The sequence below is a fragment of the Quercus lobata genome, chromosome 4 (assembly GCF_001633185.2).
Source record: "Quercus lobata isolate SW786 chromosome 4, ValleyOak3.0 Primary Assembly, whole genome shotgun sequence".
Lineage (NCBI taxonomy): Eukaryota > Viridiplantae > Streptophyta > Magnoliopsida > Fagales > Fagaceae > Quercus > Quercus lobata.
In genome coordinates, this window is record NC_044907.1 from 65691810 (window position 1) to 65763898 (window position 72089).

General features: G+C 34.2%; 4 protein-coding genes across 5 annotated transcripts; 1 reads left to right on the forward strand and 3 right to left on the reverse strand.

Annotated features, from left to right (window-relative positions):
- The first annotated feature begins 8751 nt into the window (after positions 1-8751).
- LOC115987977 lies at positions 8752-18510 on the forward strand. The gene is made up of 23 exons (XM_031111593.1): positions 8752-9067; positions 9247-9801; positions 9911-10179; positions 10426-10515; positions 10696-10830; positions 10935-11056; positions 11404-11568; positions 11977-12082; positions 12549-12654; positions 12751-12861; positions 13494-13657; positions 13799-13916; positions 14496-14720; positions 15185-15375; positions 15811-15978; positions 16141-16246; positions 16333-16470; positions 16679-16837; positions 17037-17243; positions 17443-17637; positions 17725-17796; positions 18040-18105; positions 18311-18510. Exons 1-23 carry the CDS (start codon positions 9020-9022, stop codon positions 18401-18403), a joined length of 3609 nt encoding a protein of 1202 aa, XP_030967453.1. The 5' UTR covers positions 8752-9019; the 3' UTR covers positions 18404-18510.
- A 1897-nt stretch (positions 18511-20407) lies between these two features.
- LOC115987978 (flowering time control protein FPA) lies at positions 20408-32563 on the reverse strand. 2 transcript variants are annotated; one of them, XM_031111595.1, is made up of 4 exons: positions 32423-32563; positions 31655-32020; positions 22436-23667; positions 20408-21913 (listed from the first exon to the last, which is right to left on the reverse strand). In XM_031111595.1, the coding sequence occupies exons 2-4, from the start codon at positions 31952-31954 to the stop codon at positions 20683-20685; spliced, it is 2763 nt and encodes a 920-aa protein (XP_030967455.1). In that variant the 5' UTR covers positions 31955-32020; positions 32423-32563; the 3' UTR covers positions 20408-20682. The 2 variants fall into 2 exon arrangements, with proteins under 2 accessions (XP_030967455.1, XP_030967454.1); XM_031111594.1 differs by having other exon boundaries at positions 32352-32563.
- Positions 32564-40248: 7685 nt separating this feature from the next.
- LOC115987406 (vacuolar cation/proton exchanger 3-like) lies at positions 40249-46566 on the reverse strand. The gene is made up of 13 exons (XM_031110939.1): positions 46462-46566; positions 45847-45969; positions 45491-45754; positions 45312-45379; positions 45154-45182; positions 43948-44144; positions 43594-43806; positions 42912-43046; positions 42391-42507; positions 42239-42292; positions 41485-41601; positions 41160-41256; positions 40249-40825 (listed from the first exon to the last, which is right to left on the reverse strand). Exons 2-13 carry the CDS (start codon positions 45901-45903, stop codon positions 40797-40799), a joined length of 1377 nt encoding a protein of 458 aa, XP_030966799.1. The 5' UTR covers positions 45904-45969; positions 46462-46566; the 3' UTR covers positions 40249-40796.
- Positions 46567-56380: 9814 nt separating this feature from the next.
- LOC115985620 lies at positions 56381-57307 on the reverse strand. Its single transcript, XM_031108546.1, has one exon. It carries the CDS (start codon positions 57305-57307, stop codon positions 56381-56383), a length of 927 nt encoding a protein of 308 aa, XP_030964406.1.
- Between the last annotated feature and the right edge of the window lie 14782 nt (positions 57308-72089).

Genomic DNA, 72089 nt, shown 5'->3' on the forward strand with positions numbered 1-72089 from the left:
ACATAATATAGCTGTTCATCAATAACTTGTTGGTTAGTCCATATTTGATAAGTCTGTACAGAGAAGGTCTCATCACATTTAGGTGCCCCCGTGTGTATGATATTGTCCCCTTTGGGAGGCCTGATGGCACATCTCCTCCAAGTTTTGTTCCTCTCCACCGTCCGTACACATTGGGGAGAAGGCCCTATTCAGATTAGAGTTACGGGCAACCCCATTTCCTCTACTTTAAATGGCCTAGAGTTATGGGCAGCCCCATTTCCTCTACTTTAAATGCCAAACAGATAACATTTTTTCCATGGAAAGCCAGTAATTAACCCCTACTAGCTGAGTTCAGATCACTAGAGGACATAACCCAGAAATATTTCATACTTTACATCATACTGAAACATCTTATTTTGCATAACATTTCATAATAATAACATTTCCATTCTTTTCTTTAAACATCATGTTCGTGGAATCAATAATAGCATCAATATGCTTAAATCATGTACATAAGTTTTTGAAAGCTCACAAACATATCTTTGTCAGAATAATGATTACATGCCATATCTCTAATCAAAAACATTTTAATGCATAATATACTTTAAAATAACCTCATGACTTACCAAATGCCCATATAACTTATCCCTTACCTGAAAGCAGAGGAACCGAGAGCCTAAAGTCGAAGGAGCTTAAACCTGGGGAACTGGTAACACCTAAACCAAATATCAAAGCTTATTACTTACTATCAAGTATTCCTTATCATAAACTTACACATTCATATCAAAGACTATCTCTTAAAATCAAGGAAGTCCTAATCCCACCTCAAAGCAGTTCCCACAAATACAAAATACATTCATCAAACAACATGATATACTAAATCAAAGAGAAACCAATTCATAAAATTTACATATGATTCTAACATACCAAAGGATGAGCATATTAAATTATAACTCAAAACATTCACCTAACTTGAGAATTAAATCCACAAAGTCAGGTGCAGCGTATGTTGTTCACTGCTCATTTTAGCAGCATATACTCCATTTGTAAAATGCAAACAGGCTGTCCACACACATCCAATTGTCATGAAATTTTACATAACTATTCCCCTGTATGTCAGTATAAACCATAAAAATTTCGGAGTCAAAGAATAAACCCATGATTTACTAAAAATCACACAAGATAGCATACACAAATCTGTCTTGACAGAATTTCTTGCAACTTAAAAATTAAACCATTATTTTTATGTTCATCCAAATTCTGTGAGACCACTTTCATAACAACCATGTGTGTCTTAGAATTCATAAAAACTACTCCTAGCATCCTAATTCACATAATATGATTTAATACATATTTTTCTTGTTGTAAACATCAAATCTGTCACAGAGACAGCTTCAGTACATATTCTTACAAAATCATTAACAAATAGCAATAGGCCTTAATTTCATTTGGGTATTTTTATACCTATAATAAACATACTAAAATATGTTATTAAACATTCAATAAACCATAATATCATCAAACCTTCAAATCACTAAAACAGAATCATAATTCAGTCTATAAAATCAGGATAGAGGTTAAAGAAGTAGAAATAAACAAATGAAGTTTTGATCACTTACCCCCAACAATTTGAAGCTGAAATTTTAGTGTTAACCCTTTAATTTCTTCTTTAGAGAGGGATATTTTGTTTTGGTGAGAGAGGGAGGGCTGCCATGTAAGAAGGGGAGAAGAAAGAAATAAAGAACAAGGAAAAAAGTAGGGAAAGAGTGGCTGGACTTTCTGTCTGGTGCAGCCAAGAAAATGAGTTGAGGGGAAGACTTTTGGGGCAGCAAAATCTGATAAGAAGAGGACTTTTGGGTGGAATACGTATATGGCTAGGGAAAGAAAAATCACACTCACTTTCCACTTTCTTGCATTCACACTCACACTTTTCTACAAAAATAATTTCTTGCATTCACACTCACTTTTCTACAAAAATAATATCACTTTGCATATACATATATATATATATATATATATATATTTATATATATCTCATAACTTAACCACTTAATATAGTTTTGCACATACTAAGTATATATTTATAATCTTTACAATTCTCATTCAATGGCATTATAAAATAATATGCTTATTAAATACTCTTATATTAATTTTAAAAAGAAAGTGGCTTAAAATAGTAATTAACCACTTAAACACATGGTTTAATTATAAAGTTGGGTCGGGGTGTTATATTTTCGGCCCTTGAAGCAAAACATCCCTAACAACAATTTTGATGGATAAGATTGCACTATGTGAGTCTCTACAAATTGATGAGTGGAATGGTAAAATCAAAGTTAAATTTCATCTATCCTGAATGTGATCGTGAACCAAAGGTTAGCTCTTTAGGGGTTTTAGATTCTCATGCTTCAATGTGGAAATAAAAGGCTTTTTTATTTATGTAGCAAGTAGGAAGGGGGAAGTGGAGGTATTTTTGAAGATAAGCTTGTCTTTGTGCCACCATATGCAATCACAAACGGTTTTAGCTAAGAGAAAAAATGATGTTCCCTCTATTTTATCAAGACCAAGATTTATTGTTGGTTCACGGAAGCATCTAATCCAATCTAGTGCTAATTCCCTAGTTATCGATTCGAGATTGACTGATCATTTTGTGTATCTCCATACAATTGTTTCAAAAGGATGTTCAATGAAGATATACACCATTGTTTCACAGTGTTGGTAGTATGAGGGCAAGTCGGGTCTTTTATATGTTCATCTTCTAATGAATTTATTTGTAGGGGAATGATTCCCATGCAATTTTATAGAGTATTAACTTGAGCTTTTCATTGACTTTTAAACTCCATAGTTTCTTCCATTTGTTGGATTCTTGGTCCACACTCTTGAATCACTCAAGAACATTAATTAAGTAATTGATTAACTAGCCTTTTCACATATGCTACGTGCATTTTCAAGGCCTTAACAAAAAATGTATTGATGGTCGTTTTCACAACAAATTTTCTACAAGTGTAATTCCAACCAAGCTCGACCTTCTTATGGGCCCAATTCATGTATTACATTATATTTTGTTTTTTTTAAGCATGACCCAAGCTCATGTGACATAATGGGAATTTGAGGGAGTGTGATTTGGAGGATATGGGTGGACTCTATTGGAACTTTTGCATGAGCCAAGGATATGTGTGCTACTAAGTGGGCTGGGGATACTAACAACACTTAAAGCTAATGGAAAGGGTCTAGTACTCAAAGTTTTCATCCAAAAGTGACCTCTAGCTCTTGTTGTTTGTGGCTAAACTTTTTGACCAAACCAGTTTTAGTCCCTAAAGCATGTTTGGCCCCTTAGCTGACCTTTGCTACATGCTGCCACTTTGCTGCCACTAAGAGGAGCTTCCCAAGGGGCTAAATCAGCTGAGAATATGCAACCAATCATACTTGGTCAAAATATTTCCTTAATTATACAAAAAGCTAGCCAAACATTTTACCCCAAACAAAGCAAATTTGACCACTACCGTTAGTTTAACATCATGGGGGGTCATAGCCTCAATTATTATGCTTAGACCAGTCCTCAAGAGCATCCTAAGCTTGGTTTAAAAGCCCTCAATTAGATCAAACACAAAACTAAACCACATTTTGGTCAACAACCATAACCTCAGAGTAACAACCCATTCAACCATCAAAGAGTTACATGATTCTAAGGGTTGGGGGTTAAAACAGTGGTTCCAATGAGTCTTTTCTCTCTCTTCCTCATCACCTTTCTCAAATTCCTCTTCCTGCTATCTGTAGAGAAAAGTTTTAGCCCTAATGTTCTAAGCATTTTTGTTAGTGTGATTTCGATTTTTTTTTCTCTCTTTTTAAAGCACCATTAGCCTTTGTTCATCACACATTTTGAATTTTGGGCTAGACTCTTCAAAAACAATCATATTTAAAGAACCCTAGTGGAGATTTGGGCTTGTTTTACATATTGGCCCTTGGCCCTAAACTTTGCATGAATTTCACTTTTGTCCCTAAACTTTAAAATTTTTGTTTTTCATTCTAAAATTTTTAAAGATATTTTTTTCAATAGTTTATGGACAAAAAGGAATTTTTTACAGATGAAAAAAAAATTCCAAATAAAGAAATGATAAGTGACATTTTCAATAGTTTAGAAATGAAAAATGAACACTTTAAAGTTTATAAGCAAGATACGAAATTCATGCAAAGTTTAGAGACAAAAATAATATTTTAGCAACAAAAAATAAAAAAGAGAGAAAGAAACGACATATATAGAACAAAACAAATATGAAAGAGTACAGAACCCAAAAACTTAAACTAAATCCCAATTAATAAAGACTGAAAGACGAATTTTCAATTTATTATAAAAAATATGATGATATGAATAGCGTGTGTAAATTTTCAAAACATCGATAGTTCATTTGATATCCTTAATAGTAATGATGCAAATATCTAATATACCCCAAAGTCATGTAAAAAAAACTATTTTTTTATTTTATTTTATTTTAACTTTAGAAAGTAGCAGAATTTTGTAAATCCTGGAAAAAGAGAGGGTGGTGACGATTCATGTTAATGGGTTGTGTTCATGTTTTGTTGAAGTACAATTATTGAACGATATGAATCAATCTTAACTCATACCATTTAATAGTAGGGTCAAAATCCATTAACCCCAACACGACCTATTTATTAAGTAGGTTGACATGACATGACTCATGTAGCATGCTTAAAAAACAAGTCATGTTGGATTGACACAAATATGACCCACTTTAACCTGTTTGATAAACATAGTTTATTGGGTTGATCTAGACATGTTCCAAATCTAAAATATCCCAAAGTCATGTAAAAAAAATTACTTATTTTTGTTGCTTTTATCTTAACTTTAGAAAGTAGTAGAATTTGGTAAATCATGGAAAAAGAGAGGGTGGTGACGACTCATGTTAATAGGTTGTGTTCATGTTTTGTTGAAGTACAATTATTGAACTATATGAATCAACCTAAACTCAAGCCATTTAATAGTAGGGTTAAAATCCATCAACTCTAACATGACCTATTTATTAAACATGTTGACATGACATGACTCACGTAGCATGCTTAAAAAACAATTCATGTTGGATAGACACAAATATGACCCACTTTAACCTGTTCGATAAACATAGTGTATTGGGTTAATCTAGACACGTTCCAATTCAACACACACACGCACACAAAAGAACCCAAATAACTAACATATATTTATACCTTCACGACTTCATCATCCTCTGGCTTATATTTGATAGTTTGCTCAGGGTTCCAAACTCAACCAACCAAACAATAGGTGTTGGAATTTTCATATGTGAGTGTAGCTAAGTAATGAAATTCCACATTGTATTGACAAAAATGAGTTAACTAACCATCATCAGCTAACTCTAACTTTAGATGGTTACCTTGAATAGTTACAATTCCAACTATGTCAAAAGTTCTATTGCCATTTTTTTGTCATTAAACTTTAAAAAGATTTTCCCCCCAAGGCTATGAAAAAGCTACACTTTTTGTCAATAAAATTTAGAATGATTTTTTTTTTTTTTTTTCATTCTTAAACTATTACAAAATATATATTACAAAAAAGAAAAAAAATTATTCATTATTTTCACTCCTGAACTATTCAAAAAGCTTCTTTTTTTTTTTTTTTTCAAAGAAGCATTTTCAATGGCTTAAGAACAAAGAGGAAAAATTTTAAACTTTAGACATTGTGGTGGGCCTTTTTGCAATGTTGGGCTGGGCTGCCTCCTGCTGTACTGGGCCCAAGTGTTCTGAGTAAGGGAGTTGAGACTAGTCCAACTGCAACTCACTTTGGTCCGGATTGTGCACAAACTACGCCTCGTTTGCCAAGAACTTCGTTCACATGCCCATGGCAGGCGGAGCTACTTCGGGTGAGTCATGGCAAGCAGACATGATAATAATAATAAAAGAAAGTACTTTTGCCTTTAGACAAAGTGAATAAATAATCCCTAATTAAAATGATAATCACAATGATAAGAAACACCTTGTAAAGAAAATGGTGGAAATAAATAGGTAAGACACGAGTTAGCAAAAGAAAGAAAAAGATCAATCTGTTTATGCCAAGTTATGTCACAGGACCAAGACCAAGGAGGGAAACCATTTTCCTTAATGCAAATAATCTCCCAGGGAAAATCTTGTCGTGGAAACTAATCACTTTGAGGGAAGCAGACTTGAATGACTTGTGCCCAAAAGAATCTTTTGCTTTTCGCAAAGAGCAAGACTTTTAAAGGGAGAGAAGGGATCAACCTATTGGTGCATACCTGCCATTCTATCTCTTTGTTTTCCTTCCTTATTTCTAATTTTCCTTTTTTCTTTCTTTTTCTCTCCTTTTCTCAGTACTTGTTTCCGTGTTGTGATTTTCTCCTCAAGGTTACTATTACCACCCCCCTGCTGTGCACAACAAAGGTCCTTTATATAGTGCCTGCTTTGACTGGCTTTTGCTATTTTAGCCTTTAACTGCCTTTGTCTGGTCTGGGTGTCCTTGCCGACCACCATTGGTTTGTTAGTTGCTCAGCCAACACCAATTACCTGTGCTGGCTGTGCCTCTCCCCATCACTAGACAAAGAAGGCTATTTTGTTTATTTGTTCACCGTGGCACTCTTACCTGCAACGGTGTGGGTGCCCTCTTTCTCTCCATCCCTCATGGCATGCACCTAGTGATTCCAACTCATCCTTACTTCTTTTGGGTGGTATGTCATCCCAGCAAGACATCTCCCCCAAAAGAGCCTGAGCAGGAACTCTAGAATAGGTTCTCCCCTCTCCCCAATGCCAGACTATGCCCTCTTACCTTTGACCATGATCCACCACCTCCTATATTGGCTGGGTATAGGTTGGTGAAGTCTGAGACTTACGCGTGCTTAACTTCTGCGTGTGTCCAAAACTTGCCTACTGCGTTTGTCGTGGTCTGGAGGCTTCTTTGCACATTCTGCCGCCCATCCTTGAATTCTTCTGGCGTGAGCTACTTTCTATCAGTTGCTCAGCCAACACCACTTACTTGTGTTGGCTGTGCCTCTCCCCATCACCAGACAAAGAAAGCTATTTTGTTCGTTTGTTCGCCGTGGCACTCTTACCTGCTACGGTGTGGGTGCCCTCTCTCTCTCCATCCCTCATGGCATGCACCTAGTGATTCCAACTCATCCTTGCTTCTTTTGGGTGGTATGTCATCCCAGTAAGACATCTCCCCCAAAAGAGCCTGAGCAGGAACCTCAGAATAGGTTTTCCCCTCTCCCCACTGCCAGACCATGCCTTCTTACCTCTGACCCATGACCCACCACCTCCTGTATTGGCTGGGTACAAGTTGGTGAAGTCTGGGCCTTGCGCGTATTTAACTTCTGCGTGTGTCCAAAACTTGCCCACTGCGTTTGCAGTGGTCTGGAGGCTCTTTTGCACATTCTGCCGGCCATCCTTGAATTCTAATGGCGTGAGCTACTTTCTGATTCCTCATTCTTTATGGCCCACTCCCTTTAGGGGTTAGGCTTTGCTTGATTGTGGGTTTTTCTTCCTTCAACATACCCTTTCTCTCATTTCTACAGTTTTGCTACAATTTCTTGCCATTCTATTCTGCCATTCCTGTTGTGATGTTATTTAACCCCAGCCTGCTAGGCCTCTTCGGGCCTACTGCTTATTCTTCTGTCAATGACTCAATATGGTTATTTGGGCTTTGTATTACATTGCCTGTGGGCTCTTTTGTCCCATTTATTTCCTATTGGGCGTCCTTGGCCCACTTGCTTTCCTTGGACTTCCTTGGCCATTTTTCTAACTCTACGTTCCCATGGGTTTTTATTAACTCCTTTGGGCTTCCCTAACCCAATTACCTTGTCCTTCATCCTTGGGGCTCATGGGTTTGCCATCAACCCTTTACTTTCTTTATTTGCATTACTTTGAGCTTGCTGTGGCCTTTTCTCACTTTTTTACATCACATATTGCCCATGGATTTGCTACTTCTCTCTCTCCGGGCTCCTTTAGGCCCATTTATTTCCTCAAGACCCATTTATTTATTTCATGGACCTATGATTCATTATTCTTGGCGCTTGGGTTTAATGGTTTTTCTATCTACTTACTAACTCTTTTCTGCCCATGTTGCTAGGCTTCTTCTTTCTACTGGGCTTCCCAAAATGAGCATCAACAGACATAAAAATAAAAATTCCTACGAACTTTAGAGACTGAAACAATATTTACCACCACGCTCCGCCATGGGTAAAACTCACCATTGAGACACGAGCACCAGAACGACGCCTTGTCCTTCTTCAGAACTCACCATTGAAAATTAGCTTGCAAAAGGAGGATGTCCAAGAGCTTATATACACATGTTTAAACTTATACTTAAGCAATGCAGGACACTTGAATCATAATACTAGATGTAATTTTAAACAATCTTACACCACTAAATATTTTTCACTTAGATGCGAATTTTAACAAATGAATTATTGGGTTAGATTTTTCACTTTTACTCTCCATACTTGTAAATTATAAAGATGAGTTTAGATCAATAAATATCTCATCTATAAAAGAATTAAAATTTAAGTTTTTGTATTTAAAATTATGTATAAAAGATAAATTTATAACTTTATATATCAAATTAGAAACAATATTCAATTGAGATGAATTTTGGTAGGCCTGTTAACAACACATGGAACAAGTAATTCAATAGGCAACAGCAGTGAAAAGAGGTGTAACTTATAAATGTGGAGCCTCTCTTTAGTTAAGATTGGTGGCGCTTTCAGAACTCCAGTAAAACTGGTAAAGTGGAAAAGCTGCATCCAATCTGGCCATAGCCCACGATCACATTAATCAACACTTTGAATTAATTTAAAATAATTGAGGCCAAAAGCTCCCATTTTTTGAAAAACAAGAAAGTGTCAAACTAGCCGTTGCATTCAAAAAAAAGCCCAAAGCACCATACCCACGCTCTCTCTTCTTCTTTACTTCTGCAACTTCTACTCTCAGATCCTCTCCTCTCCTTTCAATCAAGCTTTGTTCATTTCCAAACCCTTTTTCTCAAACCAAAAAGCACACCAAGATGTTCACTGAAGGCCTGGATGAAAGCGCAATCAAGTGGGTCAAACAGGTACATTTTGTTTTGTAAAAATTATTCTCTTTTACAGAAATTTAAGTTCTTTATTCTTTGTTTTGTTCTCTTCTCCTTTTTCTTTCTATTTCAAATTATGGGTCTATCTCTAATCTGCTTTTTTCACTTTCATTTTGATTCTATGACTTTTTTTCATCTTTTGAGTTTTGGGTTTTCAGGGATCAGATTTAGAAGTGGAAGAACCCCCACTAGTTCGATCTCCTCTAACAGAGAAGATTGGATGCGACCCATTTCCAAAATCTCCTCTTTCACACAGATCTTTCAATGGTGAGACTTTCAGGTCTCCCCATGTATTGCCTCCTCTCAAGTTCCACTGTGGCCTGCTGGCACCACACAGTTTGGTCACTCCTTGCCTCGACGACGACGATGAATATGAGAGCGTAGCTTCGGCACCGGACGAGGAGGATACTAATTACTCGGATTCCGAGGAAGAAGTTGATTTCTTGGATAAGCCAATCTTACAGTGCTATAATGATGAAGAAATTTTTGGTTACACTTACAAATCTAGTACAAATTTCAGTAGAGCACATGGGTCTTCTTTGAATAAAGGAGGGTTGTCCAAGGAAAAGCTTAAGATTGAAGTACCTGAAAATTTCAGAAGATATACTACTGATGGTGAATTGGGTAATAGAAAATGTGCTCAGAAGGGTTCCACTACAGCCCCAAGTGGTGGTGGCACTGAACTTCATAAACGGGTTCTATTCAATCTACATGTAGGACTTGATGTACTATTATTAACATTTAAGACAGTTGAAAAGACTGTGTTAAATAAAGAATGTTTCTTTCTCATTGTGATTTATGTTGGTGATGATTTTAATATAGGGTCCTCCAACTCATGGAAGTGTGCAAGGTTTAGAGGACTTGGGAACTCCAAGTGCACCTCCCATAGTTGCTGATATCGGACGAGAAGAGAGAAGCTTTGAGGTCGAGGTTGACAGTCAACAGCGGAGAGCTTCTGAAGGTTTGTCAGAAATTGATCTACCTGATGAAGGGTTATGCCCAACAAGACTATCAGATAGATTTTTTGAATGTAAAGAAGGTTTAGCAGAATGGAAGTCAGAGTCCTTTGAAACCAATGAACTTGGGGACAGGTATTGTAGTTTTTAACCTCATTAGACCTTTCTTATGTGTGGCCTAACATGTGGAATTTTCATTTTTAAATTGGAGGTTGAGTGGAGACAAGGTTCGAACTTAGGACTACCTGCTTGATACCATGAATTATAATTTGTCACAAAAGCTTAAGCTGATAGGAATGGGTGAATTTAATCATTTTACCATTATTCTAACAACTTGAACATTTTGTTGCTCTTTATTTCTCCCTCAATCTTGTATTGCAGAGTAAACAAATCCATAAGTGGTGAAAAGGAAACAAAATTTTCTTATTTTCAAGCCAGCCAATTGGATCATTCACCTTATTATAACACCAGGTACAATCTATTTGAAATTCCATTTGATAATAGTCATTAGGAGATTGTTGTCTACTGCTATATCCACAAAAATTAATCCTTTTGTGTGTATCATCTCTTTATTTTATCAACTTCAACCAATTTTATTTCTATGTCAATATTGGATTCTAAAATTATTGTTTTTCAATTGAATCATTGCAGTGGTCAGTATGCCTGGCAAACACTGATTTCTTATGATGCTTGTATACGCTTATGTCTAAATGCATGGGCAAGAGGCTGCACCGAAGCACCTGAGTTTCTACGTGATGAGTGTATTGTTCTCAGAAGTGCCTTTGGGTAGGTTGTCTTTGGCTGATGCTGGTGAAAATTAATATAACTGTTTAGGTCATGGCTAGTTACAACTTTTATCGAGTATTTCTCCTTGTTCTCTGATTGTATAGTTTACACAATTTTTTGTTACAACCCCGAGCTGCACAACCAATGGAAGGCAGGACTACCAAGAGTGTTGAACAAATATGCGGTTCAAAGACAAAGAAGGTTGTTGGAAAAATAAGAGTGGAAGGTAAAATCTGATTGTTGTAATACAAAGTTTTATATTCAAATTAACTATGTGGAAAGATGTGTTTCGAGTTACATAACATCCCACTAGATATATAAGACCACAAGATTATAACTTGATTTAGATTGTCTTAATTGGTATACTTGCTTTGTCTATGGTTCTATTTCTTTGAAGGTCCTTATATACATTAAATACGTTCAAGTATTTCTTAAAGGATTCTATACTGATTATGAATTTGCTATTATCATTTTCCAAACAGAACATGTGGAGAAAGCAATTCTTCTTTAGATTTAGATCCTTTAAAATGTATTCTTAATTAGAACTAAAGTGAAGTTTTTGGATAATGTCAGTGAGGAAACTTCGAGTAATACCAAGGAGGAAGCTTAAGAGCACATATTCACAGAGAGGTGCAATCTACATGCAAGCGGGGTCAGAGTATGTTCGGCATGTTTCGTCACTGTTGAAAACTGGCATGAATTCTCTGAAGATTGCCTCATTCTCAGTGACATCAGAAGGTTTGTTCTAAGAAATATTTTGTAATATGTTTTACTTATAAATGTGACTATAAATACACTTGTTGAGCCTAAGATAATGAAACTTCCAGTAAATCTACCATCTATAGTAAATAATACCAGCAACTAGCTCCATTAATGTTACTCTAGATCTTATTAGAGTCAAAATCATACTCATTAAAATTTTGTAACAATTTATTGAGCTGGTCATTTTGTACCTTTCTCAATCATAATCATCAAATCTCCAGAGATCAAATGCTAAAAGAATTATACTCCTCAGGATGCTTTTAGTGGTTTTCACTTCATGTCAATCTTACATACCTTAACAATATTAAGGATTGTTTATACCTTTAAAACTTCACACTAAATTGTTTCAGTAGACATCTCATAATTATCTTTTCATGCTTGTAGAGCCACTATCATGCTTATTTCAATTGAAGAGTGCTACAGAAGATACTGAAGTAGAACCAGGTTCTGCTATTTTCTTGCACCCTGGAAGTGGTGACTGCCATGTCTTGTAAGTAGTTATTATTATCATGTCTTGTACGTACCATTGCTTGTGCCCTGGAAGTGGCCAGCTTTAATATTCTTTCAGTTTGGATAATAAACATGCTTGACAGGATCCAGATTTTAAACACCGAAACTTATTAGTCTGAAAATTCTTAACAATATGATGGTGTTGATGGAAAGAATTGTAAATTGGGTCATTGGCTTTTGATTTTATGTCGAAAAGTAGTAAAAATTGGACCCAATAGGTCTTGATGTTATATTGGCATTTGACTTAAAGCATGTCCTTTTTTATGCTTGTTTAGTGGTGATTTTTGAACAATGTACATACTTAAGGTTGTTATGTTATATTCTGAAGCATAGCTTACAACAACCAGATCATAGGTGAACCCCTTTAAAGGATGTCACTTGAATTTTTAGAGATAAATGTTATCCATGAGTAGTGAGGGAGATCTTACACATGTATGTAATTTCAGTTACCCAGAGAGCCAAGGGGATGCTCTTTTGGTGGAAGTCCAAGACGCAAAAAAATCAGTCCAAGGTCGAACTACAATTCCAGTTTCATCCCTTACTGACAACCCTGTACGTATCCTTCCTTCATCTTCAATATCTTATATAGGTATAGAGGTTATCTTACACAATCCTTATGGTATTTATTGTGGCTGTCTTACCATGCAGAGTGACAGAATTAGGTGGTGGCCCATATACCATGAAGATCAAGAATGTGTTGGAAAGATCCAGCTTTTTATTGGGAGTACAATCACAAACAATGAGACTAATCACATAAAGGTTTCATGTCCTTCAGCTCAACTGATCTGACTACCACAGATCTTCACTTTCCAGTATAGTAAAATAACATATTCATGGACGGTTGAATGATTTAAATATATATTCAGTTATGAAAGTGCAAACTACTAGTTTATACTTTTTACTTCATATGAAACTTGTTTAGAAAGGCTCAATAATGGATTTAAGTGATATTTTAAAGATTACGTCTTAAGTTTGTCATTGTTGTTGTGCTTTTTGTTTTTGCTTTTCCTGTAGTAACACGAATATTTATAAGGATGTGAATTGTTTCAGAAGCTGTATGTGTCAGATATCAGAATCTTATTACCAGAATTGAAAGAGATTATGGATTCAGTAATTTCATCCGTGTTAGGAGTTGGACTGGAAATAAATACTATTCATTTTATCAATATTCCAAGTTGGATCAGATAGTATGCGTGTGTTTGATCATTGCAGCTCTATAAGCGGAACAGTTTCTACCTTATTGTGTTTTATATTAGATTGTGCTCAGTTTCCATTAGTAGAATAACAAACTGCGGTACAAGTGATGATATGCGAGTGTGATTCAGGGAGCTGGTGTCTCTGCTTGCTTGTGTAAATCTAACTTCAATCTGTCTTTTCTTAACATGTTACAGAGTGCACCTGTTGTAGAAACTCTAGCCTATGATTTATTGCTGGAGGCAGCAATGCGTGCACAGCATTTTCATTCCCGGAACTTGCGGTTACAGGGACCTTGGAAGTGGTTGTTGACTGAATTTGCAGACTATTATGGTGTTTCTGATTCATATACTAAGCTGAGGTACTACACAAATGTAAATTTTGTCAAGTCAGTTCAAAGTTACTAATAATAGTTCACTTTGTTTTTAAAGAAGTAACTAATAAATTTTAAACTGAGCTCTAACCCTCTCAATGCTTTCACTTACCTTGGCTTTATTTGCAGATATCTTTCTCATGTCATGAATGTGGCGACTCCAACAAAAGACTGCTTAGAGCTCGTGAATGAATTGCTTGTACCCATAATAAAGGCTAGAAGTGAGAGAAGTCTGACAAGACAGGAGGTAAGCATCTTTAGAAGATCCACATTTTGTCCCTTACCATTTACTGATATTTTAAATCAAATTGTGTGCTTTTGATTTACTAATAAGTGATAGTGGCCAAGTAGATTTTTTTGATGATGATTGCTTTTTTTTTGGTAAAAACTTGAAGTGGTAAGTACCTGGTGGTTGACGCAACAAAATTAATCAATAGAGATCATTGCTGGGATTAATGGGAAAAAATTATCTACCTTTGTCCATTTGAGTAACAATGCACACCAAACAGGCAGAGCCTCTTGATGTTGCTAAGGAGTGAAATGATGATAAAATTTTCTTTTCTTTTCAGAGCTAGGGCTTCTTAGATTGTGGAAGAAACATATGGAGCCATGTTCTCTATGTTATCTTTCAATTTCCATTTGCATTCCTACTGCTTTGCTGTAGAATTTGGGCCAATTTGAGATTGATCTTTTTCTTTTTGTCATAAATTGGTCCAATTTATGCCTGTGAGAATTTCTATTTTGTTCATGAATTTCTATTTTGTTCATGTGTGACCCTGTGGAAAAGTATCTTAGTTAACATTTCTCTTGTCCTGATGTCTTGCAGAAAAATTTACTATTGGATTGTGAAACCCAGACAGAGAGTCTATTGGAAAATGTTTTTGAGAACTACAAATCATTAGATGAAGACTCTCCTACAGGGTTAGCAGACTTGTTTGGTCCAATGCAAGAATCTGCAGCACCAGCTCTAGCACCTGCTGTCCAAGTCTACACTCTCCTTCATGATATCCTATCTCTAGATTCCCAAAACACGTTGAGAAACTATTTGCAGGTAAGTTAAACTTGTCACTAATGATAACATACCATTATACACTACTTTCTCAAATAGGCTTGCAAATATAAATGCATATAGAAGATGAAATTTCTGGTTTAATGTTTGTTCAACTGATGTACCAGTCCAGACAATATAGGGCCTTCCATGCAATATTCTGCCTTTGGACATTTGTTCTTAAAAATTAGACTAGACTAGATAGCAGGAGAGAAAGAGAGAGACTCTCATGCAGCCTGATGCAACTGTTAGCTCCTACTGAAATCTTCCACACGTCACATGACAGTTTCCCAACATATTTATTAGTGGGATAATGGGGAATGGGACTGAAGGCATGGTATATAAGTGATTAGCCATATAATATCTCATTGTATGAACTAGCAGCAGGACTTGTCTGTCTCCTTTTGCACTTTTCTTTGTTAAATCAGGCAAAATGAAACTCTAAACCAAATGGAAGTTATTTGCAGACAGCAGCAAAAAGGAGATGTCGGAAGCACATGGTTGAGACTGATGAGTTTGTCTCCAACAACTCTGAAGGTTTCTTGATGGACTCCATTACCATCTCCACAGCATACTTAAAGATGAAGAATCTATGTATAAACATAAGTAAAGAAATTCAGGCAGACATCAAGATCCACAACCAGCATGTACTCCCCAGGTACTGGCAATTTTTCCTTAGAACACTTACTAAAGCCTTAAAAGGTTCAATAACTCATGTATGACACAGGAAAGGATCTTAAGTTTCTGAGCTCATAAGACTTGAATACTTGCTTCCTACACACCTCTACTTCCCAAGTGCCTCAACTGCCAAGACCACATACCAGAAGAGAAAAAAAATCCTTTTATTATTTTAATTTCTTTCTTTCTTTCTTTCTTTCTTTTTATTTTAGATGGTGAGTCAGCTTTAGCTACCAGATTTCTGTCAAATTTTGTTTTCTTTTTTTTCCATATTGAGTTTTGAAATCATTTTCTTTTTGTCAAATTTCAGTTTATTGATGGATTTACAGTTTTAGATATTTATAAATTTCTAAATGTTTTAATTTTGTATGCTTTTATTGTATCATATATCTTCTGACACATATGCTATTTCCAGCTCCATTGACTTGTCAAACATTGCTGCTGCCGTTTATAGCACTGAGTTGTGTAACAGGCTTAGAGGTTTCCTTGCTGCATGGCCTCCAGCTAGCCCACAGCCACATGTAAATGAACTGTTAATAGCAACTGCTGATTTTGAAAGGGATCTTGAATTATGGAATATCAGGTTTGTGAAAGAAAATCCAAGCTCCTTATTAGATATACTAGAAGAAGTTCTCATATGTTTGAATTACTGACAATGTAGCAAAAATGTGGTAGCAATACAACTTGCATCCTATTGTAGAAGTGGAAGCTTCTTTTCTGACATGCTATTTTCTGTTTCTTTAAGTCTGGTGCAAGGTGGTGTAGACTCCAGGAATTTGTTTCACAATTATATAATGGTGTGGGTGCAAGATATGCAACTTAATTTACTTGAGCTTTGCAAAGCGGAAAAGGTATATGCATTGATCTGAAACAAAGCAAATATATTAGTGTTAATGACGAAATTGATTAACTTATTCGGTCCAAGTTAATGATGCAGGTGCCATGGTCAGGTGTGATGACAAATCATTCCACTTCACCATTTGCTGAGGAAATGTACGACAAGATTAGAGACAGCCTTAATCAGTATGAAGTGGTAATCAATCGATGGCCTCAGTACTCATTGATTTTGGAAAATGTAAGTTATGATTTTCTTCCTACAGTTATCATCAAAGCACCTAGTATTCCCTCTCTTCCCCCCCTCCTCCCCAAAAAAGTCAGAGACATGTGTGTTACAGATCTTTAGTCCTATCTTTGTAAGCATTTGTGTGCTTCTGTATATGCATTTTTTCCCACAATTCTTGCATCTGCTAACACTTTGCAACTGGTTTATTGATTCCTGAAAGGCTTCTGCAAATGTGGAAAGAGCAATCATAAAAGCACTGGAGAGGCAATACAATGATATTTTGACACCTTTGAAAGATAGCATACAGAAGAAGCTTAATTTGCAGGTTCAGAAGCTCACAAGAAGGCAATCAGTGGCAATCTATTCTGTTCCTAATCAAGTGAGTGCTTTGCATGCAATTATTCCAGAGCATGGTATTAATATATGGTCAACAGGAATTTAAAAAGTTGCCTGAATTGAACCGAGTTCAAATTTAGTCAGTAACACACAGACAGACATATTGGTGTTTGCATGTGTATCTGTGGGACTTGCAGTTCTTTATATATTAATATATCTCACTGTTATTTTCTTTTCAACAGTTGGGAACTTTTCTAAATACCATGAAGAGAATTCTTGATGTCCTACACTGTAGAGTGGAGGAAATTTTAAAGTCATGGGCGGCATGTCTTCCTGTCATGGGTGATAAGAAGTCACTATTTGGAGAGCAGATGAATGGGATCACAGTTCTCTTAAGAACAAAATACAAGAATTACTTGCAGGCAATAGTAGGGAAGTTCATTAGCAATGTAAGCAATCCAACAACCTTTGAGTCCTACCCCACAGTCAAGTGCCTTTTTACTAATTTCTGTTCTATTTTACCACCATTCAATCTGCTTGTAAATGAATTTCAATGTATTGTTCTTTGTCATGTTGCTGATCTTTACTCCGGATGAGTGAAAAAATAATCAACATAAGTTATAATTTCTTTGAAAATGATTGTATCAGATGCAAGCTAATAGAAATACACGACTCAAAAGGATTTTAGAGGAAACAAGGGAAGAAGATGGAGAGGCTGAGGTCCGTGAAAGAATGCAAATGTTGAGTTCTCAACTCATTGATTCTATATCCAACTTGCATGAGGTCTTTACAAGTCACATATTCATTGCAACCTGTCGCGGATACTGGGATAGGATGGGACAGGTGAAGAGAGTGTCATATTTTATTACCTCATTTACTAAATTTCTTTTCAACTCTAATTCATTTCAAATTTTAAACTGTTTGAACTAGATTGTTCTGCATTTTCTTGAAGACAGAAAGGAAAATCGAGTATGGTATAATGGATCTTATTATGCTCTTGGGGTAAGTGAATTTAAGATCTATTCTCTTCTTTGAACTTTATTGGCATCATTAGTTGATTGTATATCAACAAGGATCATATCTGAAATACTCTGTGTGTCAATAGAAGTGGGAGTGCATTGTAGTTCATGATCATTATGCATTTTGTATCTGCTCAAGTTTATGATGGGTGCTGCACTAGTGTAGTTATTTCTCATGTTTCTTCACAAACTTACACCATTCATCTGATTTTATTTTAATTGGCAGATACTAGATGACACTTTTGCATCGCAAATGCAGCGATTGCAAGGAAATTCCCTCCAAGAGAAAGATCTTGAGCCCCCTCGTTCAGTAATTGAAGCTCGATCAATTCTTTGCTCAAGTTTATGCAAATGGTGCTGCACTCGACCTTTATTTCTCATGTTTCTTCACAAACTTACACCCATTCATCTGATTTTATTTTAATTGGCAGATACTAGATGACACTTTTGCATCGCAAATGCAGCGATTGCAAGGAAATTCCCTCCAAGAGAAAGATCTTGAGCCCCCTCGTTCAGTAATTGAAGCTCGATCAATTCTTTGCAGAGACACAGCAAATGCAACAGATTCATCGACCTTTTTCTATGTTTAGGATTTAACACTTCTCCAACACCAAATTCATGCATCAATATTGTCATATATTCCTACCTGAGGTGTATAGCACTACAATAATTTTTTTGTGCAGAATTCATTATATTCTTTTTGTGTATTTCTATGATATTTGGGTAATAAGGCCATGTAGGTAATCCCAACCCCCCCCCCCCCCCCCCCAAAAAAAAAAAAAAAAGGCTATGTTTAGATTGCATATAATTTTTTGCTTATTATCAAGAAATTAATTTCAAAGCAGATGTTCTCATTTCTATGTCTTTTTGTCAAATTTCTTTCTTATTCTTCCTGTCCTCATGTAGAATCTCAGGAATACTCTTACAATGGTAAACATTTGCTGGTCCAGGGCTGCATGTAACTGTTAAAAACTTACTGCCGTACCCCTGCAGCTAAGGAATCATTTTCATCCTTTAATCAGTGCATTACCATTTATTAAAATTTAGATTTTCAACAATGTAACATAGAGCTCATCTCAGCCTGTTTGGTAGAGGAGTTTGAGTAATGTTTGTATTTTTTTGAAATACGTGTAGATGAAAAAGTATGTGGAAATGCGTGTAATGTTGTTTAAAAACTGAAAACATGTTGCTAAAATGCTCTACCAAATGGACCTTTAAATCTTTGCATGCTTCTTGTGTCACGGTCACTTATACCAATTCATTTGAGCTCAAGGGATAACGAGAGATAAAAATCCATATTTTAGGTAAATGATCATGACATACAAGGAGCACACTAAGATCTCGATATTAGGGACCTCTTTTCAAGTTGAAATTAATATGGACCCCTATTCTAGAGAAGGAGCGTAAATTATCTAGATGGAAGAGACTTTACTTGTGGAGCTTTCCTAATTATTATTTATCCTTATTTACCATCCCAGCTAATGTGGCAAAAAGGATTGAGGGATTATACTTCTTGTGGGTGTGAGGGAGGTGCGTTCTCCAACATTTGGTGGGATGGGTATGGTTTGTATGCTTGTTGTTCACGGAAGCTTGGATATTTGGAAGCTTGCAATTTTTAACCAAACTTTGCTGGGTAAGTGGCTTTGGTGCTTTGGAGTGGAGAAAACACGTGTATGAAGGCGTGTATTGCATTTAAGTATGGCGTAGAGTGGGATAAAATTTTACAGTACACCCATTTGGATGTAGGCATTGGTAGTCTGATTTGGTGTTGGCATGACCATTGGTGTGGAGATCAACCTTTGACAATGAGTCATCATCTTCTCTTGTATAATTTTCAACAAATAGAAACAAGTTAGTGGAGTCTTTGTGGAGTCTTTGGTGTGGATGAGATGAGATGTAAGATTTCGTCGGGATTTTAATGATTGGGAGTTAGAGTTGGTAGCCCTGTTTCCTAGTCTTATTTACTCTAATATACCTCTTAGAGAGGGCCGTGATAGAATGAAATAGATGTTGAAGAGGAGTGGGGTTATACATGGTGGCTTTACTTTGTTATTTGGACTGCGGCTTGGGGAAACATCCTTATTTACGAGAACCTCATTATGCAGGGTTATACATTAGTAAGTCGGTGTTGTATGTGTCAATGTTGTGGGGAGACAATAGATCATCTGTAAAGCTTTGAGTTGTAAAGCTTTGTTTTTCAATCCTTTGGGATTTAGTTTGTTACTGAAAAAAGGTCATTGATTTGCTATTTGGATGGAGAAATTGACTTGCTAAGCGTTCACTGGAGATTTGGAACCCCTCATCAAGGGTGAAAAGAAAGCACAGAGATAAAGGCGCAAAATAAATCGGATCTGTTGGCTGTTAGTGTTATTTCTTTCTTTACAACCCCACCATAGTTTAAAGGCCCTTCAGCCCCAAAGCTAAATAAGAAGTCAACTTCCCATAGTAAAGTTGTGGATCAGCCCATATCTTCATAAACAATGGGGTTCCCCAGTAAAAATAGTGACTGCATGTTATTTAAACCAATTACAGTACCCCTATCATAACAAGAAAGAATGCAAAAAAAAAAAATGATGTTCACATCATGATGCAACTAAGCAGGAAAGGACACTGGCAGCTTCAATTTCTTTCAAAAATAGTGGCCATAAAAACTAGCTGGTCAGTTAAGTCAGAATGAAACTTAAAACAAGTAGCATGATCATAAAAATAAAATAAAAAATATCAATCAAGATACAGCCAGTCAGCAGCTGACTAGAAACCCCAGAACCTATTTGCAATTTATACATAATTGTAAATACCAAGATCCTTTGCAAAATATATAGACTGTAGCCTTCCCCTAAAAAGTAATTTCCATTTCCTGCACAGATGGTCAACTTCCTTTTCCTTGTTGGATTTGCTGAAGAAGAGCAGCTGCCAACTGTAATGTTGCCTGCAGTCGTTTCTGTGGATCTGCTTCTGCTTCTGCTTCTTCCTGCGCAGTATTATTTTGCAGAAGTTGATTTCCCTGAGCTGCTGTCTGAAGTTCTCTTTGAACCATGTGAGGCACTACAGGCGCATTTGATGTCCGCTGTTGTGGCTGCTGAAACTGTTGAACTTGACTAAAATGCGATGTTGAAAGCTCAGAATTAACTTGATTATTCTGTGGAACATATCTCTGGGATGTTCTTAATGGGTTGTCAGACTCGTTCATTGTGTTTATCTGCCTAAAATCATCACCCATAGATAGATTTGGAGTACTCCCAGACTGTCTCTGCTGCCCAAGAAGAGATGATGCCAACTGTGCAAGTTGATCTGGTTGCAGGGCTCCAATAGGCATAGACATAGAAGCTGAAGTTTGGGTTCCCTGAATAGATGACTTGCTATTTCCAGATAATGGAATACCAGAAATTCCACCTTTATAATGACTTTCTTGCATTCTGTTTGGCAGGACTGAATGATGCTCCTGAACAACAGGAACAGCACTATTGGATGCCCGTGATGGTACATTTCTGGTACCAGAAATTGAATTATGCGGATTGTGAGAAGAGAAATTTTGTCCCAACATAGGGTTTCCCTGACGTGGTGGATAGTCATGCCTGTTCCCATTGTAGGAGTCGGATATACCACTGACTGCATGAGCAGAACCTGAAAATGATGCAGGTGGAGCTGATGTAACCACATTCCCTGAAAAAGATACATTGGGAACTCCTGCTAATTGAGGAATAGCTCGCATAGGTGTTGATGGCTTTGTGTATGATGAATCCCTGTTAATGGGCACTACATTTGTATTATTTCTCTCATTTTGATGGTGAAGAGACCCAAAATTGGAACCAGGGTGCTCTAACCTCAAAACAACACCAGAGATACTCAGTTTCCCAGGTACTTTAAGTACTTTCTGTGAAAAGTCTGATGGGGGTACAAGAAACAAGGTGGTCTTTTCATCCAACTTAGCAACTGCTGCTCGCTGTTTCTCTCCAAGATAATGCATGAATTCATTATAGAATCCCATGTCAGCATCAGTTTCTGGTACAAAGAAGACAACCCAGGCATTAGCTGCTTGATAGTAATGCTTTGAGAGCATGTCTAGACCAGTTCTTGCTGTGCAATCTAAGAATTCAGGCCTGCAGCACAATATTAGAGTTGTTAAAAATGAGTTAGAGTGGAAGTGGGAGTTCAACAGCTAGGTGGTAAAAAGAAAAAAGAAAAAGAGCATTTGTATCCTCTACTCTGAGTTCTATAGTCTCAGCAACTACATAACTGCATTTGAATTTCCCACAGAATTAAAACATACTACTATATCAACAAAATATTTCAGAACAAATTATCATATATAGAAACCCTTATATGCATTGAACACTGGGATTCTTTGGAGAGCAGAACGGATATTTTTTCCATTTCCATGGGGCACCTAAATGCATCTTCAATGAACATATGTACTTACAGATAAAAGAATAACATGATAGAAATTAATGCATTTACTTGTATAAAACTAAGTCAAAGCCATTTAGCAACTATAGAAGAAGACAGGCACAAAAAGAAAACAAACGGGCAACTGGAGGCCCTTTTCACATCCACACTCCTGTTTAAAACATATCATGACAACTATCCAGAAATCTCCAATTAAGAATGTTTTTACTACTTACAACATCATGTCCAGGACTTTTCCCACAGGAAAGCAGCGAGCTCGACAGACGGGAGTTCCTCCCTTTGCTATAGTCCCTTCCCATTTCCATTCGGTCATAGAAGACTGATCAGATTCAGGTGTAAATCCTTTTTTCTCAATAGGATTTGATGGCAGAGAACCAGAACCCATCTGGAAATTTTCATAAGATTCTTTCCAGTGATCACTCCTTTCTCCATGAGGTACAACTAAATTCATTGTGCGATGAGGGATCGGTTTATACCCAACAGGTACAGCCTCAAAGCTCCTATCAAAGGCCTCAGGTTGGGGAAAATCAGAGAATACCTTAGGGAACATATGTTTCTCTTGCTCAAAATCAGAAAAAGGATGCTCTGGAAGGTCTTTTTCAGGTGGAAAGGAGTCAGTCTTCAATTTCTTGGCTCCATGAAAGAATTGGGCATCTTCTGGTAAGTCCCATGGCTCATCATAGAATGGACTTGTTTGACGAAATCTCTGAGGATAATCATGTGAATGTCTCTCTCTAGTAGGACTACTGTGATGTTCATAGATGTCCTGTGATAGTCCTAGAGAATCCACTTCTCCAAACCTTCTCTGCTCAGATGTATCATTTCCACCAGCCCATAAAGTGCGCTTCCTATTAAAACTATAGGTATCAGAATCTCTAGGATCCATATCTGATACAAATTGAGGAGATCTTACGCCAAGATCTCCAGATAAGCTCCCAAAATTCCTATCCTGCCGAAAGTTCTCAGATGATCCTGAGCGAACATTTGACTTGAAATGTGGTGACAGTGAGGAGTTCATTGAGCTCCTTCCACTGTTGGATGAGCCAGCTTCATTCTTTGCAAAACAAATATGTACACGGGGATTGCCAAATAATTTTCCCTGGAGAGTTTCTTTTGCCCTGCAAGCTGACATTACACTCCTGAATCGAACAAAGGCATAACTACGACCAGGAAATGCAGTAATCTTCTCAATCTCACCAAATGGTGAAAAAGCCTTCCCCAAGATCATTTCATCAACCTTCAATAATGATGGAAACCCTATCCACAAAACTGGACTAGGCTCTAAATTTTTGTCATTCAAATTGGATTTGTCAGGATAAAAAGGATCAGGACTAATTTGGCGTGCTCTGAACTCCCTTTGAGAGAAAGGAGATCCTCTCGACACTGAGCGCTGTTCATCTCGACGTTGAGAGTAATCTTCATCACGTGATGCTGTTGATGCCTTGTCCTGTGATTAAAAATCTCATTAGGTTCAAGTGCAAAATCTACCTGTATTCAAAGCAGTCAAATTATTAAATACAAGTTGGACTTATGCTTCAGAACGCATTTCAGAAGAAACTAAAAAAATTGCAACTAAGCTTCGACCTAATAGAACTGATGGTCTCACAATAAAGGAATTGGTACTAGGCTTCAAATATATGATGCATGGAAGATGGGAGAAATAGAATTAAATTTGTATCGAAGTGTGTGTGACTAACAACTCTGTTCCAGAAACTATTAGGAGGATATATGGGATGATTAGGGGCAAGGCAATCTTCATAATTTATTTACTTAACAAATAAAGATGGACAACTGTCTCCTGCTGGTTTTACAAATTCGAGATGAATCCACCGTTAGTTTTTCTTCTATTAAGTTTCTCTCATGCCAGAATCTTTCCATATGGCAGGAATGCATCCACTACAAAGCACCCAAAAATACTAAGTGAAATTGTGCATATACATGACACACCAAATCATCATGTTTATTAGGTAGGTCAGGCGATCCTGATGCAACCTTACAACATAAAGCACAAGCACAATATAAGACTAATCAAATACAGGCCACGTGAATTTGAAAACTTAATCAGCACAAAAGACATTTTCTAACCATTATCTGATCAAGACAACAACTACAACAACAAACAAACCTTATTTCCAAAATTCTGGGTCGGCTATGGATCTTCAACAAAACTAGTTAAGGTCAGTCACATGTATTCTTTTCCAACATTCTATTCTATCCAAAGTACTCTTTGTTACTTTTTTAATTGACATGTCATTTTTTACTACTTCCGTTAATGTTACTTTTGGTCTTCATCTACCTTTTTTTGCTCCCTCACTTGAATCAACTCAGTCTTTCTCACTTGTGCATTGATCGTCTTCCTCTAAACATGACTAAACCATCACAAGACCAAGTTCAAAATCTAGCCCACTTAAACCACTAATGAATAGGGAAACCAAGATTCAGAGAAGACAACTAGTATGTATTTGGAAGCACCCTAATCATGCTCTTATAGAAAATAAATAGGTGATGAGGAGAACAATTAAAAACCTCTTTTGCATTGTCAACAAAAGCCCACCCTCATTTCATGAAGGAACCATTTTCAGGACAATGATTTTCCTGTCAGGAGTTGAGAGAGAATACTTTGACATCTATGTCAAATACTTGAGCCACTCAGGAAGAGCAAAGTAGGAGTGAAACAAGAAAACTTGTCAAATGTTTGAACAGTATGTCAGCAACAATACCTTCATAAAGAAATTTAGAAGGGCTGAAGTCATTTTGGCTGCTTTCAAACAAGCTTGGCCCTCAATTGATGAGTGAACCGTGTTCAAGACAATGGTTTGCTTTAATTTCCCAATAAAAGGGAAGAACAAAAAAAATCTTCTCATTAGTTGGCATTACCAAAAAAACTACCACTGCAAAACAATAAAAGTCCTACAAGGAGCATACATTGATACAAAGCTCATGCAATAACAATGCTCGGTTTGCTCAGTTCCCTAGTTAAACTATCACTCTCTCTGTCTGCTTCCTCTTCAGTGGAGACAGATTTGAACTTCTATAATAAGTGGAAACCTTCTAATGAATGAATAAGCCTGGTCAGGAAAAAATATGCTCAAGCATGAACAACTCAACTAATTAACCCCACATTAGTATTTTTAATCTCATACTGTTTTTCATACAGGCACCAAATATAATTGAAAGGTATGCAAAGAATCCCAATAATTGCTTCAAGAACCAATAAAGGTATCCCAACAATATTTTCAACCAGCTCACTCAATACAAGCCCTAATTTTTAACCACCTATGAAATATGAAAACAAAAGCAGAGGAGACAGAAGCAGAAGATATTAACATATACTTTAAACAAACTAAAGATGAATCAATTAGACATGACATGGCAATGCAATGCCACCAAAGAATTGATGCAGAAAAAACCAATACCATGCTTATATAGACAACTAGGAATAAACCGTAATTCTAACTGACACAGGAAAACCCTAATTCTAATTCCAAATTACTAATGAAACTTAATTCTAAATGACTTGGGAAATCCCAATTATTGAATTACACACAATACCTTTGACTCTAGGAAATTAAATAAAAAATACTAATAAACCTAATAAACTACTAATACCTAAAATAAAATACAAGTGACTCCATAACTAAGTAAAACTAAATTAAAATAAATATTTTTTGTGCTTCCCCCATAAGGAATGTTCCATCAGCTCCAATTAATGGGAAAATATTTCAACTTAGTGTGCGTTTGGGTTAGGATTAAAAATTAAAATTATTTCACTATTCAACTTATTTTTGTTACTATTCATAGATCTCACTGCATTTTTTGACACTATTCATAAACCCCACTGTACTATTTCAACTAATTTTTACCTTTATCTACAGTACTTTCAGTAATAATTTTTCAGTTTTAGTAAAATAAGCGGTATCCAAACACACCCTTAATCGAGTCAAACCACAATTTTTTTTCAACGAGCAACTGTCTATCTGTGCAAACTTGCAATTCCAAAAGGAGTCGCACAAAGAATTATATTATGTAGAGAAGGCAAAAGGCACAACTTCAGAAAGGGGCATTCTCAAACTAAAAAGATTTTATGAATAATATTTGGCTTAATCTTGTAATTGATATAGGGAAAGAAATTAGAGATGGAGAGGGGTGATAAATCTCTACCTGCATGAATGCTATTAAATATTCCTTGGAAAAAAGGCCAATGAGTAGCAAGATCTCACATTTGCTTAAAACGGAATCATACCACAGACCATGTCATTAAAGGATCTAGTTCTTAACAACCCAAATTACAACAACATTAAAAATAATTTGTCTACAGTAATAGAAAGGGTGATCTCCCACCATTGGAAATGCAATTAGATTTAATTGACCAGTGATTGCAAGATCTTATTAAACAGTGCTGCTTTTAAACCCACGATACTTTGCAATTCCACACTCACTTCTAAGTATCTATCAATTAAAGCAACAATTGCAGTCTATGTCTACAATTCTGTAATCTCATCAATGGGAATGAGATTTATGAACTGGATCATATGTCCTTTCACAACTCCATGAAACTTGGAGATATGATTATATATACAACATTAGTGATTCTGTTACCTGATTTTATATTTCTTTCACTAACAATTGAAACCATATAGAAATATATGATATTTAGCAATCTCTCTCATATGCCTCTTCACTTCCACAAACCGTGAAGCTTATTGCACATTTCTCAATAAATAATGTTTTTTAAAAGCACATGATCATACAAGTATTATAAAAAGGACAAAACTTAAGTACAGTACCTTAAGTGTTGTTCCTTAGATTCCCCTTTTAAGATTTAGTCATGTGACTATTTAACTAAAAAATACATTTCCATCTCTCATGAGAAAAAATCCACATGACAGAATCTTAAAAAGGGAACCTAAAGAACAGCACCTAAGTACTGTACTTAAGTCTTGCTTTTATAAAAAAACTTTGCTCTGCTCAATAAAGACATAGTTCACCCACTAATTTGACATTAAATAATGTACCTGATCCTTAGTGACTACTTCCTATTCTCAGAAATTATAACTATATAACTACCTTTGTGCAACAATATGAGCTCCCACAGATTACCATAAATATGGTCTGTGGAGTGTGGCAAGAGAAGTGATTTACATGAAGTATGTCAAACTAAAGGATAAGAAACAAAAGTCAACTTCAGATTTCATATACAATTAAACAACATGGGAAAATGTATAAAAGAAATTCATGTATTTATTTTTGTTCACTTAGTCATAGTAGAATAAAAGAAACCAATCAGTGGTTGCGGCCAATACATTACAGCATATGCAGAAACTCTCTTTTTTGCTCAGGCATAGGAAACTTCATGTAATTCCTGATTTAAATACTTCAAAAGCCCTGTTTTTACAATTTCCACAGTTGCAAAAAATATTACATTGCATGTTATATTGTGTTTATGTACAGGACGCACATGGTACATACACATGAAAGAGATTAAGAGGAAGACTCAGGACCCAAAAAAAAAGACCAAAAATTAAGATCACTGGGATGTTAAGGCAAACCCAAAATAAGTAGGTGTTGTTTGGTAGAGTATACTTGACCAGAATTTGCACCCTCTAAGCTGCTGCTTTTGTGCTACACTAAATACTCAAACATTGAAGAACTGCTTAGAGTGCATCATCATTCAAATTATACTTGCAAATTTGTATTCCACAAAACACCGCATTGAATAAATCCAAGCGCTACCACTGCAGATCAAATAATATATATTTCTATCACCTCGCATTTTTAACCTTCTTTAGAAACAAAACCTTGCTTGAAAGTCCCATTAAAAAAGACTTGGTTGTTCAACAGCAACTCAGAGACCACTACAGAAGGAATAAACCAATTATTCCAACCTCTTCCCTCCACATCACAATTGAGTTTCTATCGAACAAAGCAATCAATTATCAATTAATAGAATTACTGTGTAGGCTAAATATGACATGTAGCCCAGCAGGAAGCCTGTTAAGAAGTATTTGATATGCTATGACATTGAGGTAAAATTTAGCTGCTGCAGTAACATTATCAGATGCACTAGGCCATCACACTTGCACACATTTCATTCCTTCCTCACCATTCCCAACTATAATACCATATATTCAGAAGCACTAGTTAGCAGAAAGTGAAACAACAGTACTTTTGTTCTGTAAATTGCATTCCATGGATATGTAATCCTTTTTTTATCACCTCATATAAAAATGAATAGAATTATTTCAAAATGATGAGAATTCACACAAAGATAATTCCTACACAAAAGCAGCTATGAAAGGTTTTGAAAGAAGGAGAGATGAATCATGGATATCTGATGAATGTGAAGCATCAATTTTATAAAAGCATTAGTACCTGCAGGATAACATCACTTTTAGAGTGTAATTTATTGGTGATTGTTTAGCAGAAAGCAAACAGGACTTCCCAGAATATGGGTTTCCCAAGGATAATATTTAAGACCTTGGTAGACAAGTTACAAGGTGCTTTTTGTGTCAAGAAGATGAGTAAAGTACTCAGAGGATCAAATATGAAAAGATAATAACAATCTGCTCTGGCTATGATGTTCTGCTGAATGGAGTATGCCCCTTTTCTCAACTGATATGAGCCCAATTAGATACACTTTCAGAATATGTCAAAATTACTGCTCTGAGGCTATCCAGCAAGTTGCATTGTACTTAATTTTGTGATTAAAATTAAGAACAGATATTATTGGTGGACAGTTATCTAATGCATGAAGCATCCTCTTTTTAATAAAATCTTAAAGTACTTATTAAGAATGTTCCCTAAATCATAAGGCACCAAGTTAGTTATATCTTTATCATAACTGATTTGCATTGCCTCTTTAAATTCATTTTTCCCCTCATTATTTGATAAAAATAAGAAATCTCCAGAAATTTTAGAATTCATTCAAGTGAGTATTTTCATCAAGCGGCCACTGAGCAGGCGGAGTCCCATCATAACCAGGAAACGTGATGAAACCTCTACCACAATTGACACAGATATGTCAGTTACACTCAGATTTTCTGTAATAGGTTGCAGTGCATTTGAATCAGCCATATGGATGCTTTGAGGAAATTGACCATAATGAACTATATAATCATGATTCATATGGCACCTCATGATCTTAAAAATTGTGTTCTGGACATGTTTATGTGCATACAGTTTAGTAATCCAAGAAGCAACTCAGTGACTATGGAACCATAGAATATGGATTATTAAAACACACAAGATACTGTGCATATTCCAAGAGACTTTACTTCCTCTTGTGACTCAAGCTTTTGAAGGACAAAGGATGTTTCAGATATATGTCACTCTGGAAAACATGTGCAAATCTGAGATTAAGGAAAGAAACAGCAATTGAACATACATTGGACCTGTGGTGGTCCATACGGAGGACTTATCAAATGCACTAAGATATTGGAAACCAGATTTTATTTGACATTCATGATAATCAGTAACTCATATTTCATCAATTCCTCCCCTGTCTAGCCAAATGAAAATAAAACTTCTTGTATTCCTCTCATGAATCAAGTTGTATTGGCATTGAATGAATTTGGAGAGATGAACCCTAAATAACTCATGCAATGTGGACTCTTCACCTTCTCAGTTTTTGGAGTACAATGGCTAATGCCCAAGAGTGTATTTGAACTACTTTCTGAATGGAGGAACTAGTTTAGGAACCATTCTTCATTTGCAAGGAAAGGAACTCTTTTATTCCTTTTTGTGGACTTTGTGGAAGGAAAAGAACCGATGTACTTTTGAGGGTGTAAATGCCTCAATTACTAAGCTAAAATTGTCTTCCCTAAGAACTTTCTTTTTTAATGGTCTCATGTTTTGGGACACAGTGATATAAATTCCATTGCAGATTTCATTGAACCTCTTTCATTTAGATTGTAATGTTACCTTTTGCATCTCTTCCAGACTACTTTGTGTACTCGTGTATGTGAGACGTTCTTTTTTAATAAAATATCATTGTTTATCAAAACTCTTTTTAGGATTTCAGTCAAATTGCTAGCATAATGATAAAGCAACATATAGTGGTTCTTGCTCTACTAATGACCTATATCTCAACTATTACCATATAGCCGCCTTTTAATGAAAAGCAATTCCAAACTTTCCACAAGTAGTGTCTATTCTTATAAATATCGCTTCACTTCTCTAGCAATTTCTAATGATTTTTAATACCTAGCTGAGAATGTAAGGAGAACACCATCTTTGGTCATTCACTAAAGACTATAACCCGCTACAATACATCAATCAACTTTTAAGGTGTTTGTCCAGATGGATACTCAAGAACTCAGCCAAATACAAACATGTTGCTCCCATTTACAACAATTGGGAGAATAAGTAAATTGAATTTCTCCAACCTGTCATCACAACATAAAATGTACAACCGGAAATAAAAAAAATTTTCACTTCAAATATTCAGGAAGAATTACTTTTTAGAAGATAGATTTTTCTGTGCAAATTTGATGATCTACATCAGTTTTATGAGAAGCTCCTTCCCCATCAAGTGTGAGAAGCTGATTTTTTTTTTTTTTTTTTTCCTTCTGACAATGTCAAGTTTTTTTGCTGCTGCAATTTATTTTCTCCAACTTGCATTTGGTTTCAAAGTATTAAAATTAAGGAATGTCTTGATGTGGAAAATTTTCCTGCAAATTGACCATACTTCCCAAATAACTATGCAGCTACCAAAACAATTCACACACTCATTACAATTAAATCTTTGTCACCTATGCATTGGGAAGATACACTGCTTTGCTTTTTTTTTCTCTTTCTTTTCGTTTCCTGATAAATACTTTGCTCGTGGTTCTTACTGTTAATTTTGAGACTATTGGGAATCTGATACCAGATTATATATGGAATTCCTGAGGAAGAGCACAAAGGAAAGGAAGTGGAAAGCCAAATAAATTGCATGCCTCTCCAATTTGTGATATAGAAGGCAGATTCAAGCCTTATTAGTGGGAACACTAAAGACCTAAGATTTCTAATATTAATGAACATATGGATATTGGAGTGTGGAGTGTGGAACCTGTCAACCTGATGAATATGCTTTGCAGGTTTTTTCTTTTTTGATAAGTATAATGCTTTGCAGTTTTTGATTGAATATTTAATTGAATGGAGAGTGGGGTGGCACTGTTGTTAACTGCGATATTGTGCGTATCCTGGAATGCTTTCATTGGTTTGGTAAGTGAGTTAAGATGAGTCACATTTCTCTTGCTATTGTTATTGCTTGAAAACAATGAAAGGAAGCTGCTATTATGGCATTGACAAAACGAATTGTAATTTAAACCAACAGTACATATTATACATAGATCCATACATAGACATATATACACAATAAACTTAACCGAGAAAAGAAAAGCATTGCGAAGAATGTAACAGGCAAGACAAGAAGTGTGGGGGGCAGGACTAACCGCCTTGGTAAACTCAATTCTAAGTGGGTTGCCAGCAACAGGGAAACCTTGAAGCGCGTTAATGGCGGCGAAAGCATCATCATCCCTCTTGAAATTGAGGAACGCATAGCTGCGCCCGGGCTGGAAAGCCACACTCTCGAGCTCTCCAAACTGCAAGAAGTGATTGGTGAGCTCGTGCTCTAGTATGCTGTGGGAAAGGTTCCCAACCCAAAGATGCCTCGAGGGCAGATGGCCACTGTTATTACTATTGTTATTGGAATTGGAATTAAGATTACGCCCAGAACCCGAATGGCTACTCATCTTGTCTTCGAATCTCGATGGGTAGTCCCTTCGAAACCGGTCCCGCCCTCCTCCTCCTCGGCCCGACTATAATGCCAACACAAACACAAATTGCTACTCAAAATACTTAATTAAAAAAAAAAAAAAATCCTACAATTAAGTGTTGTAGTACATAAGATGATAAGAATGTGAATATTGTGAAGTGGGTTTTGGTTAGTTAATTGATGAATTGAATCATAGTAACCATTAGAGCACAAATTAAAATAGGCTATGGGTATGGCTAAGACTAAGCGATTTTGTGATGATTTGAATGAAATCTTAATCTGGGGTAGTACTAGAATTGCTAAAACAAGTGATAATAGTTTGATTGATTGAGAGAGTGAGTGCAAAGAAAGAAAGTGAAATATGTACAGCTTACCATTTGAAATATGAATTGAATTGAATTGAATTGAATTGGAGCAAAAGCAAAAAAGCAATAACGTAACGAACCAAACAATATATTGGGTTACTGCCTCCTCTGATAATAGTCGTTTTTTCTAGTCTCGCCACTCTGAGAAAAGTTTTGTTGTTTTTTCTTTTTGGCTTTTTAGGGTTTGGAATTGTGCTGTGGAAGAGAGATTATATCATGTGAATGTGATTTTTAGTTTTATCTCTCACACACTCTCTCTCTTCTTTATTTTTTAATAAATAAATAAATAAAATTGTAAGGTTTTTAGGAGATGACGTCATGTAATACGTGGCAAGTGCGCAGTGAGTTGACTTTCTGACTGCTTGCGTGTGTGCGAGAGTTTTGAGTTTCACAAAATCAAATTCAACGGGCCCAATATTTTCAGAACAGAGCAATTTGATTTGTAAACCTATCTTAGTTCACCTAAACGGTTACTCATTTTTTTTTTCCTACTTTTACGGTGATTAGGGATTAAGTTTGTAAGTTTTGAAATTTCTTTGATTTAAACATTCTCAAAAAAAAAAAAAAAATTTCTTTGAGATTAGCCCAAACCTCAAGGGTATTGTTATATTTAACCCTAATATATATCTATAATTTAGATTATTATCATTCCGTTTGTTTTGATGAAAAATCTTGTGTAAAGATAATTTTTCAATGTTTGGTAGCATAAAAAAAATAAGTCAAAGGAAACTATATTTAGTCAACATAAATATTATAACTTATTTTTAAAGATTATTTTCCATTAAAGTTTTTTGAAAAACAACTCAATTTTAAAGCAAGCTAAATAACAGAAGTTAAGAGATTATTTTTCAACTCATATAAGGCTACTACTAAACATAGGAAAAATATGATTATTTTATAAAAAATACTTTTTGAAAAATGACTCATTTTTTAGAAAATATTATTACTGGAACAAACAAACCATAATAATATTTAAGCAACTTTCGAGTTCACTTCTATTCAATGGACTAGTGTCTATTTGGCTTGAGCTTATTTGTTAAGCTTTACAACTTTTTAAAAATTTATTTTTTTATTTTATTTTTTCTAAGTACAAATATAAATTAGCACTTTTTCAACAAAAAAACAAAATAAAGTTGATGCCAAACCCACAATAACTCCACGTTTTTAGCAGTTTATAATCTCCTCATCTCTAATAATTTTTCAAATTGAAACAAACTCATGTTGATATTGTATTTTGTCTAATTTTGAATTTCGATAGAAGTTTTAGCCCTAACATAAAGGATTTCATGATTTTAATAGATGTACCCCATTTTTTTGTTGTTGATTTTCATCAATTTCTATGTGGTTGGCTAAATTTGGTTGAGCTTTAATTGAAATATAACCATGTAATTAGATTAAATTTGGTGTTTTATATAAGATCATGAAATTTCCTTTAATTCAACCACATATGGACAAAAATCAGCCTTTAATTGAATGAGATAGAACTTAATTAATAAAATTACCAAATTTGCTCTTATATTGTGGAAAAAGTATGTAATTTTCTATGGAATGCAAGCTAATATTCTAGCCTAATTCCCATGGAAATTGGGTACTAAATATACCATTTAGGTCTCTCTTTCATTGAGCATGTCATTAAGATTTGAGCATTGAATCGATTAAGGAATTTAATTGATTTTCTTCAATTATGTACCAATATTTGATCCCTTTATTTTTATTAGGTCATACATGTGATTTATATGGAGATCAAGTTAATTTATTTTAATTGATGGGCATGTCAAGTTTTATCGTGAATTATCAAAAGTTGATTTAAAGTCCACACAGTTCCTTAATTGCACTGCAGTCCGGGTTTTAATCCTTGCACTAGTGAATTAAGGAAGTCCATTGGTATAATTTGTGTCCCAACTGATAGAATATGCTAGCGACATTTTTCATTTTTATCCACAATCCCTAAAACCCTACCCATATATAAACCCTCACTTTTCCCTGTTCACCAAGAATCATCAGCCCCATTTGGAAGCCCCAAAATCCCAAAAATATTCTCTCATACTCAAGGCTCCTCAACCCTTCTCCCTTGGGTATTCATCCTCCAACATCCCTAACCTCTATTCTACCCAAGAACCCCATACATTAGTCATCTTCAACCCATTTAAAAGCTCCAAAAAACAAAAACCCAAGAATAAGTAGAAAAATCCCACTTTCTTTATCTACTCGAAAATTCTAAAAACAAACCAAAAAAAAAAAAAAAACCTTCCACTATAATCCAGACCAACCTCTACCTAAAAAAAAAAAAAAAAAAAAAAGGAAACCCTCTCCTACATAACTAGAAAACCACCTGGGAAAATCATTCCTTTTTCCCTTTCTCACCAACAAAAGGGTGTGGTTTGTGTCCCGTGGAAGTTTCTACTGGACACGTTAGATGATGGATACGTGTCCACCATCCAACGTGTCTAGCGGAGATTTTCACTGGACATAAGCTGTGTCCCCAACACAAAACAGCAGCTACTTCAACCTTTTAGAAATCTAGCCCAGTTTTCCTAAGCCCACAAACCCAACACAAAACTCACCTCAAGGCCTTTCCCTTCACCAAGCCCATCATATCCCTCTCTCAACGTTTGGCCCAACCTGATAACTTCAAGCCTATTCGCATAAAACTCCACCAGCCTATTCGGACAAAGCACACAAACTTCAGCCCACTCGAAGAGTAAAATGATCAAGAGATTCAAGACCAATTCAACTTAAAACTCAACTCTTCCAAGCCCATGCCTCAGTCAAGCCCAACCTGAAAATCAAACTAAATTCAGCCCAACCCGTGGCCCATCAGCAAATAAATTCACAAAATTACACCTTGACTCCCAAAACTATCCAATTTACACTTGTTTATTTGGAAACAATTTATCTAACTTTTTGTTGATTTTTTTTTTTTTTTGAAAGTAGGTTAAAATATATGTCTATTTTGAAAAAAGTGAAGTTTTAAAAAATTGTATATAAAAGTTAAAAACTAAGCTTATAAGCTCATGCCAAACGAACATTGAACAATTTCCAAAATTATACTTGGGCTCCACAATTACTTGAATCACTTTCAACCCTAAAATTTTTCAAAATTATGCATCAACCCCAAAATTTGTAAAGATTGCATTTCAACCTTAAACTTTCACAAGATTATGTTTTTAACCCCAAAACTTTCCATAATCACAAAAATGACCTCCAAAACTTTTTAAAATTGCACAAAAGACCTTGGGTCATAAAAATGCATTTTTAATTGTTTTGTGCCCAAATAAAATATTTTCCTTAAAAATAATAAAATTAATGATATTATTATCAAACTTTAGAGTAATTAAACATTTGTGTCCCTTTGCAAGAGATAAAATACTTTGTAAAAGGGAATTGCAAAATTAGATTTCTTAGGCTATGCTTTGGAGTGATGTTAGTTATATTTAATTCAATAATGCAATTTACCTTTTAATAAATGTCATCCAATCACTTGCTTAATTATGCTATTTTGATCTTGCTTTCCAAAGGATAAATTACACATGTCATTTGTTTACATATCATCTTAGGATAGACTACACATCATTCATCTACATGTCATCTGAGAATAGATCATACATGTCATACATCCACATGCTATCTTAGGATAGGCTTGCTTTGTTTTATTGCACATACACATGCATAATATTATTTCTTTTTAAAACCAAATGTCAAATATTTTAGTTGTCGTTTAAATGGTGAAATTTAAGATTAAATTCAAAATGAGGTGCTATCATTTTGGATAAGTATCGTGGGGTGCCTAACACCTTCCTCACATGTATAAGTTATAAGTTTTCTAAGGTGATTCATTAACAAATACTCTAAAAGTGTCCATTAATCAGACCCATTTTTATTTTTGAAAAAATAAATATTTTTAATTAGAAGATATAAACAAGCAAGTCCTTATAAAAGTGATTTTATAAATTTTGGTATTCTTTATCATGTGTGTTTATTTTTATTTAGTTCAAAATTTCAACCGACTTCTGATTTTCCTTTAGAGATTCAAGAGATTAGTAATATCAATACTATTTTCTTAGTCTAGTATTGATTTTGCAATCCCAAACTCTCTAGTTTCTCTAAAGAAAATCCCCTCTTGTACGTTCTTTTATGCAGGTATATATTATTCTAATCTTGTTTTGTTTATTTTGTTATTAACATGCTCTAATTCTACTTTATTATTTGTTCACGTGATGATTATTTTGATCATCTGTTTATTTTATCGTTTTTTAAAATAAAATCAAAACTAATTTCTTAGATTTATTCTCTTTCAAAATAAATTCCAGATTTGTTTTTCTAAATAAATTCTAGATCTTGTTTCTACCTAGCTTTTTTGGATTTTCGTTCTTACCTTGTTCACACTGAATTTTGGGCTGAGAAACCCTCCTACGGCATCCAACTCTCCAATATGCCTCCCTTCCTCCCACTTTTATTTATAAAATCTTAGTAGACTAGACTAGGCAGTTAGTTGCATCTAAATTTATTATTAATTGGTAATATGCCCGTGCGATGTACGACTTAATTAAAAATTATATATATTGAAACTATATTAATAATTTGTAAGCCACACGATAAAAACTAATTAATTTTGAAAGATGTAATACATACATGTATTGAGTCACTTTTTTCTATGGTTTATAAGCTAAATAAATATTGAATTTATTTTAAATTACTTGAAACATTTGGTAATAAAATTTTAAGTGAAGTATAATTTAAAAATTTTTAGAACTTAGAAAATATAGTTTTATTCATAGTAAATTATTAGTAATAGAGTTTAATCTTCGATAACAAACTTAATAATAAATGAAAGTATAAATTATACATTTTACTCACATTATCAAAATTATCTTAATGATTATTGAAGCACTTGAAAGTTGAAAGTTTAATAGAGTTTCACCTAGAATAAATCAAATGGAAATTACTTTAATACTCTTGTAATATATGACCATTTTGAGGAGATAAAACATAACATTTTAGCACTATTCCAACTTTCTTGATGTATCACCGTGCACCCTTAGCGCGATGATTACTTCACAAGTATTGAGTGCTTGTGGGATGTGGGAGGCAAGGGCTTGGGGTTTAGGTCTTTAGAAAAGAGTTTCACACATATATACACTTAGATTAGGTTAGAGTAGAATTTCTATCTTATATTAAAAAAAAAAAAAAAAAAATTCTTGATGTATAATGTAAACAAAGAAGGATAAGTATTAACCTTATGCATTGAGTAAGCTTACTTGAGATGATTAAATATGAGATCTTTACATGCCTCCTTAGTTTATGTCAACCTCTTTGCTAATCTAACAAAACTTCATGTTTAATAAAAAGTTATCTACATATTCCTCATCTTGTATTATGAACATTTTCTATCTTTCACACTTTACAATCCTATCAACGTTTATAATTCTAAGAATTTATTGTCATGCCGATTCGGTCTCAACAATGTTTTTGACAAATAAGTAAAACCCACCAAAAATTTGGGAGAAAAAAAAAACACCTAGCATTTTATGCTCCACATGTTTGGTTTCATAAAATTAACCCTTATTTATGGACCTCAATAAATCAAGTGATGAACAAAATGGAAAAAAAGAAAAGAAAAAAAAGGAAACAGAATTTTAGTTGAAATAGAATTTTTTATTTTTTAAAACTTAGCTAATAGGGTTTATTCTTTCTTTAACGTACAACTATTTTTTTTTTTTTTAATCTAAAAGAAATGTTCTCTTGGATTTATCCAAAAAACCCTCTTAGTTACTGGGCTTGAGTCTATCCAAAAATATCTCTTAGTTGTAGGACTTAAATTTCTTTGTTTTTGTTTTTTTGGATAAAAATTGTGTATTAAAAAAAAAAGGAAAATTTGTAGATTATTTATAACGTGAAGAAAAAAAAAAAAAAACTGATATCAACACTAGGTTTTTTGTGTCTATCCAAAGATAAATAGAGGAAAGTTGATAAGAAAATTAAAGTTTTTGTGTCTATACAAAGATTATTAGAGGAAAGATTGATAAGAACAATTAAGATGCTTTTGTGTCTATCCAAAGAGAAATAGAGGAAAAATTGATAATAAGAACAATTAAGAATTTGTGTCTATCTTAAAAATAATTTTAGGGTAAATTGCAAATTACATTTCTAAAGTTTGAGAGTGACTGAATTTTACACCCTGAAGTTTCAGGATTTGAATTTTACCCCCTGAAATTTGGGGTGTTTGGATTTTACACCCTGACGTTTTAGAATTTGGATTTTACCCACAAAAATTTAGGGTTGTTTGGATTTTATATCCCTAAATTCTAAAACTTTAGGGTGTAAAATCCAAACATCCCAAAATTTTAGGGAGTAAAATCCAAACTCTCCAAAAATATAGGGGATAAAATCTAAATTTTGAAATGTTAGGGTGCAAAATCCAAATATCACCAAACTTCAGGGGGTAAAATCCAAATTCTAAAACTTTAGGGTGTAAAATCCAATCACCCCCAAGTTTTAGGGGTGTAATTTGCAATTTACCCTTGATTTTAAATTGCTACAATTTGGTGTAGTCACTTGGTACAATCACAGTTTTTAAGCCCAATTTTTATTATATAATATATATGATAATATGATTTATTTTATTTTATTTTTTTGATTTAGGCGGAAGCTTAGGGCTTATAGCCCACTAACATATTTCCTTCTAGGTCTTAACTCTTCCTCATTCTTATAAAAAGAAAAAAAAGAAAAAAAATGATCTTAACTCTTCCTTAAGCCTTAAAACCTTCAAGTAGGCCCAAAGACATAATACCTAAGCTTATCTTATAAACTATTTAATTTTTTTTTAATAAATAAGATAAATTTTCAATTTACGCCCCTCTATGATATTTGTTCTTTATCATCAAGCTAATATATCAATTGGTTTTGAGCATTTGGTGAAGGCAGGGTTCGAACCCTTAATGTCTTATTTGACGATAAGAGATTTTACCAGTTGAGATAACTTGATCCCATAACTAATCAAATAATTCTTATACAAATTCTTGGATGATTAAGAATTTGTTTAATGAAAACACTGAGTATACAATGCTACATACAAACCAAAAGACAAGCTCAAAACACAGACACAGAATCCACAAGCAGTATGAGCTGCAAACAACCCAGCATACAACATATTTATAAGGCCTTTCAACCTCAACTAAAACTGTACCACAGATTAAACATGTAGTATGGAGGATCAGCATATGACAGGCTTATACAAGAGGTATGCATTGAATATTAATGACACAAGGGTTGAAGACAGTGCTGTTCTCAACCACCACAGCCACCACCACAATCACCACCACCATCTCCACCTCCGCAGCCACCACCATCACCACTGTGTTTGCCTTTGTTAGTAGGATCTTCACCATTTGGACCATCAACACATGCGAAAATTATCATTGATATGATTGAAATCACTAGAATAACTTTGCTAAGTAGCAGAAAGCAATCAGAGAGATTACCAACAATCTCATCCCCCACGTTTTCCAAGGGTCGCTCCATCTATGTGAGCTGTGAGCTGAGATTTACAATTTCACAATCCTAGTTATGAAATTCTTACTATTATACTCTTCCAATTATAGAGGAGGCCCTCTCCTGAGTAATTAAAGTTCTAAACACGACAAAGTTCCTTGTATATTCCAACAGCATACTACACTGCTATCCTCTTTTTCATTTCTTTCCAGGAAGTTTCCTTGTGATAAAAACAAGGATTGAGAACTTTCTTTATTCTTTCCTTTCATGACAGGAATCCGAAACAGAACCAAAAAGAAAGATCAAAGTACAATTCAATTTTTGTCCTACTTGATAGGAGGGGGGAAAAACAAGAACAAAATAAAAAAAACACAAAATTGAAGCCTAGACTAGGAACAATTCTGATAGAAGGCTGAATGGCAATCCATTTAACAATGTTAAAATAGTAAACAACTTTCTCAATATGTATATAATATGTACTAACAAGACCTCTCCATAGTATACACTAGCCTTGATTAAATGGAGAAGTAAGAGACAATACATATAGATGAAAAAATAAGTCCACTTTGTATCAGCAGTTACTAGTTAGTAACCAAAAAAAAGAAGAGTATCCTTGAGACTTCTCACATTTTGACTTCAACTATTCCTACCCTGTGAAATTCAATGTAAAACCTAGATCCTATATTCAAACAATTTTTCTTTAGTTGTCCGTGAGGGACAAGAAAGTATCCATTGCCCACCACATCAAAGAAGTGCACCAAAGAACACCTTAAACTTGGACCGTGGAATGGTTCAATGTCGGAAGCTATGCACTGACAAGATAAACCTTGAGCTTCCAAATATCAACCTTGTTAAAGTTTACCCATGAATTGACAATGTTTTAGGGAGTTTCTGCAAAAACACTTAATCACTGCACAAAGTGGAGCTTGATCTTTAGCAGATTCACTTTATAATACAATGTCCTCAATGACTTGGTTTAGGGGGCTTATCCGCTGCAAAACCATATTCCCAGTGTATTTTAGTTAAAGCATATACAAAAAATTTAGAACACACAGATGTCTTTTAAGTGTGTGTGTGTGTGTGTGTGAGAGAGAGAGAAAAACTGGCTATCCAACAATTAAGAAATTATTCCTCTTTGTTTTCCAAGAACAAACTGATCCTCCAAAATGTGGAACTACTAAAAAATTATAATTTTTCTTGTTGCAAAAGATATTGAAAGCATAATATTTAAGAAATAAAGTAACTCTGTGGGCATAAATAGTAATGAGTGGACGCAATCCAAAATTTCTAATAGTTATGTATAATGTAAAATAGGTGATAACTAACCAATTGAAGAAGGGTCTATATGTACAAAGAAACTTGCAGCAACTATTAGGTAGCAAAGAACGAGCATTAGTCCTTTTAAGTAATTAGAAGTTCCATCCTGCATGGTCAAAATAGTAGTTATGTAAAGAACAATCCATAGAAGGTAAAAATTTTCAGACAAAAGGCACTACAATTTTTAATGTTTGTGTGTCTATCACATTTTGTGTGGTAATACACTATTAGAACATTATAATCAGAAAATGTCTTCTCATTGCTAAATATTAATGTAGATTGATCTTTTCCAAGAATAACAGTCATCTAACTCAATGAAGGCTCAACTGCCTACCTGCACCATGAAGGCTACCACCAGAACAGTTATAAAAAGTGTAGCTGTCTCAAAAAGTTGAAAATTTAAGTCCATGGGACGCCCCATGACCCAACCAGCGACCACACAAAAGGGAATCTGCAGTCATAGCAACCATTTTATATGAGTCAGTGGATACTTAACACAAAGAGGGCAAGAAAAAGTGTTACATATAACAATGGACTACCCCATAGTACTGAGAAGGTTTGTAAGTAACCATGGTGCTAAAGCATTTTAAGCAGATCCAACACTCCTTAGGACTGTTACAAAACTATAATAAGCTTTTTTTTTTTTTTTTTTTTTGAGAGAGTTTCAACCGAATTGGCCAGACAACGCAAGAATATTTCCGATCCTCATTCCAAAATAACCATTCCAAGTTCTGCCACAATCAACAAAGAGAAAAAGAAGCACCTTTCAACACATTTTCAGCAATTCACAAGAAAGATGAAAAATGTACTTCAGTTCACAAAGACCACATCTTATATTAAAAGAGACCCAAATAAATTCTTCCTATGTATATATATATATATATATTATTTTTTTTGTTCTTTTTATTACTTTTACAAAGAATATAACTAGGATCATTTCCTCCAATTTGGAAAAATGTATACATCAAAGCAAGAATAAAATGGTTTTTTTTGGTAAGGGGCATAAATAAAATATGCTATGGTTGCACTCAAAAAGAAAATGGCATTAAGAAGAAATAAATGATCACTATATAATGTTTGAAACTCACCCCAAACATAGCTATCTGTGTTGATGAGCCTATTGCCACTCCCAAAGATATATCCTACATAAGATATTGAGTAAATTAAAACTTCAGTACATTAAAAAAGTACGATTGGTCATGCATAGTTGTAGAATTCCACTAGCAGTATAAGCACTTACAAGCTTGTCTTTCATGGCAAACATAACGGCACCTGCATGCTCTGCTGCATTCCCAACAATTGGGAGCAAAATAACACTGATAAATGCTACTGGGATTTTTAGTGAAGCAGATGCCCCCTGAACGCATAATGATTAATGATTTCTATTGTAAGAACATCCCAGAACTACATAAAAGATACAAACCAATTCCCTCCACTATACAAAAAACTAGAAAAGATATTTATTATATAAGAAGACATTTGTTTAAAAAGAAATGCAAATTATGTATAAATTAGAGGAAGATGAAGGGTTCTTTTTGTTGAAAAAACTACTGGACATCTGATGAACAAAATCCATCAAAGATCAATAATAATTTAGTTAAAACAGTTTTAAAATAAAGAAATAGACACACCATTTCCACCAAGGGGTAAAAAATGAGTTTTCATCTTCAGAAGTTACCTCTATCAATATCCATCAATATCCCAATAGAAGATATATTAAAGACGTGCAAAGAATAGGACAGATTCACAACATATAATTACCTCTATGGCATTAACTAAATATTCTGAGAGGAATGAAACCCATGCAGTCAAAATAGATAGCCATATTATTGATTCCCACATAGAGATTTCAGGAGCTTCTTCATCATCCGAACCTTCTTCAGTCTGATTCTCTCCCTGAATTTATTCCATTTATCAGACAAACCATTAATAACAGATAAAAGTAGAAACTTGAACAAGCTTTCAAGAGCTTATATAAGAACTGAATGAATATTCTATTACAACCTAGTCTATCCATACCATTCTACTGTTTGCTTAAGCTTACACATTGTATGTTTCTTATTTGATCATGGACCGGATCTTCTTATTAATCTCACACATATCATAAGAAATATACAAACTAATCTAATACATGTTGATCTAATGCAATTATAAGAAACTTACTATGGGTAGAAATAGCTAGAAAAGCAATATAAAAAATTTAGTACTAATTCTAAGCATAATTTTGAAGCTAAAGGAATTCTTCATGTGTTTACAAAACAATAAATTGGTAACAGATCCACATTACAAATTATGATAATACAATGATTTAAACTTTTACTAGTACCCTATAGAAGATTGACGGTGTAAAATTAGTAAACATTGTGTAATGTGTTCAATGTCAAACATCAAAAGCAAAGATCCAAAGAGAATGTATGTAAGAATTTGATATCAAAGTACCCACCCCATCAACTGGAATGTATTGATTCTTCTGCCTCTTCAGTTGATAAGCAAGATAGGAAGCATATGCCACAAGCATAATACAACTACTAAACCTTGAAAGAGCTAACTCTGACTTCCCAAAATGTAACTCTGTGTGTGTAGAATGAAGGACAGCAGGAAATAGTAGGCCCATGACTGCCATTAACAGCAAACCAGAGTCCACTGAAGCAGTTGCCTGAGAAGAATAGAATAATTTGAACATTATTTTTAACCAAGATTTGAATGAATCAAGAGAGAAAGTGTAGTCAACCAAATATAGTTCTTTTGTTTCAAATGCTAAATAGTAAATATGCTCCTCCAGTGATGAAAAACATACCTTATCGAACACTTGTTCCTTCTCATAAAACACAATTCCACCACTGAAAAATGCGCATCCAAGCACCAACAACATGTTAGACAAAATTGAGCCCAGTAATGACTGTTGAACAACACGTATCATGCCACTCTTCAATGCATAAATTGATATTATCAATTCTGTAATATTTCCGAAAGTAGCATTTAGAAGACCTCCAACTGCAAAGCTCAAATGAAGGGATAACAAGTTATCCAAAATAGAAAATTATCAGTCACAGTGACACATACACACACAAAACCCATGTAACTTGTATAAGTGGAGATTGTGGGAATAAGGTTTTAATTCAGCCTCCATTAGTAAGCAATTAAGCATGGCTCAAGGAATCCATTCAAAAATGCATAGCCTAATACATCCTAATTGGCCTGATCTAATCCAAATTTATTGTCAATAGACATGATGGATTTCTCTAGATTATTGGAAGAAAGGATAAAATATTATCAAGTGAGCCATCAAGACTAACATAAATTAACACAAAACATTTAGCGACAGAAGAGATAACACAAACCGACTTATCTCTCTCCTCAAATAAAAAAAATATTAATTGTTTGTCAGCTTTAAAAAAAAAAGATACACACACATACCAAACGCACAATTATGTTTTTTCACACACTAAAACATGTTATTTGAAACATGTTTTCACAACACTTTTTAAACCATAGTTCTCATATCATTTTACACAACAATACTAGAAATCTCCTTCTAAACGGGCCCTAGAGGAAAATGAAAAGAATCTTTTGCATGAAATGGAAATTATTATTCTCTCTTGCAATATCATGTAATAAACTTCATGCTAATGGTGCATACTTTCATGATATTTAGATTCAAGGTATTATAAGCAATTTTCAGTGCAACATTAGCATTTAAGACGAATACAACAACATATGAAAACTAACATGTAATGATGTGCCTTACCCAATTCATTAGTTCAATGTATGTGTTTATGCCTATTTTAAAACTATGCTATCATTATTTTATCAGTCAATACTCTGTTAATGTTAATGTTAATGAAACAAAGCTTAAAATCACACAAAAGGACAGAATTTGTGTTGAAATCTTGCATAACAGATCAACATAAACTAAAACTTCATGTTACACTCACTAAAAAAAAAATTAATGTTTTATGAATATTAAAGATTTACAAGTGGAGACATTTAGCAATAAAATTACCTATTGGTCCAGTAAAGCAAGCCAGCTGCCTGCATCAAAGCAAGCCCAAGCATTGTAAAATACTTCATTTGTCAATCCAAATAAATGCAAAGTTAGAATTGCACTAAAAACGAAAAAGTACTTGGCTAACATTATAGATAAGATGTGAGATAGCTTACTCTGTAGCATAACCTAGACGTTCAGCCAAAGGTATAATACCCAATAAGCTTAAAAAGAAGACCCAACCCTGAAATGCAATTGAAGAAACAAATCATCAAAACAGAACACAATATATCGTCCATATAAAAATGATATAGAAGAAGATACTAATTAATGTGCATAAACAAAGTTTGCTCACATGACTGCCAGACATTTTATCAACCAAGATTGCTAGAGGGCCAAGTGGCATGAGTATGTTGATTTTGGCTGAGAAAATTACGATCTTGATGCTATCGATCACACTATTCCTCATGTGTTGTTTATAATTTTTTGCTGAAGTAGCAGCAGATATATGTGTAATCTCATGAAAAGAACTTTTGTTTGTAGAAATTGATGCAGCAGCCGGACTAACTAGGCTCTCATCCTCAAATTCAATCACTGCTCTTTCATCTAAGGACCCCATCTGTCATTAACAAGGAAAAAAAAGTTGGCAAATGCCACACATATATATAGTTTTTAAGAACAAATTAAGAAGAAGAGTTAAGAAAAATGAACCTCCAAATTGTAATGGATCGGAACAATTGGCGTTGTATCGTCGTTATAGTTATCCATGAGGTACAGCTAGGCCAAAATAACGAAGAAGGGTTCCATTTCTATATTCAAGCATCACGTTCTTTGCTGATTAAATCACATAAAAGAAACAGACTTTGTAACAGACAGTTAAAACAAATGTATGTACAAAAGCCAATTTCTTTCTTTCTGGTAAAATAGAGATCAGCATAATCATCTAGAAGAAAGAGAAAAAAGATAATGGAATTCTTGAAGTGGGTTTGTATTATTTTTCTTGTTTATGTGTATCATTCAGAATGAAATTGTGGTTGCGACTTGGGACCCAGTAGGTTGGAGAAGCTATAATTGGCAATGGCTTTAAATGGTCTGATTGTTTAGAAAATTTTAAAAATTAAAAGAGGAACGCGGAGAATTAGGTGACATAAACAAACATATTCTTTCATATTTTAGAATTAGGAACGCGGAAAGGTCGGCTTTCATATTCTATTTTAAGACAGACATGGACATTCTTTCTTTTGTTTCATTTTCTTTCTGTTTAAACAAACAAAACTTTATAACAAATTAAAAAAATAAAAAACCAAAAACCAAACAAAAACTAACTTGTGAACAATATGAACGTTGTTGTTTGTTTCTTTCTCTTTCTCCGTTTCAGTCAGAGGAAACGTTGGATGTCAATCCCGTGGTCGCATTTACAACCTCTCTCTCTCTCTCTCTCTCTCTCTCTGCATTTTTATTATGTATACACGTGAAGTAATGTCAAACGGCTTACGTATCATAGAAGTTGTATATGGCCATGGCAAAAAGTAATGCTACAACTACAACTTATTCGTATGATAAGGTGTGCGTGGTCAAGTTATAAATCCATATGGACTCTTTATTTTTTCTTTATCATTTACAACTTGTCACGTAAGTAAATTGTGACATAAGTTGTAGTCCTAACATTTTTCCTATGACAAAACAATCCAAACAACAAAAAGTTCATATGTACACACTATTATACAAACTTTGTCACAATTAAATAAGATTCATGGGCTTTTGTGTAAGAGTTGGTCCTAAGTGGTAGATTATGTATATATTCATAATAAATTCTAAGTAAAAGATTGTTATTGATTGTTACTAATAAAAAAAAATTTAGTGGTATATTCAAATTAGAATCAATAATAACTTATTATTTAGAATTTATTGTAAAAATATTATGAACTACTTCTAAAAATTATTGGGCATCCAATAATGCATTTGTGACATTGTCTTTCGTGACGAATTACATGAAGAAAAAAATGGTGAATCTATGCGTTAATCACATCATTGTTTGCCGCATAAAGCATTTGTGAGTTGCAGTTGCGACAAAGGGAGAAAGCGTGTGTAATAGCATTGTTATCGCCCCAATTTGTGTCATTTCCGTGTGTCTCTCTAGATCTATGCCCTTTCTCAATTTTACACATTCTTTTTAACTTTGACTTTTACCATTTTAGTTTTGACTTTTAGCATTAGCTTAGTCGGTGCTTTTTGCACTATTTAGCTTACCCGTGCCCTCCTTTACGATTTTGTATATCCTGTACCCGGCATATATGCCGGGTACCTCTCAAAGAGGTGGCCCCCACACACCTCCTTTCCAGTCTCATATTAGCATTTGGCTCTCTTCAAAATCTATCTTTGGCTTACCAAATACCCTTTTCAAAGGGGTATGAAACTTTGAATAAGAATGGCATTGACAGCTAGTGTTTTTGGGTTGTGCTAACGGGCACAGTTAATACCCAGCTTTTTTGCAATCTTTTACACAGCTTTATGTGTTTTTTATCAGATGTGGGTCAGCTTTATAGGAAAAGAGAAAAATGAATAAAAAGTCCAAAATACCTTTTTCACGTCTCTCACCAACTCAAGCCTAGTCAAGCACTCAATCGTCTCACATAGGAAAATTTGAAAACTCATGCGTCTTTCACAGGAAAACAACACCAAACATCTTACAGAAAAGAAAAAACTGAAATCACAATCCTCTCACAGGAAACAACCAACATATATATATATAAAACTAAAATCACAATCCTCAGGAAACAACCAGCATCAGTAGATCCAAAAAAAAAAAAAAAAAAAATCACAATCATCTCCGTTTTAGTCAGAGGAAACGTTGGATGTCAATCCCGTGGTCGCCATTTACAATCTCTCCCTCTCTCTCTCCCTTTGCATTTTTATTATGTTTACACGTGAAGTAATGTCAAACGGCTTATATATCATAGAAGTTGTATATGGCTATGAGTCTATGACAAAGAGTAATGTTATAACTACAACTTATTCATATGATAAGTTGTGAGTGGTCAAGTTATAAACCCATATGGACTTCCTATTTTTTCTCCACTACTTACAACTTGTCATGTAAGCAAATTGTGACACAAGTTGTAATCATAACATATTTCCTATAACAAAACAATCCAAACAACAAAAAAGTCCATTTGTACATGCTATTCTACAAACTTTGTCACAATTAAATAAGATTTATCGGCTTTTGTGTAAGAGTTGGCCCTAAGTGGTAGGTTATGCATATATTCATAATAAATTCTAAGTAAAAGATTGTTATTGGTTGTTATTGATGGAAAAAAAAATTAGTGGTATATTCAAATTAGAACCAATAATAACTTATCATTTAAAATTTATTGTGAAAATATTGTGGACTACTTCTAAAAATTATTGGGCACCCAATAATGCACTTGTGACATTTTAATTACAATGGTCTTTCGCAGCAAATTACTTAGACAAAAAAATGGTGAATCTATGTGATAGTCACATCATTATTTGCCGCATAAAACATTTGTGCGTTGCGACAAAGAGAGAGCGTGTGTAATAGCATTATTATCGCCCCAATTTGTGTCATTTCCGTGTCTCTCTAGATCTATGCCCTTTCGCAATTTTACACATTATTTTTAACTTTGACTTTTAGCATTTTAGTTTTGACTTTTAGCATTAGCTTACTCGGTGCTTTTTACACTAATCACTTTCTTTTCCAACCAAATATTATAAGTCTTCTCTTTAGCTTACCCGTGCCCTCCTTTCCAGTCTCATATTACTATTTGGCTCTCTTCAAAATCTATCTTTGGCTTACCAAATAAGTGGTATGAAACTTTGAATAAGAATGGCATTGACAGCTAGTGTTTTTCTTTGAAGGTACAAAATTCTTCTTTAGTTCTTCTCCTTTTTCTCTCTCTCTCTCTCTCTCTCTCTCTCTCTCTCTATATATATATATATATATTTTAATTTCTACTCCCAATGGGCCCACATGATACACGAATAATTAGGGGTGTCAATTTGGGTTAGCGTGTTGGGTTTGTGTCGTGTTAAGGCAGGGATATTCGACTAAATGGCTCAACCCTAACCCGACCAATTTAATAATCATGTCATGATTATTCAACCCTAACTGGACCTGTTAATAAGGTGGGTTGACCTGACTTAACCCATTTGACACGCTTAATAAACGAGTTGTGTTGGGTTGACACGAATGTAACACAACCCATTTCAACCTGCATAATATTTAATGTAACATCCATCTAGAAATAATTTTTTTTTTTTTTTTTTACATCCCAAAAGCAGTGCATACACTTCAAGTTTTCAGTTCACATTCAAAATAATATAGTTCAGCAAAAATATAACATTCATCTAGAAATAAATTCTTTACACTCCAAAAGAAATGCATACACTTCAACCCAAATTCAAAATAACATAGTTTAACAAAAATAACATAATTTAACAAAAATATAATATTCTTGGAACTCGCCAAATGCTAAGTATCAATATTGAAAGAATTGGAGCAAATAGTAGACTAATCCTGACTATGACTACAATTATCATCCATAGAGAGAGAGAGAGAGAGAGAGAGAGAGAGAGAGAGAGAGAGAGAGAGCAATAACTGATTTGAGATTTTGAGTTTGAGAATTGGGCATGAGACTATAAGATAGAGCAATAACTGATTTGAGATTTTGAGTTTGAGAATTGGGCATGAGACTATAAGATAGTAGAGTGAGTAGTGCGCCTGAAATTAAAAAATAAAATAAAATTAGATATTTATAAGAAGGTTTAAAGATTTAGGGTTTGTAGGGTTTAGAGATTTAGGATTTGTAAAGTTTCAATTTCCAATTATATCCCTTGTAAGTTTTTGTAATTACTCACTTTTCTTTTTAAATTTAAAATATATGTTGAATATAAAAGGTGTGGGGCCCAAATAATTTATGGGCCGGGCCCATTTACCCGTGAGGAGGCCAGAGGCCCAAGCCGAGGAAGGCTATGGCCTAAACTCGGCAGGATAGCCCTGGGATTCAGTCGAGGACAGTTCAGTCCTCGGCAGACCCAAAGTCCCACCAGATAGAGGGGTAAAAACGGTCTAGGACTAAAACTAGGAAGAAAAATCTAAAATATCCAGGGAACGCTGCCCTTACTGCCATTTAATACTCTGAACCTGACAGAGCCGTAGTCTTTGGCTTTTACAACCACCCCCAACGACTTTGGGTATGGGCTGATGGGACAAGTATCAGTCTTGGAAAGGTTGACCCTATACGTGGACGAAGGACAATGAACGCAGGCAGATATAGGTATGGGCTGATGGGACAAGTATCAGTCTTGGAAAGGTTGACCCTATACGTGGACGAAGGAAAATGAACGCAGGCAGATATAAAAGGAAAAAGGAGTAATCTAGAACAGGGGCTGGGAAAAATGGCCAAAAACCAGAGCCTCTCAGCCCACCTCCAGGAGAAAGATTCCAGGGGTGAAGAAAGCTTAACCACGCATGACCACCACGAAAAACCCACCACCTGGTGACTAAGGCCTAGCCTTTCAAACCCACGCTCTCCAAATAATATTGTTTGGGCCTTTTTACGTGCGAACCCAACACCGCTATGGTTCGTTACGAATCGTGTCCTTACAATTGGCGCCGTCTGTGGGGAGGCTTGTGTGTTGGCATAGGCGGTGGGTCGAGAGAGTTCCCTTGTCATTTCTGACAACTGGTTATAGAGTTTTAGAGTAAAGTTCTGCTAGGGGCTATGCTTCTTGACTAGGGGCTACGCTTGGTAGCGTTAATCGCACGGATAATTCTAGGGGCTTGGCCGAGGAGCTAACTCCCCTAAAGCCAAGGTCCAACGCCAAAGGAAAACTAGGTTTTGGACAGAACCAAGGCATTGCATGGTCCTCGGACTCAAGCCTATGGGGAAACCAACTACTTGGATGAGGAAAACTAGGTTTTGGACAGAACCAAGGCATTGCATGGTCCTTGGACTCAAGCCTATGGGGAAACCAACTACTTGGATGAGGAAAACTAGGTTTTGGGCAGAACCAAGGCATTGCATGGTCCTTGGACTCAAGCCTATGGGGAAACCAACTACTTGGATGAGGAAAACTAGGTTTTGGACAGAACCAAGGCATTGACTCAAGCCTATGGGGAAACCAACTACTTGGGCAACCAATTTCTTGGATGAGAAGAAGATTGAGTTTTTGTAAGGTTGGCTACTTAATAACAATTCTAAGTTGCTCAGTTCTTGGCTCAAAAACTGTAAAAGGTTAATGCCAATAGGAGTGTTAAGAAAATGTTGAAACGCGTCACTATTTAGTAGCCTAGGGGGGCTGTTCATTTTGCGGGTGATATGTCCTCGGATGGTTACTTCCTACACTGCATCGTGCATTGAGTTATCATCTCGGCCAATTTTGGGGTAAGTATTGTTTTTTATAGGTCGGCATTGTTGTGCCAAACAACTCTATTAAGGTTGTGGTGATATCTTTTTCTTAGCAAGCATTTTGGCCCTAAGTATCATTGATTCAAATGCTATATTACTATGCCGAACAGCACTTATCAATATATAATAGCGCCTTTCTCTTGGATAAGGGATTATGGCCCCAAGTATTGTACTCTAAGGTCGGCGGTATGGTGCCAGACCGACTCAGTAGACCCATCATAATGTCCTTTTTTTTCCTGCCTAATGGGAGTTTCAGCCCTAAGTATCTTTTGTTTGATTCGATATTATTAAGCCGGATTGTTTTTATAAGCGCAGAGCAAGATCTTTCTATTAACTGGGACTTTGTTCCTAGACGTCGGCCACAGTTTAAAAAAAAAATCTTTTCATTCACAAGGTTGTATGTCTATTCATTGCTTTATCGTTCCGGAAATATAGAGATAGAGTATGTGAAATAAAGTGATAACAATTTTCATTAATACAAAGATGTATTACAACGTACAAAGAGGGGCTTAAACAAGCTTATACAAAAGATAGATTGCCAAAACAATAAAAAAAAAAAAAAAAAAAAAAAAAAAAAAAAAAAAAAAAAACAATACATTAAGTAAACGGTCAGGTCTCTTTTTAAACTCGTCTCCGAAGTCCTTCCAAACTTTGCCTCAGTAGCGCCCATATCGAGAGAAGGACCTTCTTCAGAAGAAGATGGAGGAGATGAATGAAGAAGATGGAGGAGATGAATGAAAAGAAGGAGGAGAAGAAAAGAGAAGAGATGAAAAGAAAGAAAAAGGAGCAAAAGAGGGAGAAAGAAGAGTATCAGGATGAATCTGGTGGTGGAAAGAAGAAGAAAGAGAGGTAGAAGGAGACACCAGTGAATGAAAAGAGGAAGAAGCAGGGGCACTTGGTCCCTGCCTCAGTCCTGACTCCTAGCACACTGGTGCCATGTTAGGTATGCTCATGAGAGAGCGGTTGGTACTGATAATGGGTGTCCTCGACTCAGTCACGTTGGAAGTTTGACGTGATGAGTCCCTGCTTCGGATTTTGGCTGAAAGAAAGGTGAGGTTGATTATGAGTCTTCGCCATCCCTACCTTGACTGAGCCATTACGAGCTTTATTGGTACGTGGCGTTTACGGGAGGGGTATGGCTCCTTCATTACCCGTTGTTATGGTAAAGCGTATCACGATTTAGTGTATAAACTAGTGGGTAAAATAAACTCTAGGGGAGGCCAAGTATTTCAAATCTCAGAAGGATGAGAAGGGACTCTTTACAAAAAAAACAATAACCTCCTACCTTCCCTCTTATACGGAGGGTGGAGCGGGAGGCATTTAATAGGTTCAGATCTCCAAAGGAATCTGCAAACACAAATATGACGGTTCCACTTCTCCACCTCATCAAAACCAACCGTCGAATTAAAGTAGTCTCGTAAATAGAGGTCATTAAAAGCGCGTTTTGGATAACCAAACGGCAAGAACGCATCAGGAGTAAAATTAAAAAACTGTCTCGTAGACCGGTGCGTTTCCTGGGCAGATGGAGAACCGCCAGCATTAGTGAAAGGCCGAATTGAATGAGCCATAATAAAAGCTCGGTATTACCAAAACCCCCCTTTCCAACTAAGAAGTTGGATAGCAGGATTTTGAGGGGCTATTGTGGGGCCCAAATAATTTATGGGCCGGGCCCATTTACCCGTGAGGAGGCCAGAGGCCCAAGCCGAGGAAGGCTATGGCCTAAGCTCGGCAGGATAGCCCTGGGATTCAGCCGAGGACAGTTCAGTCCTCGGCAGACCCAAAGTCCCACCAGATAGAGGGGTAAAAACGGTCTAGGACTAAAACTAGGAAGAAAAATCTAAAATATCTAGGGAACGCTGCCCTTACTGCCATTTAATACTCTGAACCTGACAGAGCCGTAGTCTTTGGCTTTTACAACCACCCCCAATGACTTTGGATATGGGCTGATGGGACAAGTATCAGTCTTGGAAAGGTTGACCCTATACGTGGACGAAGGACAATGAACGCAGGCAGATATAAAAGGAAAAAGGAGTAATCTAGAACAGGGGCTGGGAAAAATGGCCAAAAACCAAAGCCTCCCAGCCCACCTCCAGGAGAAAGATTCCAGGGGTGAAGAAAGCTTAACCACGCATGACCACCACGAAAAACCCACCACCTGGTGACTAAGGCCTAGCCTTTCAAACCCACGCTCTCCAAATGATATTTTTTGGGCCTTTTTACATGCGAACCCAACACCGCTACGGTTTGTTACGAATCGTGTCCTTACAAAAGGTATTTGAAAAATATAAAATAAAATGAATATTATTTGTTATACGAGTTAAACAAGTTATTTTAAGTGAGTCATTTTGGGTTGACACAAATAAATTGGCGTGTCAAACGTGTCTATTGTGGGTTATGCAGGTTGACCCACTTAAGATACATTTCTTATCGTGTCGCTTTCGGATCGATCCGTTTATGACCCAAACCCATTAAGGCACAACCCTAACCCACAAAAACTCATATCGGGTTCATGTCGTGTTCGCAGGTTGGGTCGAACATTGACACCCTTATGAATAATGCTGTAAGCTATTAAGTAAAAAGGTTATATATAGAATGTTTAAAATATTTTAAAGTGATAACATGAAGTAATGTTGCCATAACATGAAGAAATTTTTTTTGTTAACTTAATGATGTATTACAAAATTAAGGGAAACAAGAATTTAGACTATAGAGTAAATGTCAGAAAATTAGAAATTAGTTATTAAGTGATGCAATAAGTTAATTATTTGTTTAATCACTTTTTTTTTTCTTCAATGCATTGGAGTTAGCATAAATGTTTTTATAATATAATGTTAATGTTTAGTTGGCTTATGGAAGCTAGGATGTGACCTGTACAATGCACATGATTTGTTATATGTTATTAATACTATTTTTCTAAAAAGAAAAAAAAAAGGGATGAAGTGTGTCGAATTGAAATAGTTTAGCTTGCATTTTTTTTTTCTTTAAAACAATTTGAGTCGTGTTTTGGATTTATTTTGGGGACTATTTCTTATTCTATTAGCAATAATAATGCACTATGATTTAAAAGTACAAATTTAGTATTTTAGAGACCTCTAGCACTTGAAAGAGTTAAGAGAGGGAGACTATTAAATAAAAAAAATCACTTTAGAGAGAGAGAGAGAGAGAGAGAGAGAGCAAAGTTTTGAACCCAATAACTCATTTGACAAAAAAAAAAAAAATAAAAGATGGACATGTGATACGAAATTGAGAATTTAATTGGATTCTATGTTTATTTATTTTCTCATATTACTTTTAATTATTCAAATGATTTGTTTGAATGTTGTATATTTATATTATTCTTTTTACTTCATATAGTAATGAGAATTTATTGATTATTTTAATTGTTTTACTTGTTTGGAATATATATATATATATATATATATATATTTTTTATGAAGTAGTTTAAGGCTTTTAGCATAACAATGATTATAATAACTATAATACCATACTTGAACAAATAAATCGGAGCGAAGCATGGAAAAAAGAAGAAGTATATCTTACATATACATTATATTTTCTATGTTAGTCAAATATTTTGTTTAATAAATTAACTATTTTTTATTATATTAATAAATATTTTAAAATAAAATTTATTTTCAATATTTTATCTTAATCTTGCCATCCTTAACTAAAATTTTAGTTTTGTCATTGGCAACAAGCACCTTTTGGTATCTCCAACAAAAATGTTTATACTTTATAGTTTAAATCTCTTTCCAATTATCACAAAAGTTTTCAGTGGTAGGTTATACACTTGTGAGAGCATCTGTAGTAGCCGTTGCAAAAATTATGCCATTTTGCCACACCAAAAGCCTACTTTATTATTTTACCACATCATTTTACAATATTCCATTTATTAGATGTTCTATATTTTTACCACTTCATTTAAATATTATTTCTTAATTCTTATTTTATTCTTTCTTTATTATTTGTATCTAACGGTAATATTTGTTCCTACAACAGTCATATTTTCAAATCTCATCAATTCTAACGGTAACATTTTCAAACAATCCTCTTAATTCAACTGTCATATTTTTAAAAATTAATATTTTCTTAAGCATTTTTTAAAAAAAAAATAAAAATAAAAATAAAAAAACATAGAACCTGTCACCTTCAAAAAAAAAAAAAAAAACTTAGAACTTGGGGACTTAAAAAAAAAAAACCTTACCTGTTGAACCTGTCACTGAGTGAGAGCAAATGGGCAAAAGAAGCTGTCTCCTGTATCAAAGAACTTAAACTGATCAAAACAAGACCTATCCAGAAACCAAGAACTCAAAAAGATACTCAGTCTGAACAAACCACAAGGCTAGATAACAAAACTCAAGTACAAATAGGTTCTGAGCACAACCGGGCTATATAGAACAGCAAGTAACGCATGCACCCAGATAACACCAAATACCAAGGCTCATATCAAAAGCCAAAAACATATGCAATCTAAAAGCCAACCTGTTAAGTTGAAGTTGCTTCAACTGAACTAAACTACCAATGTTGTCCATAGAAAACTTACACAAATAACTCATATCCAATAACATTAACTCACACAGAACCCATTGAATTAAACATAGTTGAGCTTGCCACTTCTTTGATGACAAATGGTACTTAAATTTAACACAACAAAACAATTGCCTAATACTAAACTTAACACAACAAAACAACATAGCCAATGAGTTTTAATGGTAGCTTCATAAAAACAAAATGAAACAAATAAATCAAATCAAAAGTTTTAATGGCAACTCCATAAAGAAGAGGAGACAAATAAACAAAACCAAAAGTTTTCATGACTCTCCTTGTAATTGCCATAAATGTTCAATGAGATTCATTTGGAGTTGAGAATGAACTTCTCGATCCCTAATGCATTGATGAACTTGAATGAACTCCGTAAATTCATTTGTTGGCTCACGTGACATTGGTGTACATGAAATCTCATCAATTTGTTCATAATCTAAGTCCACTGCTTTAGCTTCATCTCGCTCATCTTCAATAATCATGTTATGAAGAATTATGCATGCTTTCATAATGTCTTGTAGTGTTTCATGATAGAAAAACCGTGCAGGTCCACGTACAATTGCAAATCGTGCTTGAAGCACTCCAAATGCATGCTCTACATCCTTCCTATATGGCTCCTGAGTTTTTGCAAATAATTTTCTTTTTGCTCCTAGTGGCCTTGGGATTGTCTTCACAAATGTTGACCATTGTGGATATATGCCATCGGCAAGATAGTATCCTATTGTGTAATCATGATCATTGATTGAGTAATTAACTGCAGGAGCACGTCTTTGTGCAAGCTCAGAAAATACATGAGACCGCTCAAACACGTTAATATCATTATTTGACCCAGGTAACCCAAAAAATAAGTGCCATATCCAAAGATCATATGAAGCCACTGCTTCCAAATTAATACTTGGCTCACAAATATGACCACAATACATCCCTTTCCATGCAGTTGGACAATTTTTCCATTTCCAATGCATGCAATCAATACTTCCCAACATGTCTGGAAATCCACGGTTTTGGCCATGGGCTAACAATCTAGCGATGTTTTCATTATTTGGTGACCTCAAGTATTCCTTTGAAAAAATAGCAACCACTGTTGCAATAAATTTTTTCAAATTGGTTATTGCAGTGGTTTTTGCTATTCTCACATATTCATCCATAAAATCAGCTGCTACTCCATAAGCAAGCATTCTAAGTGCAGTGGTCATCTTTTGAAGGGGAGATAGACCAAGCTTTTTGGCAGCATTTCTTTTTTAGGTAAAGTAAGGTTCATGAGCTTCTACCTTAGATAGGATTCGGAGAAAAAGAGAACTTCTCATTTGAAATCTCCTTTGAAATAAGTTGGGAGGATATACAGGTTCTTCGATAAAGTAGTCATCATAAAGCCTTCTATGGCCTGCCAAATGATTACGGTCGATATACCGACAATGCTTACGTTGTGATGTCGAACCCGTGAGAAGTTTTATAATTATCTCATCTTCATCTGAGTCATCATCAAGCAATTCACGTACGAAAAAAAGAACGACCCATGGAGATAAACTATAAGAAAACATTAGAAAGCAATTATCAATATAGATGCCATTATCATAATATGAAATGAAATCAATAACTTTAAAAGAAGGTTTGATTGCAATATCTTAAAAAAGAAGGATAAGCACATATCATATAAAATCTATAATCTATAATGTGAGTCTAGCCAAACGGCAATATAGGCCTATTTAAATTTGGGCCTTCTTCTCTAAGATATCAAATTTGCAAGTTTATACATCATTGAGCTCTCCAGCTACATAATACTCATATTTAACTATTTATTTTAGATTACAAGAAATAACTGCCACATAAATAAATCATCTAAATCTTCACAAATAATTTTTTAGTAATAGCAACACAAGTATATGATAATGAGTGGATTCTCAAGTATTAAAAAACAAATAAAGTTATTGATATATGACCGTCAAATGGAATACAAGAAACCACATTTTTTTGTACTAGGTGAATCAAGAAGCTGTCACCACACCAATTACATGGGATAGAAAATTGGGGTGCTGATGTCAAATTCAGCATAGTAATTTAGCAATCATGAGTTAAGGAAATTCATCAGTTAAGAACCAAAAGCACATTAAAAGGTTAAAAAAAAGAAGAAAAGAACAAGAATTTGAGCATACAAAAGAGACATTTCTATCAGTCATCTTCAATCAATCAAAATGGATGTCACAGTGTGGCAAAATTGAAATATATATTTGCAGTCTCTCTATGATTGGACTTTGGAGTCTCTTGCAGTTTCAGTCGTGGGACTCTTATAATTTCTGGATTCCTTGAAGCATCCACTAGTTATGTTTTTATTTTTATGCTTTCTATTATGTCTCCTTTTCAGATATAGTTCCTTCTTTTTCTGTTTTCATGCTTTACTCTATGTATACAGCCTGTGCTTTTTTTATTTTCATGCTTTACTCTATGTATACAGCCTGTGTTTTTGGGTAGTGCCCTTTTTTCATTTTAATGAATTTTTTAGTTTAAAAAAAAAAATCAAAATTAATGTGAATCTTGTAATGGACTGATTGAGAAGGTGCCACATTATTGATGAAGTAAACCAAACCCCCTATCATACCATGTTCAGGAGAGGCATATATGCAGCCATTCTTACAGTTCAAAAACTAGTAAAACAGAAAATAGTAATATGTCTCGGATGATCCGCAAAAGTACCAATGGTTCATCCACTAGAGTTCTCAAAAATCACATTATTACTTAGTAACACTTGAATAAAATAAATTGTCTATAGATACAACTAAAACCAATCAAATTCATATGGTGTTTCTCACATTGATATGATTCTTGTCAAAGCAGAACAAAGATTCAAATATTGCACAAAATAACCTTTTTTTTTTACAAAAGAATGCACCCACATGTAGATTCCAATAAAGAAAATTTCTTAGTACCACTGAAATTTTCACAGCTTAAAACCTAATATATATTACTTAGCTAAACTAAAATTTCACAAGAAACCATCTCAATGACACTATTCTTGAAAGTGGCATAGTCAGAATATTGTTAACCAATAAATTTCAATGGAATCGATCAAGCTAAAAGCCAAAGCAGCCAAATTTAACAGCAATAAAGCTAGAACTAGAGTTGCCCAGAACAAGAATCCAAAAAATAAGAATGACCCAAAACTTAAATTCACAAAAAAAAAAAGAATAACTGAGATTACCATGAAAATAAATACAAGAAACCACATAACAAGAAGGGGAAATGGCAAAAACTTCCCCAAGTAAAATTGTGATTGATCTTACAAAATGTAACAAAAGGGCATGCATATTTGAAAGAACAAAGAAACAAAATAAGGTTGATCCACTTAATGGACTAGTAATAGGAAATCATTCATATTTCATAAATTATACTTAATAGATTATTGAGTCCATCCATTTTGAAACATGGAAATAACATCACATATAGCAGACATAACTTTGAACACTACCATCGCATTTCATTTATTTATTTATTTTTGTTGATAATCAAGTGAATTTTATTAAGCAACAAGCTGGAAAACCAGCTACAGCTGCAATAGAGCAAACAACTCCCAACAACCAAATAACAGTATCTAACTACACAACCAAGATTGACTACCCATATACGCAGGTCAGGGACAAATTCCCAACAACAAACAAACCAAAATACAAGATAATGCAAAGCTAAACAACCACATATCCACTTGGCAAATAGCAGGAAGAAAAATCTGCAAAAGCTGGAGAGTTGTACACAGATCAAACTTTAGGCTGAAACACAACATTTGAGATACCTCATTTGGTACAGGGTTTTTTGTTCATACTAGAGTTGGGATGTACACCTTTACTTTCAATTTTAATCTTCACTTGATTCTTTATGACCCCTAAAGTTTGGTCCTCTGTTCTCACAGTCCCCTGGTGCTTAATAAAATCTCTTTGAGCCCAGACATGGTATATACTAGCTTTGAAGCCTAACCTACAACAATTTGCCCTTAAGCCTTTGAGCTGGCAGCATATATCATACACTATTCTATCTATACAAGTAGCCAATTTACAACAAGTGTGACATAATATGATATTGCAATCAAACCTTCTTTTAAAGTTATTGATTTCATTTCAGGGCACTTACACACTAGCCTCTCAGCCCAATCAGCAGTGTCAATAGCACAATGTGTAAGTGCCCTGAAATGAAAAACGTAACTGTGAATTTCTTTAAACAATTCCCTTGCTTTCTCAATCTAAAAAAAATTAAATAAATATAACATAATTAGTTTCTTCAAACAATTCATTTGTGTTGTAAACCTAAAAAAATTAAAGATCATTGCAAAATTTATACCTTGTCATGAGCTGTGGTTCCACTTTCATTCTTTGCTTCAATTTTAGCTAAGGACCCACAAAATTTAACTGTTTCCCTATTAATCGTTCCCCATCAAGTTGTTAGGGATGCAACACTACGTGTAGAATCAGTCTTGTGATCCGTAAAGTATTTTGCAACTTTGCAATAAAATGTTGTTTTATGTTGCTCATTACCATACACAGGATCGACATTGGTATTGAGCCATGCTGCTACAAGCAGCTTGTCTTCCTCAGCACTGAAGTTGACACCACGTGCTGGTTTTTTCTTAGAAGTGGCAACTTCATCATTCAGTGGAGAATCTTTGACTAACAGGGGACTACTTTCAGATACACCGAAAAGTTCATCCTCAAGATTAATATTCCCTCGTACAAGATCAGTGAATGATGAATAATTTCTTGAGTCCATGCTCTAAATAGATATGTAGATAAAAATAATTTAGGTAGTCCAAGAGAGCCCCCCAAAAATAATAAATCAAATGCATATCTGAATGCACAAAAACAGGAATTATTGCAAACGATTTATTAATATATATATATATATATATGGCTTCTTGAAATTGTGACTGATAGGTTTACCTTTAACACACACACACACACACACACTTGTGAATCCACACCTCACTTATCATTCTAAATTCTAAATGCTGGAATTAGGTCTTTGGTACATATGGTTTTAGCCTAAATGCTAGAATTAATGAAACAAATACATAACATAGCACATATGAACTAAGAAGATAGAGAGAATAGAAGTAGACACTGAAATACCAAGAGAATCACAGAGAAGACGGAGAACTTACTTGTACGCAGTAGATGTAGAACAAATCGATGAAACCTTCAGAGAAACGGTGAATCGATGAAACCTTCAGAGAAACGGTGAATCGATGAAACCTTCAGAGATAGAACAGCAAATCGACGACTCTGAGAACAACGAACAGCAAATTAGCGACTTAAGATAGAACAGAGAGGAGAGACCCACAACCTAGAGACCTACGCCGATCACAATCTGAAGTCACAAACCGACAACCCAGAGACCTACGCCCACGCTGATCACAATTGGAAATCACAAACTCACAACCAGACCCACGCCGATAGGCGACTTTGAGATAGAACAGAGAGGAGAGAGCGAACAAAAGGGGAAAAAAAATCGGTGAAGGAGATTTTATAGATCAGTGATGGTAGAGAGGAAATTAGTGGTGGCTCATATTCATGAATGGGAAGAGAATAGAGCAAAAGGGAAGAGGGAAGAAGAAAGAGTATGGGAGAGTGGAGATGGAGGCGGTGAATACTGAATAGCTGAAGGAGAAGATGAAAGAGATATGAGAGAGAAAGAGGAATAAAAAATTAATAAATCCATATGCCACAGCTTACCGTACCGTGGCAAATTTATGACTCTACTGTAGCATGTTGCAAAAAATATGGTATTTAGAACATCTGATAAATGGGGTCAAATGGTGTTTGGTGTGGGATATGTGCCAAATATTTAGCATTTGGCACATATCCCACATTTGTTATGGGTGCTCTGAGAACATCTCACATGGGGTGGGTTTTGCTTTTGTGGAGTTCACCCTATGTTATAGAAATCTATAGTCAATAATTTACAATATACTATATAAAATCAAAGATATTTAATGTTTGAGACAAAATCTCCTCCAATCTATTACATAGCGATTGAGAAAATCGTCCATGTACATTATTTAAACAAGTCACATAACTCATAAATAAAATAGGTTATGTGACTAAAAGTACATATAGGTATATGCCTTTTTTTTAACCACCACATAGTAATTTGGATGAAAATTTTTCCAAATAGGTTTGGAGGTAAACTTTTTCCTAACTTTTGGTCGACCTCATTATATTTTGCAACATAAACTTTGAAGGTCTTACAATTTTACATATTTATATTATAATACATAGTTTTTATACTAATTTAAATCATATTTTATATTTAAATCTTCCATTTGATTCTTGCCACAAAAATAAGAAACTATTAATAATATTATTACCATATTTTAAAATTTCATTCTTAGACAATAAAAATAAAAGAGTATTAATGACAACTATAATTATTTAATTTCATATATAGAAAATAAAAATGAAAGACTATTAATACTATCATAATTATCAAGATTCATATTTAGACAAAAAATCTAAAATTAAAATTTTTACTATACATTGTACAGGTCAATGACTAGTGTTTATATATATATATATATATATATATATATAACAAAGTTTAGTTACATAATTGGTTGTAGCCTTATACTACAATTTTACTCAATAAAATAAATATTACTACATATTTTGAAAATTTGATTGTAGAATTGCATATTCTTGACACTCTTAATACACATGTCAAATTTTGTGTTAATCAGATATTATTTATTATATTATCTATAAATTTATATTTTATGCATAATTTTAAACTACAAAAACTTGCAATTTAAACAATTTATTGATGACATAGCTATTGATCTTTAACTTTCTAGAAAATTTGCAAGCATGGAGGATATAAAAGAAGATGTAATCCAATGATGGATCAAAATTCACATCCAATAAAAAGATATTAAGTAAGGTTATAACTTAAGGCTACAACCATCTCTCTCTCTCTCTCTCTCTCTCTCTATATATATATATATATTTATATATATTGGGGCTCTTTCAAGTTGGTCATCGTGTTTTCTTAGCAGTCAAATTGGTCCTCATATTTTTGAGCTTCAAATCAACTTAGTCACTGCTATCATCTGAGTGATGAAAAATGCCTATGTAGCTAAATAATTGTATGTTCTTCACGCTCTTAATACACATGCCCAATTTTGTATTAATCAGATATTATTTACTATATGATTTATAAGCTTATATTTTATGCATAATTTTAAATTACAAAAACTTGCAATTTAAACAATTTATTGATGACATAACTATTGATCTTTAATTTTCTAGAAAATTTGCAAGTATGGAGGATATAAAAGGAAGATGTAATTCAATAACGAATCAAAATTCACCTCCAATAAAAAGATATTGAGTGAGGTTATAACTTAAGGCTACAACCAATCTCTCTCTCTCTCTCTCTCTCTCTCTCTCTCTCTCTCTCTCTCTCTCTCTCTCTATATATATATATATATATATATATATTATATTGGGGCTCTTTCAAGTTGGTCATCGTGTTTTCTTAGTAGTCAAATTGGTCCTCATATTTTTGAGCTTCAAATCAACTTAGTCACCACTGTCATCTGAGTGACGAAAAATGCCTATGTAGCTAACTAATTGCACAATTGGCATACTTCAACTTTGCGTGGCTAATAAAATGAATATAAAAAAGTTTAATTGTTATTTAAAAAATCCACACCATAAAATTAATATATATATATATATATATATATAGAAATATTAATTCCTAATTTTAAAGATAAATAAAAATGAATTAAAAAAAAATATCTCAGCCTACAATATTATTTTCTTTCAATTTCTTGACTACCAAATACATTTAGTACCACGATTTTCTTCCAAAACCCACAATCTAACATCACAACCCAATCTCGGAAACCAATTGAGATTTTTTCAATGTTTATGCTGCGTTTGGTTGCAAAGAAAAGAAAAAGAAAATTTGACCTTAGAGTTTTATTATTTATTAATTTCACTTTATTTATGTTTTCTTTTAAGGAAAAAAAATCATAATTTCAGATTATTATTATTATAATTTTATGATTCAATTTTTTTTTTTTTTTTTTTTATATAAATGGTGACATGAAATTTTTTAATGTAAATTAAAATTTATTATTGTTATTATTTTATTAATCACGTAAGTTTTAAGTTTGCCAAATGTGCAATCCTTTAGTCATGTAGTCATTATTCATCATTGAGATGACGATAGCGACTAAATTGGCTAGATGTTCAAAAATAAGAGGACTAACTTGACCACCGAAAAAACACGAGGTTCAACTTGAAAGCACTCCCAAAACATAGGGACGAAAGATGTATTTCTGCCGATCTATTACAAAAAATAAATAGATCTTTAAACACAATATCATTTGTTATAACTTCAACTACAACTTATGTGATCAACCGTGACACTTTTAGACAGACCTACCCTTTTTTTCTGTGACTCTCAGTCAAATATGTGAAATTTGCACTAAAAATGATGGCACAAAAGCTGTGAGCCTATACTTTTTCAAGTAAAAATTCATGTGAGAGATGTTACATTACATATATGAACGGTTATTTGTAATTCCACCAGGGAGACAAGGGATCGAGATGACCTATTCGTGACTCCTCAAAAATTGCTTTGGCCCCATAGGGTCCATACCTTATTCAAGTCTCCTTAAAAATTGGCTGTGCAATTGTTGTAGCTTCTTTGCAAGTCTGCCTTAAAAATCGTTTGCCTTCAAAGTTGCCACCACATTTTTGGTGGTGTGTCAATTTTTTCTTTATGAGAATATTTGGTGGCAACTTTAAGGCAATCGTGTTACAGTGCAAAATAGGTTGTAAATAAAAACTTGGGGGGTGAGTTTCTTATAGAGTTATGGTCATAGAAACGGAAAACAAGATCTCAACTCTTTAAATTGCTCTTGAAAATTCATTATAAAACGAGTTTGTAAATTCAATGAAAGACCTTTTATAATGAGCCGTGTGTTAGAATCAAATCCTTTTACTCCATATTTCTCACTTTGTTTAATTGTGAAATGTATCTTCCCACACGACAAAGATAATAAATTACTACTAGCTTATCCCATAAATTCGAACTCAACACTACTTAGTCTTATAGCCTGATAAATTATTATTTGTCCTAAAAGTTTACATTGTATGATTGAGGTGAAACATGAGTGGACAAAGAATTAAAGGATTAAAGTGGAGGGAGAATATACATTTTCCATTGTTTGGTAACAATAAAAAATGAAGGAAAAAACCGGTGGTCTTGGGTGTTTTCCACATAGGCCCCACCAAAAGCAAATCTCTTGAATTACGGGAGAAAATGAGGTGAGAAATGGGGCATGAGAGGGAAAAGAATCTTCATTTGTTTCGATGAAAAAACTTTTATGAATATAGTTTTCTACGTTTTATTGTGTTTGATAGCAATAGAAAAAAAAAATGTAATTATCTTTGGTCAATGACAAATTTTATTGAAAATAAGAAGTGCTACGTCTATAATATTTCCAAAATACTTTCATAACAAATCTTAGATGGAAAATTGTTATTGGTTTTAATTTGAACTCATCACTAAAATTACATTTTTACTCATTAATAATAGTCAAAAACAATTTGCCAATAAATATTTGTTGTAAAAATGTAAAATGTTATGGACACAATATTTTTCATTAAGAATATAACTTGCTTTTTAGAGATTGCTTTCTGCTAAAAAAAAAAAAATCTATCTCATGCCATGCTAGATAAAGGAAGTTAAATAAATAAAGTTAAGAGGCAATATGGAAATTGTTGAAAACAACTCTATATTATTTTTGAGGATCCTACCAAATGTAGAAAAATGAGATAATTTTCCAAAAAATACTGTCAAACATAGGAAAATGAGATAACTTTCCAAAAAAATACTTTTTGAAAAAGGGTAAACTACTTATTTGCTCCATAACCTTTATACTGTGTATTAATTTGGTCATTGATCTTTTAAACATGTCAATTTGGTCTATAATCTTTTGGTATTGTATCAAAATTATATCTACCCTTAATAATAAAGTGAGAATTTTCCATCCATCAAAGACCAAATTGACATAATACCAACACGTTAGAGATCAAATTTACACACAAAATAAAGATTAGAGATCAAATAGGTAATTTACCCTTTGAAAAGTGACTTATTTTTTAGAAAACGTTAATGTTGAAATATATTGTACCTTTCTTTCCTTCTTTATGGTTTTGTTTTTGGCTAAATTTTTGTTGTTGAAGAAAATGATAAAAGCTTCATTTTGTCTTATGTCTTTATGCATGGTTAGGTTGCATTTGTCATTGGTTTAAAGAACCAGTTTTTTTTTACTATTTAGCTTATTTTTGTTATTATTCATAGCCCATTGCATTTTTTGATACTATTCATGAGTCAAACTATTTCAACTACTTTTTAGTTTTATCTACAGTACTTTCAACAAAAAATTTTCAGTTTCAGCTAAATAAACTGTTCCCAAATAGAAATGGACTCTTAGAGTGCAATTTCTTTCTCTCATATTACTAAGTTTTATAATTAATTTTTTAAAATTATTTTACTTAAATAATTGTGATATCATCATGTAAGGCTGGGTTTAAGTTACACCCAGTATAAATCTAAACAATATTACACTAACTAATAACTTGTTATTGAATTCATATTTTGAAAATTCTATAGTTGGATTGCATGTTCTATATGTTTTTAACATGCATGCCAACTTTCATGCTAATTGGATGTTAATTACCATTCGATCCAAAAACTCATCTTTTATATATTTTTTTAAATTACAAAATCTTGAATTTAAACAGTTGATTGATGACAAAGCTATTTATCTTTAATCACTTTGAAATTTTTCAAGCATGAAGAATATTTGAAAATAATATAATCCAACAGTGGATTTATCAAATTTGTATCCAACTAAAATTTTTTTAGTGATGTAATATTACTTATAGTTACACTAAGTGTAATATAGATATTTAATAAGTAACTTTTAAAACATCATTAGTCCATGATGAATTATGCATATCTATTATATTGTGTGTAGATATCTTATATACTACTAAAAAACATTATGAGTAACTTTTTCTTAAGAAAAAAATCTTATGTAATACAAACATAAAAGTAAATTCATATAAATTACACTTTCCATCCCTTCATTTTTTTTTTTTCAACTAAACAAAAGAAATTTATATTAGTGTTTTTATTATTATTTTTTTTTTATCATTTCACTTTTTCCATCCTTCTAACTAAGCATGTACAGTATGGTGGAAAACTAAAATCTTTTCTATTTTCATATTTTTCTATCATTCCAAAATTTTTTATTCTCTTATTTTTCCATCATCTTGACTAAACAAGGTGTTAAGTAGTTAAAAAATTATAAATTAATTATTTAACAATTATTCTAATGGAAGATTGCACGTGTGGAATCGCGCCAAACACCAATTGGGAGCGATGGTGGGCTACATGACGATGTGGCTTCTAGTTTAAATGATGAGATTGTTTTGCTAGACAAAAGGCCATTGCTTGAGCTCCCATGACGTTTCTAGTGAAGATAGTATGGAAATAGGTTAGTTAAAGAAATTAAGACTTGCTTAATATGTAGGTAAACGTGGACAGGTGGGTTTGTAGAGAAATTGGCTGCCCAATTGCTCTCCATAAGAAGTGTGCTAGTTGCGAACCTAAATTTAATGACTTCTACTGCCCCTATTGTTATTACAAACAAGCAGTAGTTACAGTCTTACAGATTCAACAATTGAGGGAAAAGGCTATGGTGGCAAAGAAAACTTTATTGAATGCTGTAGGTAAAAATGCAGAAAGATGGGCAAGCTAAAAGGAAAGAGCCCTTAAGAATTAGCAAGATGATGGTGGTGTCCATAAGGATTCTGTTCTAGTGGGGTCAAAACAAGGAAAGGGATGGTGTACAATTAACCACCCATGCCATTATAATTTATAAACATCAGTTAGTGGTTGATGATGAAGTGTAAGCAAATCCTTCTGCACCCATTACCAATGATATTATTCTTCATAGAGAAGAAAGATTTGCACTGGAGATTGAGCCACTCTGGAAATCTATAACAAAAGAAAATTCCAATGAGGAAAACATTTTCTATGCACATTAGTCTGAATTTGCAGAAGATGAAAAATTACAAGCGGAGGTATCATGACAAATAGATTACAGTCACCACGGGGAAATTGTTGAAAATGAAGAGCAGGCAGAGCCTTTGAGTACCAGCTATGTTGATAAAAAGACGATTGTAGTAGGTGCACTTTATGCATCAAAAGAAGGATCTCAGTATGGTCTAAAGGTAATTAGAGTAATGCTAGGGATGCAACATTTTGTACAACATTTATCACAATTGCTAACATAGCTTAAGGGCAACCAGTAATCACATTAGAGGTTGCAAAAATTTGCAAAATACAAAAAATGCTCAATTTTGCACATTTTAACCCAAAAAAAACTCACATCAATACTTGTAAAAATTTGCAAATATACAAAACTACTATAGTGACCGTGTATATATGCACGGTTACTGTTCATGTGCAAATGATTTTTTTATTCTTTTTTTCTCTCTCCCCTTCATCTTGCTCTCTCATCTGTCTTCTTCTCACAATAAAGAAAGAAAGAGGTGGGTGGGGCCATGTGGTTAGTGGTTTGTTTGATATAATAAAAAATTAAAGAAATATTATTATTTAAATAAAATAGATGATAGAATAGACAAACTGATGTGAGTGTTTTGTAAAAGTGGGTGTGTAAAATAGAAAAAGTATGTTTTTTCTTGCAAAATAAACAATAATTTTGCATGGACTGATGTGGTTGTTCTAATGTGATTAGAACAATATTACTTTCACTTGAGTCCACTGCTTATACTATTTTTATTATGCATCAAACATAATGGATTATGTCAACAATTGTGAAAAGAAGGTGCGTCTCTAAACTTATTGTTTGAAGAATGAGCAAGACTTAGGTATAGTACTTAAGTGCTATTTCTTAGGTTCTCTTCTTAAAATTCTGTCATGTGGATTTTTTATCATGAAATGGAAGTGTATTTTTTAGTTAGCCACATGGCTAAATCTTAAGAGGAGAACCTAAAAAACAGCACCTAAAGTACTGTACATAAATTTTATTCTTGAGAAAAACCATGGCAGTAGGAAGGTTGAAGAACAAATGTAGCCAGAAGCACTAAAGGTGGCTTATGTTGGGGTTTATGTCCTAAAATCCAATTTATTGGTATGTTATAAATAATTAAATTGTTTAATTATATGAGACTATCTATAAATGAACTAATGGGATATTATCTTAGTTCATGAGATGCATAGTATGTGATTTATATGAAAAGTCACAGAAGATATAAATCACAAGTTCTTTGTAAACTTAGAATTTTAGTTCATAGTCGGTGATGAAAATGGGCAATTAATCTGCGAAGACTATAATATTTCAACTAAGATGATTTGTTTTCATCATGGAAGTGGAGACTTCTTGTTGATATGTTGATATGTTTTAAGAGTTAAGACATATTGAACTGGACCGCTGTGAGATTTATTATTCTCCTAACGACTGTCAAATAAATAATAAATCTCACGACTTCTATTTACATCAACTCTATATCCTGAGAGAATAATGGACCTGATCATGAGATGTAGGTTGCTTTGATATATCAGGAATTAGATCTATAAGTCACGGTCAAAACCTCAGTATGTTGAGCAGCCGTATTTAATGTTGATGGAACATATATTCTCAAGATGGAATTCATAATCTATTAACATAGATATAAAATATTCCCTTAAGATAAGTTTAATGGTTTTGGTTATTCAGAGAGTTGGGCCCAACTACTTTAGTAAAGAGTTGCTAAAGTATATATTTATGAAATTGGATTTCATAAATATATGATGAATAACAAGAACGGATTGAACCGGGTACTCAAGGATTAAGATGTAGTATTCTTCAAAGTGGCAGTCAATATTCATAACTTTGTATTACTACGAATATTTAAATAAAGGTTGCATGTACAATAAAGTCTTAGGATATAATTCATAGATAAGGCCTAGAGTGCAACTATATTTATATAATGGTATTAAATATAGTTAATGGTTACTTTGGACTTGTTAAGAGTTGATAGAAAAGCCCAAGGCCCATTGAAGCTAGTGTCTTATTGGTCCCTTTTGGTCCCACTCTGAGCCACACACTTAAGCCCAATTGAAAAGGCCCAAAAGGCTAGCTCAATTAGATAATCAGTTAGATATAAAGAGAGAAACATACAGAATTTTGTAAGTAACATGATTGAGAGAAATCTTTATAAAATGGTTTGTATATGTGAGTGAAAGCCACTTTATTATTCTCTCTTGGAAACTGATTGAGAGACCACACTTCTTGGACGATAGTGGAATTGGAGTGAAGATTAAAAGTTTTCTTAAGAACTTCCGATCTTTGGTTTTGAATTTCACCACACCAAGGTATACTCTCTTGTTCTTATATTCTGAAATTTACATAGCATATGTTATCAATTGCGAATGAAGTAGATCCGTTAATTTTCAGCTGCGTATGTTTTGTATGCGATACAAACATGTATTTTTCCAACAGCTTGTGCTAGTGTTGGATTTGGAACTAATTGATTTAGATACAGATACACTCTTAACTTTTGGCTTCTTGGAAAAAATTGACATTTTTAATCTTCCAATATCTTCTGAATTAGAGGAAAATTTGTTCAAAATAATGGGTGTTAAGTTAGATTAGGCTAGTTCATGGTTAAAGCTTTAGACACTCATGTTAGAAGTTGGATCCTGATGAGGATAACTTTTGATTGATTGACACGGGGTGCAAAACCTTCCCAATACTATCATCGATCTCCTACCTAAACCGATCCTAAGGAAATGACTGACCCCATGGGTTGACGAGTTATGACGGTGGTGACGATGCACTCCCCAATCCCGACGAGCCATCACCCTAGGGTTTCTTATGGGACTCACGTGGGGCCCACTTATATGTTCCTACATGGAAATGACTTGCACACCATGACCAAAGGTCGTATCACACAATTAGATCTCCTATATATGGGATGGTGATCCCTAATATCTTGGGATCCTTTTCTATATAAGGAAATTCTCCCCGTATCAAGGGATTCGAGTAAGCTTTCCGCTACTATATAAACAACAAATACTAATCTTGTTGAGGTACGTGAATTCTCCTTAGCTCTGGTACTCTTAAGTTCTTGGAGATTCTTCTATCACTGACTTAACTTTCAGAGGGTCTTTGGCTGGCTCCCCACCGGTGCTCTCTATTTGGTTCTTCTCTTTTGTTCTTTATGTGCACCCATTAGCATGTGTGTAGACAATCAACTCATTGATGATTTTTGTGCATCATTAGATCCAATGATGGTTGTAGCTAAAGGATGCCAAGACAGAGGGGGATTGAGTCTCAGAGAAGTAGACACCGCATTCTACAACCTGCATTTAATTTAACCTCATAAGGAGGGTAAAATGGTAATTTCACATCCAGAGGTAACATCTTAATACTAGCTGTTGGATCCTTAATTTTTCCTTATCAAAATGACTGGTCATGGGCTTTTAATTTTTGGTGCTTTCCACCTGTAGTAGAGTTTTCATATATATATATATATATATATATATATATATATATATTTCATAGTCTTTCACCTTACTTTTTGCAGTGGTTAGATATTTGTTTCTTTCTTTTCTTTTCTTTTAGAATAGGTAATAAAAGAACCTTTCTTGAGTAGCTAATAATGTAGACACCCCATTTTTGCAAGTCCTATTTGACCTAACTTGTATTGCATTGTATATCATCACTATCTCATGTCTCCAAGGCAAGACTATAATTTTGGCAATTTGATCTCCAAATACATTTGATAAAACAAATTTTGAGATCATGACAATCAAGAGGATAGTTCATGAGCATTAATCAGACCATCAAATTAAAAGATATCAATGAAATAAGTTTTAATGGTTAAGTGCACTTGCATGAATCAG

Coding starts and splice junctions, on each gene's coding strand:
- LOC115985620 (XM_031108546.1), bottom strand. CDS start 57,307: ATGACCACTGCACTTAGAATGCTTGCTTATGGAGTAGCAGCTGATTTT.
- LOC115987977 (XM_031111593.1), top strand. CDS start 9,020: ATGTTCACTGAAGGCCTGGATGAAAGCGCAATCAAGTGGGTCAAACAG. Junction 10,516..10,695: donor TCACCTTATTATAACACCAG/GTACAATCTATT, acceptor GAATCATTGCAG/TGGTCAGTATGCCTGGCAAA. Junction 17,797..18,039: donor GATCTTATTATGCTCTTGGG/GTAAGTGAATTT, acceptor TTTAATTGGCAG/ATACTAGATGACACTTTTGC.
- LOC115987406 (XM_031110939.1), bottom strand. CDS start 45,903: ATGGATAACTATAACGACGATACAACGCCAATTGTTCCGATCCATTAC. Junction 41,257..41,484: donor TGGTAGCCTTCATGGTGCAG/GTAGGCAGTTGA, acceptor TTGACCATGCAG/GATGGAACTTCTAATTACTT. Junction 40,826..41,159: donor TATAGACCCTTCTTCAATTG/GTTAGTTATCAC, acceptor ATGGTTTTGCAG/CGGATAAGCCCCCTAAACCA.
- LOC115987978 (XM_031111594.1), bottom strand. Junction 23,668..31,654: donor GAATTGAGTTTACCAAGGCG/GTTAGTCCTGCC, acceptor TTTTAATCACAG/GACAAGGCATCAACAGCATC. Junction 21,914..22,435: donor AAAGTCCTGGACATGATGTT/GTAAGTAGTAAA, acceptor ATTGTGCTGCAG/GCCTGAATTCTTAGATTGCA.